The 53,109-nt window shown below is 41.8% G+C and overlaps 2 protein-coding genes across 9 annotated transcripts; one reads left to right on the plus strand and one right to left on the minus strand.

Moving 5' to 3' along the window:
• Positions 1-3,845: 3,845 nt before the first annotated feature.
• On the minus strand, positions 3,846-10,887 carry LOC112608488 (putative UDP-GlcNAc:betaGal beta-1,3-N-acetylglucosaminyltransferase LOC100288842). Of its 2 annotated transcripts, none has more exons than XM_025360428.1 (2): positions 10,759-10,883; positions 3,846-5,178 (listed from the first exon to the last, which is right to left on the minus strand). In XM_025360428.1, exons 1-2 carry the CDS (start codon positions 10,798-10,800, stop codon positions 4,075-4,077), a joined length of 1,146 nt encoding a protein of 381 aa, XP_025216213.1. In that variant the 5' UTR covers positions 10,801-10,883; the 3' UTR covers positions 3,846-4,074. The 2 variants fall into 2 exon arrangements, 1 of the variants encoding a protein (XP_025216213.1); XR_003116000.1 differs by having other exon boundaries at positions 5,022-5,178; positions 10,466-10,887.
• A 37-nt stretch (positions 10,888-10,924) lies between these two features.
• On the plus strand, positions 10,925-45,208 carry FBXW2 (F-box and WD repeat domain containing 2). Of its 7 annotated transcripts, none has more exons than XM_025359624.1 (8): positions 10,925-11,053; positions 11,156-11,264; positions 16,119-16,628; positions 26,465-26,659; positions 28,780-28,913; positions 32,928-33,014; positions 34,225-34,394; positions 39,641-45,208. In XM_025359624.1, exons 3-8 carry the CDS (start codon positions 16,139-16,141, stop codon positions 39,927-39,929), a joined length of 1,365 nt encoding a protein of 454 aa, XP_025215409.1. In that variant the 5' UTR covers positions 10,925-11,053; positions 11,156-11,264; positions 16,119-16,138; the 3' UTR covers positions 39,930-45,208. The 7 variants fall into 7 exon arrangements, with proteins under 7 accessions (XP_025215409.1, XP_025215411.1, XP_025215408.1 ...); XM_025359626.1 differs by having other exon boundaries at positions 10,934-11,053; positions 16,211-16,628; XM_025359623.1 differs by having other exon boundaries at positions 10,986-11,059.
• The last annotated feature ends 7,901 nt before the right edge of the window (positions 45,209-53,109 follow it).

Raw genomic sequence — 53,109 nt, forward strand, 5'->3', positions numbered from 1 at the left:
TAAAATTATCCAAATAGGCCAGGTGTGGTAGCTCACACCTGTAATCCCAACACTTTGGGAGGCTGAGGCAGGAGGATCACTTGAGGCCAGGAGTTTGAGACCAGCCTGAGCAATGTGGCAAGATCTCATCTCTATAAAAAATACAAAAGTTGTCTGGGTGAGTTGGTGCACACCTGTATTCTCAGCTACTCGGGGGGCTGAGGCAAGAGCATCTATTGAGCTTGGGAGGTCAAGGATGCGGTGAGCTGTGTTCATGCCATTGCGCTCCAGCCTGGGCAAAGAGCGAGATCCTGTCTCAAATATATGTATATATATAAAATACAAAAATTTTTAAAATATATGTTTCCAAATAGGAAAGGAAGAAGTGAAACTGTCACTGTTTACTGACAATATGACCTTATAAGAGAAAACCCTAAAGACTCCATCAAAAACTGTTAGAACTGCACTGGGCATGGTGGCTCACGCCTGGAATCCCAGCACTTTGGGAGGCCGAGGTGGGTGGATCACCTGAGGTCAGGAGTTTGAGATCAGCCTGATCAATATGGTGAAACCCCGTCTCTACTAAAAATACAAAAATTAGCCAGGCATGGTGGCTGGTGCCTGTAGCCCCAGCTACTTGGGAGGCTGAAACAGGAGAATTGCTTGAATCTGGGAGGCGGAGGTTGCAGTGAGCCGAGATTGTGCCACTGCACTCCAGCCTGGGCAACACAGCGAGACTCCATCTCAAAAAAAACAAAACAAACAAAAAAAAAAACAAAAATTGTTAGAACTGATAACCAAATTCAGTAAAGTTGCAGGGGCCGGGCGCGGTGGCTCAAGCCTGTAATCCCAGCACTTTGGGAGGCCGAGGCGGGTGGATCACAAGGTCAGGAGATCGAGACTATCCTGGCTAACATGGTGAAACCCCGTCTCTACTAAAAATACAAAAACCTAGCCGGGCGCGGTAGCGGGCGCCTGTAGTCCCAGCTACTCGGGAGGCTGAGGCGGGAGAATGGCGTGAACCCGGGGGGGCGGAGCTTGCAGTGAGCCGAGATCGCGCCACTGCACTCCAGCCTGGGAGACACAGTGAGACTCCGTCTCAAAAAAAAAAAAAAAAAGTTGCAGGGAAAAAAATCAACTTATGAAAATCAGTAGCATTTTCATATACTAACAATGTACTATCTGAAAAAGAAAAGAAGAAAACTATCCTTTTTATAATAGCATCAGAAAAAATCCCAAAATACTTAGGAGTAAATTTAAACAAGGAGGTAAAAAAATCTGTGTAATAAAAACTATTAAACATTGATGAAAGAAATTGAAGATGACACAAATTAGAGAAAAGATATGCCACGTTCATGGATTGGAAGGACTAATGTTAAAATGTCCCTGCTACCTGAAACCATATACAGATTCAGTTCAAATCCTAGTAAAACTCCAATGATACTTTCCACAGAAATAGAAAAAACAATCCTAAGATTCATATGAAAATACAAAAGACTTTGAAAAGCCAAAACACTCTTGAGCAAAAATAGCAAAGCTGAAGGCATCATACTACTGGATTTGATCATCTGTTACAAAACTACAGTAATCTAAACAGCATGTACACTATAAAAATAGACACATAGGCCAATGGAACATAACAGAGAGCCCAGAAACAAATTCATGCATTGATAGTCAATTGATTTTTGATAAAGATGCCAAGAACACTCACTGGGAAAAAGACAGTCTTTACAATGAGTGGTTCTGGGAAAACTGGATATCTACTTGCAGAATAATAAAAGTATACCCTCATCTCACACTATATACAAAAATCAACTCACAATGGATTAAAGACTTAAATATAAGACCTTAAATGTAAGACCTGTACAACTACTAGAAGAAAACATAGGTGGAGGAAGCTCCATGACATTGGTCTGAGCGAAGATTTTCTTGGCTATGACCCCTTAAGTATAGGCAACAAAAGCTAAAATAGACAAATGAGATTATATCAAACTATAAAGCTTGTGCATATCAAAAGCAGCAATCAGTGAAGAGATAACCTATGGAATGGGAGAAAATATTTGCAAGCCATATATCTGTTCTGGGGAACAAACAGATAAGGGACTCAAACAACACAATAGCATGAAAACAAATCACTTGATTTATTTATTTTATTTTATTTTATTTTTTTTGAGATGGAGTCTCAGACTGTTGCCCAGGCTGGAGTGCAGTGGCATGATCTCAGCTCACTGCAACCTCCACCTCTTGGTTTCAAGCGATTCTCCTGTGTCAACCTCCACAGTAGCTGGGATTACAGGCACGTACCACCATGTCCAGCTAATTTTTTGTATGTTTAGTAGAGACGGGGTTTCACCCTGTTGGCCAGGCTGGTCTTGAACTATCTCAGGTGATCCACCCGCCTTGGCTTCCCAAAGTGCTGGGATAACAGCCATGAGCCACCGTGCCCTGCCCAAATAACCCGATTTAGAAATGACCAAAGGCCCTAAATAGACATTTCTCAAAAGAAGAAGTACAAATGGCCAACAGGTATGTGGGGAAAAAAAAAAAAAAAAAAAGCTCAATACCACTAATCATCAGGGAAATGCAAAGTAAAACCACAATGAGCCATTATGGTAAACCAATAATACAGCCATTATGGAAGTTCCTCACAAAAATAAAAATAGAACTACCATAAAATCTAGCAATTCCGCTACTGGATGTATATCCAAAAGATATTAAATCAGTATGTCAAAGAGATATCTGCACTCCCCATATTCAATGCAGCATTATTCACAAGATTAGTGGCATCTATCTAACTGTCCACCAGTGCATGAATAAATCAAGAAAATGTGGCATATATCCACAATAAAATGCTATTCAGCCTTATAAATGAAAGAAATCCTGTCATTTCCAACAATATGGATGAACCTGGAGTACATTATGTTAAGTGAAATAAACCAGGCATTGAAGGACAAATAAGGGCATGAGCTCACTTATATGTGGGGTGTAAAAAAACTCAAATTCATAGAAACAGAGAGTAAATGGAGGTTACCAGAGGCTGGGGGTTGGGAAAACTTGGCAGATATGGCCAAGAGAGCCAATATTTTTGTTAGACATGAGGAGTAAGTTCAAGAGATCTGTCATGACATCATGGTCATGACAGTTAACAACAATATATGAATATTTGATAATTGCTAGTAGATTTTAAGTGTTCTCACTACAAAAAAAATATGTCAAGTGATGCATATGTTAAATAGCTTGATTTAGCCATTCAATAGCATATACATATATCAAAACATGTTGTACAACATAAATATACATAATTTTTGTCAGTTTATAAAAAAAACTTAGTTATAATAAATTGTATATTGGCCAGGTGTGGTTCCCCACACCTGTAATCCCAACACTTTGGGAGGCTGAAGTGGGTGGATCACTTGAGGCCAGGAGTTCGAGACCAGCCTGGCCAACATGGTGAAACCCTGTCTCTACTAAAAATACAAAAAATTAGCCAGGCGTGGTGGCGGGCACCTGTAATCCCAGCTACTTGGGAGGCTGAGGCAGGAGAACTGCTTGAATCGGGAATGGGAGGTTGTAGTGAGCTAAGATGGTGCCACTGCACTTCAGCCTGGGTGACACAGTGAGACTCTTGTCTCAAAAAACAAACAAACAAAAAAAATTAGCCGGGCATGGTGGCTCACGCCTATAGTCTCAACTACTCAAAAGGCTGAGGTGGGAGGAACCCTTGAGCCCAGGCAGTGGAGGTTGCAGTAAGCCGACATTGCGCCACTGCACTCCAGCCTGGGCGACAGAGCCAGATCCTGTCTCAAAAAAACAAAACAAAAAAACCCAAAAAACAAAACAAACAATGAAACATAATGTTTTCTCTTCTGAAAGAAATATTTTATTTTGAAAAGAATCATGCTACACCAACTTAAATTTCTTAAAATGAGATCTCAGTAATTAAGTACACCAGAGCACAGAAAACATTTTGTACCTTTGCAAGTAAAATTAAAGATTCAGAGAACCTATATAAAACACAGAAAGAAGGGATGCTTTCCATAACAGGGTAGACGGTAACTTTAAAATAATCGACTCGTAAGGAAAATTAAAGAAATCCTAATCACCAAAATACGTGGGATTGTTTTTTATGGTCTCCATGTGAAAATGTTTAAAGCTGTCAAGGTACGTCAGAAGTTTGCAGGAAACGAGCCCATAGTATGTCTCAAACAGTGTACATTCTTTTCCATCATTAATTTCCTTCCATGCCAGGGGCGTTCCAGGATCCGCAATTTCTGAGGATGTAAAAATGAACTTATAGCAACATCTGTTGTATCTAATGTGCCTTTTCCCAGAAAACCTTGAGCTGTGGATGGGTATAAGGCCAACGGACTTAGCACAAATTCCTACAAACACATCAGCTGGCACCATCATGGGTACTTCTTTGAAAACCACATACATCATTCGAGCCACATCTTGGGACATTATAAAGGCCTCGCCACTGCAGTAATCTGGGTAGTATTTTTCTGGGTACTCACTAAGAGGGACAAAGTCTCTGTTCTGAGGATCTCTATTGGGTGTAACCTGATGAATAACTCTTCCTATATAGATATCTTCTATTGGTTCTTTCAGATTGAGAAGATAGTCTACCAAGCTTGGTAGATTGACAAACATCTCCTCATCTACCTTGAGAATGAACAGGGCATTAGGGCAGAAAGCCAGAGCCCACTGTATCATTGCAATGATCTTCAGGGTTTGGTTCTCAGAACTGTCCAAGAAGATTCCTTCAATTATATCATTATTCTTATGGGACTCTTTGTTGATCTCTTTCTGGGTAGTCACTGAAACAGGCATTCCCAAAGCAAACAGTGTGAGAATGGGATGCCCTTGGACACTGGTCACATTGCCCCAAGTTTTCCTAATGAGGTCCCGTCTTGTTCCATTTCCTGGGCTACTGAAGACAAGAGACAGCAGAAAAATGTTCTTCCCTTTACATACTTCTGACTGGCTCAGGACATAATATTTGGAGAGATTACTTCTTAGGGGTTCTATGTTCAATTTTCTTGCCTTATTCTTAATTTCAAGAACTTTCATATCTATATAAGGCAAAGAATGCAGAAAGTATTCCTCCACAAAGTCAGCCCCAAAAAGCAAGGCATGAAATAGGATGACATTAAAAAGAATGAAACACCACTGGTGAGTCCGAAGTCTGCAGAAAGTCACCTAAAAAAGAAAAGGACAAGTGTTCATTCAGGCTTCATCTCTATTCCTGTTTTTGTCCTCACTGAGCCCTATACGGACCTCTCACAGCATTTAGCAGTACACTCTACTTTAGGTGTTTATTGTGATATATTGTTATTATCTATTTCTTCCACTACATCATGGTCTCCTGGACAGCAGGCATCGTGTCTCTGTCTTCTCCAGTGCTGCTGATTCCAGCATTTGGCACAAAGTGAACACTGAGTAAAGTGTTAGTTGGTTGTTTTCTTGCTTGTTTGGATAAAAGCTTGCTTACTTACTATATACAAGGCACTGTCTTGGACATTGTGATTACCAAGAATTGGACACAGACACATGGATATAACTTAACAAGTGGTATCATTGTGATAAAAACCTGTAGGAAAATACATGATGTTCTTTCTTGAATGGGAGCACCTGGATCCATTTCTTCTCTAATTACAAAAGTCAGGGGCTATTTTTCCATGAAGTGGCTGCTTTTGTTAGCCATGGCATCCTGGCTACTATCAAATATTTACATTCTTCTAGTATGACTTTCCAATTCAATCTAATACTGAATCAGAGTTTGTTTTGACAATGTCTCCTGGCCGGGCGCGGTGGCTCAAGCCTGTAATCCCAGCACTTTGGGAGGCCAAGACAGGCGGATCACGAGGTCAGGAGATCAAGACCATCCTGGCTAACATGGTGAAACCCCGTCTCTACTGAAAAAAAAAAAAAACAAAACAAAAAACTAGTCAGGCAAGGTGGCGGGTGCCTGTAGTCCCAGCTACTCGGGAGGCTGAGGCAGGAGAATGGCGTAAACCTGGGAGGCGGAGCTTGCAGTGAGCTGAGATCGGGCCACTGCACTCCAGCCCGGGCGACAGAGCGAGACTCCATCTCAAAAAAAATATAAATAAATAAAGACAACGTCTCCTAATCTATCTCACATTTCCATCGATATGGACAGATTACTGCTATCTGCATAGCACCTCTTCAGAGATGTAAGATAGATCTAGGCCAAGCTTACTCTACCTCATCAATGCAGACGAAAACTTTCTGTCTGAAAGGACATGTGCAGAATTGTAATATAACAGAGCCAGGGAATATTAAATGAATTAAATCCCTTTTCATTGGATCTTCAATCAATAAAGCCTCCCATAATAATTGTTACCTCCTATTATGCACTTGCTTTTGTGCCAGGCATTGTGATAAGCATTTTATGTGTCTTAACTCATTTAGCCCTGGTAATATCCCTTTCAGATAGGTTATTTTCATAATTAAGCTGAGCATCTGAGTAGCTTAGTCATTTGCCCAAGATCACACAGTGGGTAAGAGGTTAGGATAGGGCATGATTTGAACTCAAATCGGTCAGATTCCAAAGCTCACTCTTTTTTTTTTGAGACGGAGTCTTGCTCTTTCTCCCAGGCTGCAGATCTTGGCTCACTGCAACCTCCGCCTTCTGGGTTCAAGCGATTCTCATGCCTCAGCCTCCTGAGTAGCTGGGATTTCAGGCGTCTGCCACCACACCCAGCTAATTTTGGTATTTTTAGTAGAGATGGGGTTTTGCAATGTTGGCCAGGCTGGTTTCAAACTCCTGATCTCAGGTGATTCGCCCACCTCGGCCTTCCAAAGTGCTGGGATTACAGGTGAGAGCCACTGTGCCCAGCTCCAAAGCTCACTTTTAACCATTGGAGAATCACAACTCCTATCTTTTCTTTTCTCTCTCCTTCCTTCCTTCCTTCCTCCCTCCCTCCCTCCCTCCCCTTTCCTTCTTTCTCTCCCTCCCACCCTCCCTCCCTCCCTTCTTCCCTTGCTCGCTCTTTCTTTGTTTCTCTTTATTTTTGACACAGAGTCTTACTCTGTGGCCCAGGCTAGAGTGTAGTGGCATAATCTTGGCTCACTGCAACCTCCACCTCCCAGGTTCAAGAGATTCTCCTGCCTCAGCCTCCCAAGTAGCTGGGATTACAGGCATGCACGACCACTCCCAGGTAATGTTTGTACTTTTAGTAAAGACGGGGTTTCACCACATTGGCTAGGGTGGTCTTGAACTCCTGACCTCAGGCGATCCACCTGCCTCGGCCTCCCAAAGAGCTGAGATGACAGGCGTGAGCCACCGTGCCCGGCCCCTATGTTCTTCAAATAGTCAAAAAACACAACACAACAAAAAAACCAGCAATGATAACCTGAACTCCTTTCCATTTTCTCATTTACACATAGAAAAAGTTTCAGCTTCCTCAAAGCCTATTTTACTAGATATCAAATGCTTTAAAGATTATAAGAAACTTACTTGCATGTTGCCTGTGAGCAATTTCAGGGTCTTAGAAATTATTGAGTTCAGATGCCAAGTTATGCCCAAACGCATCTCAGGATCACTCCAGTCCAACAGCAATTGCAGTAAAGTACTTTGTGCCTCAACCTTTGAGGATAAGGTTTCTTGCCAATCAACCTGAGCTTTGATCCTAGAATACCTGCTGACTGCACAGAAGAGTGGGTGCTGATCATGTTACAGCTATAGAGTGAATCCAGAACAAAGAACAGAAAAAGCAAACCTCTTCAAATGCTTTCAACCCTGTGTACTTCATGAAACTGACCCCATGTCTTTATACTGAGTTCCTGGTAAAGTATGTGTGGAAGTTCAAAGAACAGTTACCCAGGTCACTTCTCCACAGCATTGCTGCGCAAGTAGATATAACCTATATTTTTGGAGTGCATCTCAAGAAACTAAACAGCTGGAGTAATGCCTGCTCCCTGGTACATACACATGCAAAAACTGTGCTAGACATAGAGGAATATTTTTCATCCGTAGTGGGTGCGTTATTTTCTCCCAAAGAAACATCATATGCTGAGGTCTGGTGTATGGCTCATTGGGAAAGATTCAGAATCCCTAGTATGGGCTATGCAAGCACTTTACTAAATCAATTTTAAGTCATCTGAACTACCTCCCCCAGGCAAGTTTAGCTCAAAATGGAAAACAACATATAGTCCATTTTAGCCGGAATTGAAGAAACTAAACATTTGATGTTTTCTCCTTTCCTGGAGCATGCATGTGTAGGAATTATCCCAAACATCATTTTTACCAGCAAGTTTATTTCAAGAAAATAAACAACATTCAGCATATTTTCATGTTCCTGTCACACAAGCAATTATACTGAGCATTCTGTTCTCATATCAGACTATATTTCATCCTTTCCTTCAACATCCAATAGCCATTTACAACAGCTTTTGTAATTCTTTGGCTAGGAATAACTTCTTATATTTAAAGCTATGTTTTCTCAGCAATCATTACACAATCTTGAAAATATTTACAAGGTGGGAAAAAAATCTAACCTAAAATTTCAAATGAAAGGGAATTTTAGGCCGGGTGCGGTGGCTCAAGCCTGTAATCCCAGCACTTTGGGAGGCCGAGGCGGGCGGATCACGAGGTCAGGAGATCAAGACCATCCTGGCTAACACGGTGAAACCCCGTCTCTACTAAAAAATACAAAAAAAAACTAGCCGAGCGAGGTGGCGGGCGCCTGTAGTCCCAGCTACTCAGGAGGCTGAGGCAGGAGAATGGCGTAAACCTGGGAGGCGGAGCTTGCAGTGAGCTGAGATCCGGCCACTGCACTCCAGCATGGGCGACAGAGCAAGACTCCGTCTCAAAAAAAAAAAAAAAGAAAGGGAATTTTACATACATTGAATTTAACAATTTTACATATACTGAAATTAACAATTGAATAGGTCTTGTATTTAATTAAATATTACTTCCATTTTGCAATTTAAAACATGTTTTATAGTCATGAATTTTGCTCCTGGATCCCCCCTGGGCTTAAATTTGCACAATTTGGTTTCTTTGTTATGAGAGGTCCAAACAATATTATCTCTGGGGCAGCTCCATCTGCACTTTTCAATTTGATTCATCAAACTGTACTGGGGTTGAGAATGTTTGCTCCAGAGATACGGGTGCTTGATTTTCTTGATTACCCTGCTACTGCCTTCCCTTTCATAGAAAGTATCCAATCTGTATTATCCATGTCTTCCTAAATGTCTTATAATGCTGTCATCAGTCATGTTCTGACTTAGAAGTCTAGAGTGACATCCTGTTGCTTAGCAAATCAAATTTGCTCTCTTGAGACCTTACTTTTAGGACACCGTAGTTGACTTCCACCCCACATAATCAATTTTTATTTCCCTTGTTTCAAGTAGCCTAGATGAAGTCAGGATGCTTGGAACCTTGGCCATGCTCTACTGTCTACTGGATATGTGTCTCTGTCATTGTTTATATTAATGGACTGTGCTATCAAGCATGGTAGCCATTAGCCACATGTGGCTATTAAAATTAAATAAAATTAAGAATTTAGTTAATTTACATCAGGTGCTTTTCAAGTGTTCAGTAGCCACAAGAGGCTAGTGACTGCCTTATTGGACAGCACCAAGAGAACAACTCCATCATAGGCAAAAGGCCTATTGGACAGTGTTGGTATAAGATGCATGTGAATGTGCGTGTATGCACATATGGTTTAGGAACCCTTACAGAGAAACGAGGATAACTTGTGTGCTGGGCATCATGGTTCACCCCTGTAATCCGAGCACTTTTTGGGAGGCCCAGGCAGGTGGATCACTTGAGCCTAGAAGTACAAGACCAGCCCGGGCAACATAGCAAAACCCTGCCTCTACAAAAATACACACACACACACACACACACACACACAAATTAACTGGGCATGGTGACATGCATCTGTGGTCCCATCCACTCAGGAGGCTGAGGTGGGAGGATCGCTTGAGCCTGGAGAAGTTGAGGCTGCAGTGAGCCAAGATCGTTGTCACTGTACTCCAGCCTGAGCGACAGAGTGATACGTTGCCTCAAAAAAAAAAAAAAAAAAAAAAAAAAAAAGGGGTAACTTGTGCTCTGAAGTCAGTTTGGGTTGAAATCCAACGACAGCCATTTACTATGACCTTAGGCAAGATGCCTAAACCTCTTTTGATTTCAGTTTCCCGATCTCTAAAAATGGGCCTAATAATAGTTACCAGCTTGTGCGGTTGTTGTGGGAGCTGAGTGAGATGGTACACAACAAGTGTTGAGAAAGAGTGCGTGGAATTTTTTAGCTCAGTTTTAGTTCTTGAAGCAAAAAGGTTTGCATGCTTAATTTCCTTCAATCCTCAGAGCCTACCGATGGGGAGTTCACTATAACTCCATGCAGATGAAGCAAAGTCTGAGAGGTGAAGTAACCAGGCCATAGCTAGAGTGTAAATGTTGTGATTCATTCAAATCTACATCACTTGACTGTCTTTTTTCATTCAACAATCTCCTTACCTTGCTTTATTTCTCTCCTTTTCACATGCCCTACTTAGTCTATCTGTCTTCCTCCTTCTAATAGATGTAAGCCTCCGGCGGTCAGGGATTTTTGCGTTTTTTGTTCACGAACCCTATCCCCTATAACAGTGTTCGGGATAAAGAGGGGCCCAACAGGTCGTATGAATTTGGACACGTCTCAACTTCCCTGAGCCACAGCTCCCTCTCCTCCGAAAATGAGGATAATAAGAAAGCCTACTGCAGAGCTGGTGCAAGATCGGATTGGAGGAGCGACACAAAAGCGCTGTGCAAACCTGGATGTACGGTACGAAAAGAAGCTCTGTTCTAGGTTGCATCCGGCCTAAGCACCTTCAGGGCCGCGCGGCGAGCGTTCAACTTCCAGGGACGCTCTCCTCCCAATCCCTATTCCTGGCCTCCAGCCTCCTACCACCCACCACCCACCTCGGGGCGGCGACCGGAAGTGCAGCCGCTTCCGCCGGGCGCCGCGGGGCAGAGGGAAGCGCGGAGATGAGGGACGCGCGGAGATGACGCAGACAGCACCGGAAGCCGCTCCCCAGTGAGGCTGTGGACCGGGAGCGGCGGCCGCAGGTCCAGGTCTGTATGCTAGGCGGGGCCGGTCGGGGAGGGGACTTTCAGGCGCCCGCGCCTCTGCTGACCTGCCGCGCCTTGGCTGTTTTTCTCTCCCTGCAGGCGCCATGGCTGCGGAGCGGACCCGGCCGCTGCGAGGCTCTGGCGGCCCGAGCGTGCCTAGTAGCTGTGAACCCGGCTCGAGGTCCCGGGCCCCGGGGCGCTCGCTCAGGTCAGTGCCGCGCGGAACACGGTTCCGAGGCAAGGGACCTGGGAGCGACGAATGGGTTGATGGGATCTGGATTTTAGAAATGGGAAAACAGGGTTTCGGAGTTACTGCCTCCTACTGCCTCCATTTCCTTAGCTGCAAAATGAGTTAACAGTGATGTCCCAGGGCTACCAAATGTTTGAAAGATGATGAAGTGTGATGAGGTGGTTTATGAAGTACAAAGAGCTGTGCTGCGCCATAATTGTGGGTATGCCGTGGAAACAGGTGTGTGTGGGGGGTGCTGCTTGAAGTAAAGCAAAGATAACAATATTAATGCTGAGTAAAAATGGTAACCGACATTTACTGTAGGCTTACAGCGTGCCGGGTACTGTGCTAAACGCTTTACGTGCACTATCTTGTTTAACCCTCATAAAAGCCCTTGTAGGTAATGCTCTTCGTGGCTGTATTTTACAAGTGAGGAAACAGGGCGTGAGACAGGTGAAGTGTTTTGCCCAAGGTCACCCAGCAACAAGTGGAGTTGCAGAACGCATTTTTATAAACATTTGTATTCTTTCAAAACTTTAAAAAATTCACCTTAAAACTAAAGGCTGTCTTTTGATAGTATATCATACTTACATGGTTTTCAGTTTTAAAAGGTATACGATAAAAAGGGACCTCTCATTCCTTTTCTCCAGTTCTGTCTGGAGGCAACCAGGGTTGTCAGCTTCTTGAATATTCAGAATACATTTTATGCATATGTAAGTTTATAGGTGTGTATACATTTTCAACGCCTCTGTACTCCTTGATAAGAAAAGAGGGGGAAATGAAGCCTCCTTCCCTCTAACACTAACAATTATGTTGCTTTCACTCTTGACTAGGCCAGGTTCTGATGGAGGAGGAGGTGGGGAAAACACATTTACACTGTTTTACAGAAGGTCTTGTCTCTAACACCTCAGAGTATAGGTTTGGGGAGAGTGAGTACTGGGCAAAATATTGAGCCTGCTACTTCCTATGCCGTTCTGGGAAAGCCACTCCACTTCTTGAGCCATACATTTCCTTATCATGTTAGTTAAGGGCGGCATTACTGATACCTTCCATGAGGTTATGAAGATCAAATGAGATGTTTACCAGTGGTACTTTTTCTTTAAAACCAATATAAATATGTGAGTTGCCTAAGGTAACATAGGGAGTTAATGGCAGAACCTGAGACCAAACCCGGGCTCTCTTTTTCCAATTTAGGAGTCTTTTTGTTACATGACCCACTTTGTGATTATTGATACTGAATGCAAGAGGGCAAGTTGAATGTTAACTCTGAGGTAGAGGCGTGGGATAAGGGGGCCAAACAGCAGGGAATGTGGATAGAATAAGGCACCTGCTGGGAAACGAGAGCCTGCAATAAACAGGTGCTCTTTTCTTTTCTTTTTTTTTTTTTTGAGACGGAGTCTCGCTTTGTTGCCCAGGCTGGAGTGCAGTGGCGCGATCTCGGCTCACTGCAAGCTCCGCCTCCCGGGTTCACGCCATTCTCCTACCTCAGCCTCCCAAGTAGCTGGGACTACAGGCGCCCGCTACCACACCCGGCTAATTTTTTTGTATTTTTAGTAGAGACGGGGTTTCACTGTGTTAGTCAGGATGGTCTCGATCTCCTGACCTCGTGATCTGCCCGCCTTGGCCTCCCAAAGTGCTGGGATTACAGGCGTGAGCCACCCTGCCCGACCAACAGGTGCTCTTAATTATCAAGTTAAACCCCTAGTAAGTTTGAGCCCTTGAGTTTTTCTTCCGGGTATTTTGAAGAGAAACTTTGTGGTAAGATGATGGGGTCGAAAGAGATGTTAGTGTTCATGTCCATTCCAGCCTCAGTGTCACAGAAATCTTTCCTGCCAGATATTCATAGTAATAAAACTAACAAAAAGTACCATTTGAGTTTTTACCCCCTAGACTGTACACTGTGCTAAGCTTGTCCTTGCTATATTTCTGAGTTTCACCCTTCAAGTTGGATGATAGCTTCCATTTTACAGATGATAAAACTGAAGCTTAAAAGTTAGTTGGACATGCCCGTAATCACATAGGAAGTGGTTGAATCAGTAAAACATTTGACCTCCAAAGCATTTTCATGTATCACGTTCTGCCTCTGTGTGCAACTGTCCTTGACTGTTCGTGGTAATGGGAAACTAACTACTCTGGAAGGAGCTATTCCATTGTTGGAAAGCGCTGAGATTTAAAAGCTTCTCATGTTGAATTGAAATCCCATTTCCTGAGGTTTGTGCAACCAGTATATGATATTTCTAGAGGCTGCCTAAAAGAGTCCAGTTTAGACCTGTTACCTTAGAAAGCCCCCTCCAAAGTTAGTTGATCCTTTTGGAAAAGTAAAAAATTGGTGTTTTTTAATAATGCATTCTGCGGTTAGTGAGACTTGCTTTTTTAGGGGGAAAAAAATGCCTTTTTCAGAATAATCAGAGGTGAACTGCTCAATCCTACAAGGGATTGAGTGGTTTAAAAGGCAATCTAAAAGTTGGGAAAATTTTTTTATTAAGAGTTAGGAGAATATTTAAATCTCAGATATGGCTGAGCTTTTTAGAGGTGCTCTCTGAAAAAGCTTCTTCCATAATCTTTAGCGGTGTCATCGGCACATTAATTTGACTTTTTAAAAAAATTATACTTTAAGTTCTAGGATACTTGTGCACAACGTGTAGGTTTGTTACATAGATATACATGTGAATTTGGCATGTTATAGTATGTCTCTTAGATATTTGTGAATGATGGGAACCTGATAAGATTTTAATGAGTATTCTAAATTTGCCTTGTAGCCATTTGAGTAACAATTCAGCTCACTTAAATACAAGTATTTCTACAATAGATGTGTGTCAGCATGTGTATGTATGTGTGTATATGTAGATGTGATGGAGGAAGCTTCCCACACCACACTTTTCACTGTTAAAAATGTTTCCGGAGCAGGTGTTTTGGTGTGTGTTTTTAATTGACCAATATTAATTAACTAGCTATTGTGACAGTATGCAGATGCCCACAGAAGATAATTGCTTTGTCTTGTTGCAAATTATTTTTTAAAAGAGATTTTGAAGAAATGTTATATAGATAAGAGGATTGTTAGGATTTAGAGGAAGGAGGGGGCTTGTTATTGCGTGATAAGTCGATAAAACTTTTAGCTGTCTGATAATTTTTTGTCAGCTAAGTACATTTTTAATACAAATTAATAAATCCTCTCTAGCCCAAACTTTGGCTTCAGAAGTATTAGCTTGAAGTCTAGTCACAGTTCCAGAAATCAAAACTATTCGCAGATATGTCATTGCAAGGTTTGGTTGCTTCTACTAATAAATCAGACTGCTTATTTGTCTAAGAATGTTATTGCCAATTTTGATATTGGACACTCACGATTTTACTCACCTTACGTTAACAAAGTTGGAAGATGAGATCTTGCTTTTTGTGTAGACCTGATCTAGGTGATATGTCTGGAAAGAAATTAACTTTCCTTTTTCACATTAATTTGGACATATGTTTTTAAAATTAATATGACAGTCTCGTGAGAAACTGAGTATTCAGAAGGAAAGTTTTTATTAAATCGTGAAAATATTTGAATATATGGAAATAAAGAGAATAATAAATCCCTATGTACCCATCACCCAGCATTAACATCTATCAACACATAGTCTTGAGAAAGATAGTTTTTACTGGTTATTTTTTTGTTATCTTTCATTAGTTTAATCCTCATTAAGAGTGAATTAATACTAGTTGACACTAATACAGGATACTGTAAAAAAATTGTTTGTTACAGTTAGCTCAGGAGCAATTTGTCGTTCTCCTAAAGGAGAAAATGGTCTAATGGGTAGACACACTACCCCCAGATCTTACCACTAGGTCGTGGTTCTCCTGGTTGTCACTTATTTCAGAGAGAGAGCTTGGTACCCTGATCTTGAGAATACTGGCATCCAGTCTGTTCTGCGGCTATTTAAGAGCCCTGTGAACATAGGCAAATCACATACCTTCTCTAACCTGTGGTTTCCTCATTTGCAAAGTGAAGATTATAATGTCTGTTTTTTGGTATTTTATAAACACAAGGATTATTAATTTGCTTTATTTGTGCAGGCCTCCAGGACCCTCATGGCTCCCTGGGGCACATGGTTAAGAGTTGTCACTAGCTCATACGAGGCTTATAAAAACAGACTAAAGCCAAATAAGATCTTTGGTAATTCATGTTAGAAACAGGCAGTGCCATAAAGAAGTTGGAAGAACCAGAATTTCTGAGGCAGATAACTTACTACACCTGCTTACTTTTCTTCCCTAAACCTTTTCATCTGAACATCTGTTGCAAAACCAAGTAGTCAGTTCTATGATTTTGGTGACAGGTTGTGCCTGCCATGATAATCAGTGTCTCAGGTTACTGCTCAGGAAACTTGTTTCTGATTGTCACATCCTGGTGCTTACTTTTGTGATTTTAGTACTCAAATAGAATGTATTAAGGAATTCATTAAGGAAATTGTTTTATAATGGTTTTGATGGGGGAGGGGTGTATTATAAAATATACTGTTTTATAATGAATTGTTGGTAAATCTGTTACTATGAAGATGCATGTAGCATGTGCAAAAGGACTTCAAAAGGAATAAGTCACACACACCAATCTGTTTCACTGACTTATGTTTTGGAGATCATGATTTGTTAAAGTATGTTTTCTCAAATGTGTTTTCTTTTGTGTGCATGAAAAGTATTCAGATAAATATAGTGTATTAACTGTAAAGTTGTAATGTAACTATGCATAAAGTTGTAATGGCAGATTTTTTACACTAATTTTTAATACTTCATTTGTTAGCAGTCTTGCTTGAACAGTCTTTTTGAGCAGAACTAATACAATATTTTGATGTGCCACAGGTAAAATTTTCCATAACCTTATGGAGAGAAAGGACTTTGAGACATGGCTTGATAACATTTCTGTTACATTTCTTTCTCTGACGGACTTGCAGAAAAATGAAACTCTGGATCACCTGATTAGTCTGAGTGGGGCAGTCCAGCTCAGGCATCTCTCCAATAACCTAGAGACTCTCCTCAAGCGGGACTTCCTCAAACTCCTTCCCCTGGAGCTCAGTTTTTATTTGTTAAAATGGCTCGATCCTCAGACTTTACTCACATGCTGCCTCGTCTCTAAACAGTGGAATAAGGTGATAAGTGCCTGTACAGAGGTGTGGCAGACTGCATGTAAAAATTTGGGCTGGCAGATAGATGATTCTGTTCAGGACGCTTTGCACTGGAAGAAGGTTTATTTGAAGGCTATTTTGAGAATGAAGCAACTGGAGGACCATGAAGCCTTTGAGACCTCATCATTAATTGGACACAGTGCCAGAGTGTATGCACTTTACTACAAAGATGGACTTCTCTGTACAGGTAAGAGATGTTGAAACTGTTTTTTGGGTTTTGTTTTGAATTTCATAGGGTGTAATCTTGAACCGGTCTTCAGCTTTGAGAATGACAAGTGTTGATTATATGAGATATGTACAGTGACTTTTTTTTCCTCTATCCCTGAGTGGATTCCCCCCCTTATCCTCTTCCTTCTTTGTAGAGAACACAATCATTTTTATAAAATTTTATGAGAAAAACGCTTCAGACTGTCTTTTAAACATTATGCGAAATTACAAAGCTGTAGATTACATTTTCTCTGTGTTTCCTCCATGTATAGTCCTCCAGGTTGTTAAATTCTGTTTCTTTTTCTGTTGGCACTGTATTTGAGGAAAAACAGTGGAAAAATTGGTATCTACTCCTCGCAAGTAGTTAGATCATTTTGGCTGAGTTACTTAACCTCTCTGTATCTTTAACATACGGGAAAGGAGGCCGGGCGCCGTTGTTCACGCCTGTAATTCTAACACTTTGGGAAGCTACGGCGGGTGGATTGTCTGAGCTCAGGAGTTCGAGACCAGACTGGGCAATGTGGTGAAATCCCGTCTCTACTAAAATACGAAAAAGTAGCCAGGCATGGCGGCTTGCACCTATAATCCCAGCTACTCAGGAGGCTGAAACAGGAGAATCGCTTGAACACGGGAGGCGGAGGTTGCAGTGAGCTGAGATCGTGCCACTGCACTCTGGCCTGGGTGACAGAGTGAGGCTCCCATCTCCAAAAAAAAAAAAAAAAGACTAGGCGCGGTGGCTCACGCCTGTAATCCCAGCACTTTGGGAGGCCGAGGCGGGCGGATCATGAGGTCAGGAGATTGAGACCATCCTGGCTAACACGGTGAAACCCCGTCTCTACTAAAATTACCAAAAAATTAGCTGGGCGTGGTGGAGGGCACCTGTAGTCCCAGCTACTTGGGAGGCTGAGGCAGGAGAATGGTGTGAACCCGGGAGGCGGAGCTTGCAGTGAGCCGAGATTGCGCCACTGCACTCCAGCCTGGGCGACAGAGTGAGACTGTCTCAAAAAAAAAAAAATATATATATATATATATATATTTATATTATACTACTATTATACTACTAGTATATTATATTATACTATTTATATTATTCTACTACTTCTAAGTAGAAGTAGTAGAAGTTGGAGTTTGGGCCTGGAAACAGAGAGAGTTGGATAGTTTTAAACTAGGCAATTAAGTAATTTTATGAAACAATATAGTTATTAAAAATCTAAAATTATATGTTATTTTCCATTTATAATGGGCATGTGTTTCTGTATATGATTATAACTAATGCCCATGTGTTAGATAATACATTTTGACAGGCATGTAAATAATTATTAGGCAGCATTTAAAATAGCTCCAAGCAGTTCTTACTAATAATTCAATGCCTGTTTCCTTACATTGTATATAATATATAGAAATACTTGGTGTTCTTTTTCATCCAAGATAACTTCTAATAAACATTTGTGTGTTACAATATAAACTCTTCATTTGTGTAAATATATCAATAGTCATTATTTAGCCATTTCCATATTAGTGCATGTATTAGTCCATTCTCAGACTGCTAAAAAAAAACCGCTTAAGACTGGGTGATTTATGAAGAAAAGAGGTTTAATTGACTCATAGTTCCACATGGCTGGGAAGGCCTCAGGAAACTTACAGTCATGGCAGAAGGCAATATGATCGTGGCAGAAGGTGAAGGGGAAGCAAGCACCTTATTCACAAGGCAGCAGGAGAGAGTGTGCGAGTGAAGCGGGAAGAGGCCCTTATAAAACCATCAGATTTTGAGAGAACGAACTCACTATCATGAGAACGGCATGGGGGACCACACCCATGATCCAGTCATCTCTCACCAGGTCTCTCCTTCAATACCTGGGGATTGCAATTCAAGATGAGGTTTGGGTGAGGACACAAAACTTAACCATATCAATGCATATTCAGATTGTTTCTGTTTTTATTAGTATCTTTGTATTACCTCTTTTTCCCTTGAGCTCATTTGGGACAGAAGCCTAAAAGTAGAATCACCAGATACAGAAGATTGAATGATTTTATAGATGTTTTTTTGTTTGTTTGAGATGGAGTCTCACTCTCTCATCCAGGTTGGAGTGCAGTGGCACGATCTCAGCTCACTGCAGCCTTCGTCTCCAGGGTTCAAGTGATTCTCCTGCCTCAGCCTCCCGAGTAGCTGGAATTTTGGCACATGCCACCACGCCTGGCTAATTTTTTTTGTATTTGTATCAGAGGTGGGGTTTCACCTTGTTGCCCAGGCTGGTCTCAAACTCCTGCCCTCAGGTGATCCGCTGTCCAAAGTGCTGTGATTACAGGTGCGAGCCACCGTGCCTGGCCTGATTTTATAGCTCTTCTTAGTGCCCTTTCCAGATAGATTGAATTGATACAATGACAATACAGTCTTAAGTAACTTGCTTCTCCCTCAAGAGTCTCACCAGACTCAATTTAAATATTAATATTTAATATCGAGATGTATCATTTCTCAAGACCATTTTACAATTGCATTTCTTTATTCATTAAGGGTATATAATATGTGGTGATTTTTCTCTGAAATGCTAGACACTCTGCTAATTTTAGAAAATAAACATTTGATTTAAAGCATTTTTCATGGTTTGGTTTGTCATCCTGATGTTATTTCACACTTTATTTTCCTTGTGTTACAAGCTTGATTACTAGAACAGCATCACCAGTTCTTCTAGGCTTTGATGTACTTTCTCTGTTGCGGTAATGGCTTTTCCATGTCTCTTTTCCCTCATGATTTAAAAAGATTTTAAAAGATTTTGCCTCATGATTTTAAAAGATTAAGATTAAGTTGAGGGGGCTCATGCCTATAGTACCAACACTTTGGGAGGCCAAGGCAGGCAGATTATGTGAGCCCAGGAGTTTGAGACCAGCCTGGGCAACATAGCAAAACCTCATCTCTACAAAAAAATACAAAAATTAGCTGGGTGTGCTGGCTCACACCTGTAGTCCCAACTACTTGGGAGACTGAGGTGAGATGATCGCTTGAGCCCAGGAAGTGGAGGTTGCAGTGAGCTAAGATTATGCCACTGCACTCCAGCCTGGGCAACACAGCAAGACCCTGTCTCAAAAAATAAATAAAGAAAGAAAGAAGATTAAGATGCAGTATCACCTTGGAGCTTGGAGCTCCTACTGGCAGTTGACCATTGTTTTCATACCACCTCTAGCATTTTTTTTTTTGGAAACAGGATCTCCTCTGTCACCTGGGCTAGAGTACAGTGGTGCAGTCTCGACTCACTGCAACCTCCTCCTCCTCCTGGGTTCAAGCGATTCTCTCGCCTCAGCCTCCTGAGTAGCTGGCATTACAGGCACATACCACCATATAGCCCTGCTAATTTTTGTATTTTGGTAGAGACGGGTTTCACCATGTTGGTCAGGCTGGTCTTAAACTGCCGATCTCAGATGATCTGCCTGCCTCAGCCTCCCAAAGTGCTGGGATTACAGGTGTGAACCACTGCACCCAGCTGCCTTTTTTTTTTTTTTTTGGAGACAACCTCTCACAGGGTAGTTCATGCTGGAGTGCAATGGTGCGATCTTGGCTTACTGCAAACTCCACCTCCTGGGCTCAGGTGATCCTCCCACGTCAGCCTCCCGAGTTTAACTGGGACTACAAGTGAGCAACACTATGCCTGGCTCCTTTTTGTACTTTTTGTAGAGACAGGATTTCACCATGTTGCCCAGTCTGGTCTTGAACTCCTGGGCTCAAGCACTCCGCCAGCCTCGGCCTCCCAAAATGCTAGGATTACTGGTGTGAGCCACCATGCCTAGCTCCCCTTGCTTTAAAAAGTTTTTTTCTTCTCTTATCAAACCTCATTTTTGAAATGTAGTAAAAACTGCAGTTACTTGGAGTGGAAGTAAATGGGAAATATTCACTGAATTCTCTAACTACCTGGAAAGTTAATACCTGCAATTCTGCATTTTAAGATTATTCTCTAGGTGGGTCTATATGTTAATGGGATTTTTATTCTGATTCAATTCATCAGGTTTGCATATTTAAAATTATGTTGTACAGTGGTTGAAAATAATCCAAAGCATTAGTTTAATTTTTCTAACAGCAGCATCCCTGGAACTGTGAGAGAAGTATTTGTTACAGAATTATACATGTGTTCGTGTCATCTTGTTACTTAAGAGATTGAATTTTCACTGTGGTGGAATTGGGAAACCCTGAATTTGGCAATAAACTTACAGTGACTCTCACATTAGTGCCTTGAGTATGCAATAGACAGTTTTATTAAAGAGATGGATGGCTAATGACATTGAGATAGTTATCCTTCTCTTTCACAATTTATTTCTGAAATGGTAAGAAAGGAACCTATTATGCTTTGTGCTGTTAAGTAGATATTTACTTATGGGATGCCTACTGTTTGAAAAACAAAGTGAGGGCATACATGGATGAATTAGAGCAGTTCTTTTCTTGTGGAACATACACACTGGGACCAGGAAGATGACCTGACTGAGGTAAAAGTCTCTGTGTGGACTATAGCAAATCAAGAACACTTGCCTTTCTGAAGAGTGCAGCTGCTGCTCCATTGTAATAAATTTTTGCCATGTGGGTGGGATTCAGGGTAAGAGTTGTTAGATCTCACTTTTCAAGAGAAGCCTGAAATCTAGAGTTTTGTGAAATAGTCTGATTTTTTTTTTTTTAAGTATTATTCAGATTTTTAAGATATTGAATGGGGTGGGATTTTTTTTCTTTCATGCAGTGTAAGAGTCTACATTTCTTTAGTCCTCTTTCACCTCTATGCTGCATCACTGGTGACCTCTTTGAAAACATGTTGGGTTAGCCAGTGCAGCAAATGGGAGTCCAGAGGGGAGGCTGACATAAAGCCAGAAAGGAGCAGAGAACAGTGGCTCCTAAAGGATTCTCAGGAGTAGACTTGCATCACTGTAAAATGGAACTTGACTCAACCTGATTATTTTTTGATTTTTTTTTAGGGGGTAAAACTGAATGGCACAATGTTTTCCTATAACAACTAGTTTAATTAGTTTGGATAATCTTTTTTTTTTTTTTTGCAAATTGTGCTAAAACATACGTAACATAAAATTTACCATTTTAACCATTTTAAAGCATACAGTTGAGTGCCATTAAGTACGTTACATTGTTGTGCAATCATCACCACTGTCCATTTCCAGAACTTTACATCTTCCCAAACTAAAACAGTATCAGTTAAACACTATACAGTGTTAACTATATAAACAGTATATAATACACTATATAGTTAAACTGTATCCAATTTTTTTGTTTTTGGGGAGGTTTCTTTTGAGACGAGATCTCACTCTGTACCCCAGATTGGAGTGGTTGGAGTACAGTGACACGATCTTGGCTCACTGCAACTTCTACCTCCTGGGCTCAAGCGATTCTCCCACTTTGGCCTCCCAGGTAGCTGGGACTACATGTGTATGCCACCACGCCCAGCTAATTTTTGTATTTTTGTAGAGATGGGGCCTCACCATGTTTCCCAGGATGGTCTTGAACTCCTGGGCTCAAGTGATCTTCCTACCTCAGCCTCCCGAAGTGTTGGGATTACAGGCATGAGCCACCATGCCCAGCCTAAACTCTATTAGCTAAACATTGCCCATGCCCCTTCCCCTACAACCTGTGGCAAAACCACCTTTCTTTTCTTTTTCTTTTTTTTTTTTTGACAGTCTCCATCTGTCACCCAGGCTGGAGTGCAATGGCTCAATCTTGGCTCACTGCAACCTCACCTCCCAGGTTCAAGTGATTCTCCTGCCTCAGCCTCCCGAGTAGCTGGGATTACAGGCGTGCACCACCGTGTCCGGCTGATTTTTGTATGGGATTAGTACAGACGAGGTTTCACCATATTGGCCAGGCTGGTCTTGAACTCCTGACCTCAGGTGATCCACCAGCCTTGGCCTCCCAAAGTTCTGGGATTACAGGCGTGAGCCACCATGCCCAGCCCACCATTCTACTTTCTATGAATTTGACTATTCTAGGAACGTAATATTAGTGGAATCATACAGTATTTGTTCTTTTGTGGCTAGCTTAGTTCACTTAGCATGATGTCTTCAAGGTTCCCTCATATCATAATGTGTCAGAATTTTATTCCTTTTTTTTTTTTTTTTGAGATGAAGTTTTGCACTTTTTGCCTAGGCTGGAGTGCAGTGGCGCCATCTTGGCTCACCGCAATCTCCGCCTCCCGGGTTCAAGTGATCCTTCTGCCTCAGCCTCCCAAATAGCTGGGATTATAGGCATGCGCCACCACGCCCAGCTAATTTTTGTATTTCTAGTAGAGACGGGGTTTCTCCATGTTGGTCAGGCTGGTCTCAAACTCCCGACCTCAGGTGATCCTTCCACCTCAGCCTCCCACGGTGTTGGGATTACAGGCATGAGCCACCACACCCGGCCAATTTTATTCCTTTTTTAAGGCCGAATAATATTCCATTGTGTGTGTGTGTGTGTGTGTGTGTGTGTATTCCCTGTATGTGTCACATTTTGTTTGTCCTCTCTCCTGGTTTTTAACTGCCGCCTTGCCTCTAGTTTTCCCCCCTTTAAACCTTTTTCCATGATATAGCTATAGTGATCTTTCTGAAATCCAAGTAAGGTCATAGTTAAACATCTTCCTAACCAGTTCTGCAGCCAAACCTTGCCACTGTTTGCAGTCAGACTGAACTATTTTCATAATCAGTGTTCATGTTTTAGGCTGTGCTTTTTGACAAGCATTGTACATACCTCCTAGATGGTTTTTGAATGATTCCAAATAGTTCTTTATGAATTGATCCCAGTTCCTTTTCAATAATTTTTGTGTTGTATACAGAGATATTTAATAGTTGATTTAATAGGTATATACCAGGGATTGGCAAACTGTGGACTGTGGGCCAAATCCAGCAGAAGAGAGTAATTACAACTCAATAGGTCAAAGTCTGAAATACTTATTATCAGGCCTTTTACAGAATAAGTTTTGGTATATACTATTCCTTTTGTTTTGTCCTGGCTAACTTATTCATCCTTTAGATTTAAATTAGTTAAAACTTTAAGGTTTTTTTTTTTTTTTTTTTAAAGCCATGAAATTCTTTCTTCAAATAGTCTTATACCAAAGCGCAGCTTAGAAACAGAAGAGGAGTGTAGTTGAAGAGCCAATCATGCCAGCTCCTAAGGCATGTCCACTTACATGTTAGAGCATGGTCATAAACTCAATGGAGGCTCCGTTCCTTATATTTGCTATGGGCTTTTGTAGTGCCTACCACCTACTATGCTGAATTATTATTGCTTGTTTAGCCTTTTTGTCTTCCCAAGTACACTGAGTGCCATGAGAACAAGAGTCCGGCCTGACACAGAAGTTCTATAAATATATGTTGAATGAATGAATGAGACCCCAGTTGAATACTGGTAACCAAAACCAAGCTCATAAAGAACCTAAAATGATTTCCTTTCCTACTCTAGCTCCTTAGGAATACAGTCACAACATGCCTAAGCTGAAGGCCTTAAAGACTATCCAGGCTTATGCTCTCTGGTACAGTAGCTACTAGTGCCATGTAGTTTTTCAGTACTTGAGCTGTGGCTAGTCCAGATGGAGGTGTGAAATACTGGGTTTCAAAGACTTACAATGTAAAAGAATATAAAAATCTCAATATAGCCGGGCGCGGTGGCTCAAGCCTGTAATCCCAGCACTTTGGGAGGCTGAGACGGGCGGATCACGAGGTCAGGAGATCGAGACCATCCTGGCTAACACGGTGAAACCCCGTCTCTACTTAAAATACAAAAAAATTGGCCGGGCGAGGTGGCGGCGCCTGTAGTCCCAGCTACTCGGGAGGCTGAGGCAGGAGAATGGAGTGAACCCGGGAGGCGGAGCTTGCAGTGAGCGGAGATCGCGCCACTGTACTCCAGCCTGGGTGACAGAGCGAGACTCCGTCTCAAAAAAAAAAAAAAAAAAAAAAAAAAATCTCAATATTTGTATTGATTACATATTCAAATGACATTTTTTGACATACTGAGTTAAATAAAACACATTCAATTATTTTAATACATTTCTTTTTTTTTTTTTTTGAGACAGTCTCGCTCTGTGGCCCAGGCTGGAGTGCAGTGGTGTGATCTTGGCTCACTACAACCTCCTCCCGGGTTCAAGTGATTCTCCTGCCTCAGCCTCCTGAGTAGCAGGGACCACACGCGTACGCCGTCATGCCTGGCTAATATTTGTATTTTTTTTAGTGGAGACGGGGTTTTGCCAGGTTGGCCAACATTCTTTTTTTTTTTTTTGAGATGGAGTCACTCTGTAGCCCAAGCTGGAGTGCAGTGGCGTGATCTCAGCTCATTGCAACCTCTGCCTCCCGAGCTCAAGCGATTCTCATGCCTCAGCCTCCTGAGTAGCTGGGACTACAGGCGCATGCCATCATGCCCAGCTGATTTTTTGTGTTTTAGTAGAGACAGGGTTTCACAATGGTCTTGAACTCCTGAGCTCAGGCAGTACGCCTGCCTTGGCCTCCCAAAGTGCTGGGATTACAGGCGTGAACCACTGCACCTGGCCCAACATTATTTTTTTAATGTAACTATTAGGACATTTTAAATTATATATGCAATTTGCATTATATTTTCTGTTGGATAGCACCGTTCTAGACCATTGGCTCTCAAAATATTGCTGATGAGTTAGAATCACCTGGCAAACGTTTTAAGATTGTTGGACCCTGCCTCAGATGTTCCCAAGTTAGACTAGCTGAAAATAGGGACCTGCCTGTGCGTTTTGATGAAGCTTCCCAGATGATTCAGCTGTCTCACATGGCCATTGAGAACCAAGTCCTATCCCTTTTTATACAGAAGGAAATAGTCTAAATAGCAAAGTGACAATAAATACAGTCTTTATTTCAGTATGCTGTCATAGTTTTCCGAGGTTAAAATTCATACTCTAGCTTTTTCGTAAGTGATGGCTATTTTTCCGTTGTCTCAAACAGTGGCTCTTGACTAAAGGTAGAATTGTGGCTGGCTTTATTTAGTCATTTCAGCTTTTTAAAAGTTGGTCATTTGGTGCTTTCCTAGGATACTGTGCCATTATCATAGTGACTATACTGGTGGATTCTCAAAAATGTCTTTATTTGTTGAGCCTTATTAAAGGGTCATTGTGAGAATGAATTAATCATTAAGATTTTAAACTTAAAGTCCTGAATTGTCACCATGATTAGTATAGAATTTTCATCAGGCAGAAACAAGGCCAACTTTTCCCTACAGGATTTTGAGGCTTTACAAACTGTTCGTTGAGTTGTGAATGTCCAGGGATAATTTATCCCAGGTTTTCCTTGAGGTTTCTTCCTTCACATATTTCGAGATGGCTGGAGCAATTCGCAGTTAGCTTTTGCAGAAGTTAGCCCATGCTCTGAGGTTTGTCTTTGACTTGCCTGAGAATGGAATGTGTTTCACCAGACACCTTTACTATTTAACAATCCTTATTTGTTCAGAACTGTTGGGTAATGGACAAGCATGCAAATGTAAACATGCAGTCATGTGTAATACCCATCTATCTGAAGTCAAATCAGAGAGCTCATGATAGCCAAGGATTTATGACATTTTTCAAGTGGAAGCACCAAGGGATGCTTTAGTCTAATGCCCTTCTGTAGCCTGGAGGGTTAAGGGATAGTGTCTCACCTAAAAAGCTTGGATTCTGTCCTAGTGCTTTTGACTCCTTTGTGGTGACTCTGAGCAAGTTGTGTTACTCTCTCCATGCTTTGGTTTCCTCAGCAGTAGAGTGCCAGAGGAGGGGACCATTAACGTTCTTGAAGAACACCATGATTTTGGGATTGATTTTCCTTCTTTAGTGTGTCTGTTTTCTTATTAACCTCCCTGTTTTTCTCTTGAAGGGTCAGATGACTTGTCTGCAAAGCTGTGGGATGTGAGCACAGGGCAGTGCGTTTATGGCATCCAGACCCACACTTGTGCAGCGGTGAAGTTTGATGAACAGAAGCTTGTGACAGGCTCCTTTGACAACACTGTGGCTTGCTGGGAATGGAGTTCCGGAGCCAGGACCCAGCACTTTCGGGGGCACACGGGGGCGGGTGGGTTGCCCTTTTTCAAGGGTTTTTACAACTTAGCCTCATCCTTTTAAGCCAGGAGCTAAGAATGTGAAATGCTTTTTTATTATTATTATTTTTTTTTTAATTTAACCTGCTTTTTTCAACCCTCTTTCTTAGTCACTGCAGTTATTTCCCTTTATTCTAGTTACTCTTATTTGGAATGTTTTACCCAGTTTTGCTTTTTCTTGCTTTCTTCTGTGAATGTACCCTTCTGGTGGGAAGGGTAGTTTTCATTCTGTCTCGCTCTCTCTCATTCTCTCTCTCCCCACTCCTGTTTCATTTATATCCTGTTGAACAGTCTGTCCCTTTGCTTTTATCAGATTCCATACCTCTAAATTGAGTAAATCCTACTCGTGTAAATTCCACTTTATTTGTAGCATTAGCGCTGAAAATTCTTTGGTGTGATGGTGGTTCCTAGATTGTGTGGTCTACGCAGATTACATCCAGTTGGAACTTGGTTGACAGTTGATTAAAGCAAGCTGCCACCTAGAGATAAGGTGAAAGAAACATACCTGAATGTTTCCTAATGTACAGCAGCCTTATTTTGCAAAAACTGGTCATTTGAATATAGCCTTGAGATTTGAGCTTCTCTCTCTGTTGCTGTTCTTTTTTTGGTCGGGTAGGCTTTGTGTAGAAATTGAGCTATTTCCCAGCCTCTTGTGTAGCAGCTGCCTTCTTCCTTTCCCCCATTTACCCACTGCTTTAGCCTCTGAGAGTCATAGTCTGTAATGTCAAGCATTACGTTTATGAGCAGCCTTCCAAAACTCCCTTAACAGGTTGGGTCCCTCTGTTTCCCAGTAACTTGTACTACTGTAGACCACTTATACAAATATGATCTTGCTTCCCCACCAGACTAAACTCCATAAGGACAGTGATCTTATCTGTCTTGTTCACCCATGTGACTGGAATTACTTGCACTGTACCTGGTGCTTAGTGATTCTTTGAAGTAGAAGTAGCCATTGTGCTAATAAAAACACATATTTTTTTGCTTCGTTTTATTTGTCCTCCTATATACTCTTCTTCAGTCTTTGCTGTCTGTTACAACTTGTTTAGAAATTAATATTCGAAGGTGCATGTATGTATGGAAGTATATGTTAAATGGAGTGTTATGTTCCACAATGTTAAGATGTACCATGACTTCCAGGTGATTTTATTCCCGATCAACTTTGAGAACCCTGCTCTAAAAATTTTTATTACTGTTGCCTAGACATTGCCGAGGTTTTTCTTAACTTCATACCTTTACTATTCCCTCTGCCTGCAGTATTCTTTTTTCTTTCCTTGATAAACTCTACTCATCCTTCAGGGCCCATCTCCAATATCGCCTCTTCCCTGAAGTCCTCCCTGATACCCCTGGGCAGAGTTAGTCTTTCTCCTTGATGTTTCCCTAGCAAGAGGTAAACATTTATATTTTCTGGGCTTCCTCCTCTACTCCCTACTTAGACTGAGTTCCTTAAAGGAAGAATCAGTGTCTTCCATCTCTGGGTCCCTAATGTTCCTTTAGAACTTGGTATACATTTGAAAACAAATATTTGAGTACTCACGATACTGCAAATACTATTTTTGGTGCTGGAGATACAGCTGTGAAGAAATTCAGACACTTTTGAGTTAATGGCTTAATCTGACCTTTGAGATCCTTGTTTTTGTTTTGTTTTTTCTCTCTTTACATTGGGTTTTATTGAGTGTGGGTGCTGTTTTGCAGCTTCCATTCTTTATAGTTTGTCTTACTGTTAGTGTGTATTAGAGTAGGACCATGTCCTTTTTGTTTTCCTGCATAAATTAAATAAAGTATGATGTAGTATCAGGCAGGCAGTCCTAAGAAGGAATGCCATTATCTCTAACACTTGTTTTGCCTCTCACTGTAGCTACCACAAATAAAAGAGATTGTATTATTCCTAGGACTTTCCACCTTAGAATAATAGCTATAATAGTAAGAATTTTGAAATATTTTTATCATAAAATTGCTAGTTGAATAGCACCATTCTTACAGTGTCTCTGGTTGGGAAATTAATTGGGCAGTTAGGGAAAATAAACATTATTGAACTCTCTTATAAAAGACCCACTGACAGAGACATGTTTTAACTTTGTGTAATTATATGCACTAGTATTTAGCGTGGACTACAATGATGAGCTGGATGTCTTGGTGAGCGGCTCTGCAGACTTCACTGTGAAAGTATGGGCTTTATCTGCTGGGACATGCCTGAACACACTCACCGGGCACACGGAATGGGTCACCAAGGTAGGAAGACTTAGAAGAAATCTCCTTCTTGTCAGGCTTTTTGAGGGAGGGAGTGGAGGATGGTAGATACTGCCTTGTAAGTGTTAGGTGAGTCATAGGATGGAATTGCTGTAGCTACAAAGCATGATGGTATACAACAGTGACCAGCAAGTAGGAAGGTACTTAATAGTTAACAAATAAATGACTTACGGACATGGAAAGATGCCCACAATATATTAGGTGGATAGAGTGGGCAAATAAAACAGGTTACATACAAAAAAGTATGTGGAGTGTGATACTGGTTTCTTAATGTGTTCATGCATCAAAATGTTGAAGGTTGGTATTTCTGGTGGGGTTGTGGGTGCATTTTTCCCTTTAGAATAAACATGTTTCTTTTTTAATCAGGCAAGCAATTTTCATTTTGAAAAAATAATGCTTACAAGAAGTAGGACAAAGAAAACTGTACGGGATCTTTAGTAAAATATTGTAATGTTTTCTTTTTTCTTTAAAACAAGGTTGTTGTGAGGATCAAATGCAGTATTAATAATGGATATACCATGCAGAAGCACTTTTCTTGAGCTTACTATGCCATTCTATGAGGGGGCTGAGGAAACAGTAAGCAAAATAGATCCAGGCCTTACCCTGTGGATGATAGTCTAATAGGAGAAATAGTTTTTTTAAACAATTTCATGGGTAAATATATCATTTCAAATTGTGGTGTTTTGTGAAGGATCAGTACAGTGTTCTGTAAGACAGTCTGGGGCTGGGCACGGTGGCTGACTCCTGTAACCCTAGCACTTTGGGAGGCCAAGGTGGGTGGATCTCCTGAGCCCAAGAGTTCGAGGCCAGCCTGGCCAACATGGTGAAACCCCGTCACTACTAAAAGTACAAAAATTAGCCTGGTGTAGTGGTAAGTGCCTGTAATCCCAGCTACTCAGGAGGCTGAGACATGAGAATTAACTTGAAGCTTGGGAGGCAGAGGTTGCAGTGAGCCAAGATCGTGCCACTGCACTCCAGCTTAGGCGACAAAGTGAGACTCTTTAAAAAAAAAAACGGTCTAGGAAAGTAATTAGTTCAGAGAAAGCTTTTTGAGAAGGGGGTTAGACATGAAGAATAAATAGGAGATAGCTGTGGAAAGAGTAGCTGAAAGATTGTTTCAGAAGGTGCAGTATATGCACAGGCCCAGGGAGTGGAAAGAACTTGGAACATTTGATGACCTGGACATAAGCCAGTGGAGCCATGCTGTAGTTGGGGAGATGGGCAGATAGGTGGTCATCCTGTATGATTTATGAGGCCACAGTAAGTATGGTGGATATCATCAGAAGTGTACTAGGAAGCAATCTACAAGTTCTGAGCAAGTGTCTGATGCGATCTATGTTTTAAGAAAATTAACTGCTGAATGAAGAATGAACTAGAGTTGGGCACAAGTGGATACAGGGTGACCATTTAGGCTTTGGCAGTAGTCTAAGCAAAAGATGCCCATAACTTAGATTTGGCTGGCAGTAATGAAAAGGACACCCATAAAGGATATGTCTTTAAGGGAAAGCCACCTGGACTTGCAGATTCACTGTGGGAAATGAAGAAGAATCAGAGGTGATTGGTGGGTTTTAGATGGGGTGGATGATTATATCTTTGTTTTGAAATACATGGGGCTAAATGGAGAGTAGTTTGTAAGACCATTATTATGTATTGGGCACATTTAGTTTTTTCTTTTTTTCTTCATTTGTTGTTGTAATACAGACAGGGTCTCACTCTGTTGCCCAGGCTGGAGTACAGTGGTATGATCATAGCTCTCTGCAACTTCAAATCCCCAGGCTTAAGTGATCCTCCCACGTCAGCCTCCTGAGTAGCTAGCACTACAGCCATGTGCCACCACACCGAGCTAATTTTTTTTTTTTTTTTTTTGGAGATGGAGTTTTGCTCTTGTTATACAGGCTGAGTGCAATGGCACGATCTCAGCTCACTGCAACATCCACCTCCTGGGTTCAAGTGATTCTCCTGCTTCAGCCTCCCGAGTAGCTGGGATTACAGGTGCCCACCACCATGCCTGGCTAATTTTTTGTTTTTAGTAGGGACGGGGTTTCACTGTGTTGGCCAGGCTGGTCTTAAACTTCTGACCTCAGGTGATTCACCCACCTCGGCCTCCCAGAATGCTGAGATTACAGGCGTGAGACACCGTGCCTGGCAGCTAATTAAAAATTTTTTTTTTTTTTTTTTTTTTGAGACGGAGTCTCGCTGTGCTCCCAGGCTGGAGTGCAGTGGCGTGATCTCGGCTCACTGCAAGCTCCGCCTCCCGGGTTCACGCCATTCTCCTGCCTCAGCCTCCCAAGTAGCTGAGACTACAGGCGCCCGCCACCACGCCCGGCTAGTTTTTTGTATTTTTAGTAGAGACGGGGTTTCACTATGTTAGCCAGGATAGTCTCGATCTCCTGACCTCGTGATCCACCCGCCTCGGCCTCCCAAAGTGCTGGGATTACAGGCTTGAGCCACCGTGCCCGGCCTAAAAATTTTTTTTGTAGAGATGGGTTCTTGCTGTGTTGCCCAGGCTGGTCTTGAACTCCTGGCCTCAAGCAGTCCTCCCTCCTCAGCCTCCCAAAGTGCTGGGATTATAGGCATGAGACACTGTGCCTAGCCCACATTAACTTTTTACATAGAAAAGCTATATAGTGTAAGACAGTTTGGTGTTGTGGAAAACACAGTTGATTGGGGCTAGGATACTGATGGTGATGTCTTGGACAAGTTACTCCTCCTTCAGGACCTGAGTTGTATCATCTGCTAAATGTTCCTGTGAACATGAAATGAAATGTTGGGACAGCACCCAGCAAGGTGCCTGATACTTAGTAATTGGTCTGTTTCAGTTGAGTCTGCAATCCAGACTTCTGAATGAATGAACCCTGCTTCCCCTCTCACCTTAGGCTGATTGATTACAAAATTAGCTAGAACCTGATGTTTATAAACTATCTCAAGTGCTAACGGAATGTTAGCTTTTATTATGTTACTACTATAATTTACATTGTTATTTTATCTTTACTGTAATTAAATGAGGTAGGATAATAGGTGCTTGTCTCCTATTTTAAAGATCAGGAAACTGGCCGAGTTTAGATGGTCTTGCCCAGGGTTATAAAGTCAGCATGTAGCAGGCGCGGTGGCTCAAGCCTGTAATCCCAGCACTTTGGGAGGCCGAGACGGGCGGATCACGAGGTCAGGAGATCGAGACCATCCTGGCTAACACGGTGAACCCCCGTCTCTACTAAAAAAAAAAAATACAAAAAAGTAGCCGGGTGAGGTGGTGGGCGCCTGGAGTCCCAGCTACTCGGGAGGCTGAGGCAGGAGAATGGCATGAACCCGGGAGGCGGAGCTTGCAGTGAGCTGAGATCCGGCCACTGCACTCCAACCTGGGTGACAGAGTGAGACTCCGTCTCAAAATAAATAAATAAATAAATAAATAAATAAAGTCAGTGTGTGACAGATTCTGGTGCCAAGTCCAGTGCTTTTTCATTTATGATTCACATGGTTGTGAAAGCAGATCATTTGCATCTACTTCAGTGTCTATGGGCTTTTTTCTTTTCTGTTCCTTTTCTTAAGTAACATATTATAATTTTTAAAAATCAGTCCTAATGTTTGCTTCTAGATGAATGCTAAGATTAAATGCTGCCAATGTTTAGACAGTTTTTTTGTTTTTTGTTTTTTTTAAAGCGTTGTGGTCTTGCTCTGTTGCCCAGGCTGGAGTGCAGTGGTGCAATCATAGCTCACTGCATCCTTCGACTCCTGAGCTCAAGCAATCCTCCCACCTCAGCCTTCCGACTCACTGGGATTATAGGCGTGAGCCACCTCATCTGGCTAACATTAGACACTTTTAGATACTGCTAATAACAGAGAATAGTAAAATGTTTAGCAGAGGTTAATTTGGTAATGAGCTATGGCTTAGCTATTCTAGCATATTTTAAGCTCATTTTCATATTTTAATTTAAAGAATAAAATTGTTGTAGGAGAATCATTAAAAGGATCTTTCCGTAACATGGTTTACATTTGCAGGTAGTTTTGCAGAAGTGCAAAGTCAAGTCTCTCTTGCACAGTCCTGGAGACTACATCCTCTTAAGTGCAGACAAATATGAGATTAAGGTGAGTTTTTTCCTCCATTAATTTGCTTCGTTAAAGAAAAACTGGAAAACATAAGAAAGTTAAAGTGGTATGGCAAAGGGTAAACATTCTGGGAAGAGGAGGGGGAATGTCTTAGTCCAAGCCATTTTAAACCCACTGGAAGAAGAGATGATTTGCTAGCTCTATGTCCTATGTAGTTTCTTAACTTGGATTTGTAGATGAAAAAGAAATTCACATAAATTTATGTTCAGCTTATTCTTAATTCTTTTTTTCTTTCGAGACAGAGTCTGGCTCTATTGCCCAGGCTGGAGTGCAGTGGCATAATCTTGGCTCTGTGCAACCTCTGCCTCCTGGGTTCAAGCGATTCTCCCGCCTCAGCCTCCCGAGTAGCTGGGTATTTTTGTATTTTTAGTAGAGATGGGATTTTACCATATTGGCCAGGCTGGTCTCAAACTCCTGGACCTTGTGATCCACCTGCCTCGGCCTCCCAAAGTGCTGGGATTACAGGCATGAGCCACCAAGCCCAGCCCATTCTTAATACTTTCTTACATGTCTCCTACCGTCCTTAATTCTTAGATCTGAACTATGAAAACATAAATACTCATTTATTGTAATGAATTGCAAAGAGTTCACAAAGCACTCTCACATTCTTATTGCATCTCTCTCTCTTTTTTTTTTTTTTCTTTTTCTGAGATAGGGTCTTGCTCTGTCACCCAGGCTGGAGTGCAGTGGTGGAATCTTTGCTCACTGCAACCTCTGCCTCCCAGGTTGAAGTGATTCTCGTGCCTCAGCCTCCCAAGTAGCTGGGATTACAGGCACCCACCACCACGCCTGGCATTTTTGTATTTTTAGTAGAGACACGGTTTCACCATATTGGCCAGGCTGATCTTGAACTCCTGACCTCAAGTGATCCACCTGCCTTGGCCTCCCAAAGTGCTGGGATTACAGGCATGAGCCACCGTGCCTGGCCCATTATTGGATCTTTTAAACTGTCCCATGTGATAGGCATTATCTTCATTGCAGGAGCTGGAGTTAAGAGAGATTAAATAATTTTACCCAAGATTGCACAGGATAATTAAGACTTGAACCTGTGATTCTTGGCTATAAAGACTGTGGTCTTTCCAGTATACTTCACTTTCTATCTGACTTCAGCAAACACAGACCATTTTAAGGACAAGCTTTTCTGTAGTGATGTGATCTCTCATCTTTCCTCATTTTCTTTTTTCTGTAGATTTGGCCAATTGGGAGAGAAATCAACTGCAAGTGCTTAAAGACATTGTCTGTCTCTGAGGATAGAAGCATCTGCCTGCAGCCAAGACTGCATTTTGATGGGAAATACATTGTCTGCAGTTCAGCACTTGGTCTCTACCAGTGGGACTTTGCTAGTTATGATATTCTCAGGTAATGTTTACTTTGACCTCACGCTTTACCTTTGAAAGCCTGCTGTAGTTCGGTAGGAAAGACAAGAATAAATGTTTGGATCTACCAGTCAGTAGCTGGCTTTTATGAAATGTTTACTGTATCACTTGTAAACAAGGTTATATATACTGAACATCTCAGGAAAAATATTTTAGAGGAAGTAAGCACATGAAAAAGAGTTACATACTGGAACGCCCCCTGCCTGACTGTGTGAGTCATGAGCCACTTCTTTCATATTTAACATGCTTTTCTGGAAAATGAGGGGTGTGGATGAAAAGACCTTTCAGATCTCCATAAGTTCTAATATTTTAAGTTCTACTTCATATTCAGTTGAAATTCTGCATTGTTTTACAAACTTGGTTAAACTTTAGTGGCATCTAGGCATCAAGTGACCTTCTGTTGACTAGTAGAAAGACAGAGATACTTAGAGAAAAATAAAATGTGCAGGGTTTCCCTCCAAAGAAATAAATAAGCAGCAGTCCATAGACAAATAATTTTGTGATTCACTGCATACAATAGGCTCCTCTTGGAAATTGACAATATCTGTTAGCATGTTTGGGGCTGATGGAAGCCAGTGCCATGTGGTCATTAAGAGAACTTTGCTGATAGACAAACCTTCGTTTAAGACATGGTGCCATCTCTGATGGGCTGTGTGATTTTGTGTAACTTTCTTAACTCCTCTGTAGCTCAATTTCGTCATCTGTAAAGTGACTATTAAATGAAATGCTTATGATGAGGACCTAGTACACCACCTGGCAGATCTTTATTAATAATTTAAGTCTGAGAGGCCCCATATAAAGAAACCTGTTTGAATTTGTTTAACCTACTGTACTTCACACCTATTGTGCACACACTTACTAATAACAACTCACAAAGTTAGCATCCCATAGCATGGTTCAGGACTTGGAGGAGTACAGAAAATTGAACATTCTCTTAATTGTTTTTATGCATGACTATTTGAGGTCAGCTTGTGTGGATCTGATCACAGTAACCACAAAACTTTGGTGGGCCGCATCTCTCTGATCACAAAGTTACAACCCCATTTATGCCTTCCTGGAGTCAGACCAACATTTCTAACCAGTTAGGTTTCAGAGGTGTCAGAATCAGTTATAGAAATGATTGATATTTATGCTTTGAGAAAAAAGACTGAAACCTTTCCTAGAAAACATCTGTTTAAGCTTTTCCTCTTGTAGATGGGGACACTGAAGCTGAGACAGGGTAGGGGCCTTGCCCAGCATTCCACTTCTCACTTTATTCCAACATGCGTCCATTCATGCATAGCTGGATTATCCAATAGGCATATACTTATGGTACCAGAAAGCCAGGGACATCAGAAACAGGGGAAAATAAAGTTTTGAAAGAATTTGATATTTTGCAAAGCAAAATATTCAAGTAATCACCATGGGAAAATCACATCTTTGGTAGTTTAATATTGTTTTTATTTTTAATGAAAATTTTAGGAGGGAAGGTGCAAAGGCAAGGTGGGCTAGAGATGTCATAGTTGTTTTAATGCTTAGCATCTCTAAAGGGTTTAATTTGGTCCCACATCTGCTTTCTCATGTATGCTTCTGACTCGGAGTGGCATATAGAGACTATCTAGAGTCCTAGATGAAAGTTCTGTTAGTTTTTAGTGTTTGAATAATAGTTTTAAATAATAAACCTGCAGGATTGTTTGCTGGTAGGAATTGCCAGGTTCATATTTTTTCTCCGAAAAGAATCTGTCTTGTGTCTTTTTTTTTCCTCCCAAACACAAATAAACCAACCTCTATTGAAACCTACTACAAATCCTCTGACCTCTATTGCTAGGACCAGGTAGGGCTACTTAGCTTTGAAGCTAATTGAAAAGAAGCAAAGCACAAATAACAGCATGTTACTCAGTAAGTCTGAGATATGTGATTGTCTGAGTTAGGTTATCTCTACAGCATGTAAGGTTACTTAGGTTCAAGGACCCAGACTGTGCACAGCAGGGATGTCCGGTTCCATTTCTAAAGTGATCAAAGTGAAAGCCACAAACCTGTCAAGACCTGTGCTCTATTCTGCAACGTATTTGTGGTTCAGTCTTTGGAATCGGCTCATCTTCACAGATCTTAAGCCCTAACTCGGTAGCCACCTATTTTTTGTGTTTCTGTTATGATGTGGGACCTACCAGACTTCCTATTTGTTTTTCCTAGCCTCCTTTATTTTTATTTTTATTTTTATTTTTTTGAGACAGAGTCTCACTCTGTCACCCAGGCTCTAGTGCAGTGGTGTGATCTCGGCTCACTGCAACCTCCGCCTCCCAGGTTCAAGCGATTCTCCTGCCTCAGCCTCCTGAGTAGCTGGAATTACAGGCACTTGCCACGACGCCCAGCTAATTTTGTGTATTTTTTTAGTAGAGGTGGGGTTTCATCCTGTTGGCCAGGCTGGTCTCAAACTCCTGACCTCAAGTGATCCACCCACCTCGGCCTCCCAAAGTACTGGGATTACAGGCATGAGCCACGATGCCTGGCTTCCTAGCCTCCTTTAGATCTCTTTTGTAGGAATTTGCATTTGCCTCTGTTTATTTCACCACTACTTTATTCTTTAGATATTTATTGAGCACCCACCTTTGTGTCAGGCATTGTGGTATGCATTGGGAAGCATAAGGAGTACTTACCAAACTCAGGGAGATTAATGATCAGCAGGAGGGAAAGACTGATGTTAAATAGCTAATTGCAAACAGTTTGTTTAATGGTTGGGTTAAGAGGAGCCTAGTATGGAGTACTTTGAGGCCCTGCCTAGTTTGTGGAGTAAGGGAAGGCTTCTAAGAGGAAGAGACATTTGGGCTGAGCTCTAAAGGATGAGTATAAATGCCTTAACTAAGTACCAGGAGTGGATGTACAGTGAGGAATTTTAGACTGAGACACTAGTCCGTTCAAAGGCCCTGAGGTTAAAGGAGCCTCAGGTACATTTGAGAAATTGAAGGAAATTCCTTAAATGCCTCAGTGTGACTAAAGATGGGGGCACAGTAAGGAACCATCAAAGAGTTTAGAAGTTGAAACAAGGTGGTAACAGATCAGGTTGTATGTGAGGTTAACTGATTCAAAGGGAGTGAGTAGATGTGGGGAGATCAGTAGAAAGCTGTTGGCAACAGTGCAGGCAAAAGATGGTGTCTTGGACTAGAGGTGTGGTAGTGCAGATAGTAGTGAATAAATTAGAAAAATTTAGGGCATATAATCAATAGAGCTTGGTGACTGAATTTGTGATTTGAGGAGGAGGAGAATTGGATGGTTGCCACATTTCCTAGCTTGAGCACCTGGGTGAATGAGCAAGTAAAGAAATAGAAAAAACAGGTTTGACTAGAAAATTCAGTTTTGGATAGTTTGAGTGTGAGGAACTTTGTCTTACTCGCTACCGAAATCCTGGTACCAGCATTGACTAGCTCACTTTAGGCTCTTAGTAAATATTTGTTGAGTGAATGAACATGAGTCATCTAAGTAGAAAATGATGGATGAGTTATCAGTTGTAACTCATTGGAGCACACATATTGGGACCTTTGTTTCCCCTTTACTTCAAGGTCATCTGAACTTACTGCTTTCCCTGGGATCAGACTCCCATCTTGTAAACCTGTTTACAAAGGCTCACGCCGTAGGGAGTGTTCAGTGATTGATTTTGGATGTTCTCAAACATGTCATCTAAATGGCTACCTCTTTTAGCAGAAGTTTCTTCCTTTTTCAATCTAGGAGGGTGAACTCATTCTCTGACTGCTTTTCAAGCAGGGGCCAGCACCTGTTAACTATTTTCTTAGTTTCATAGAAGTGATGTATGTTGATATTCTTAGTATCTTAGTATCACAGACTTTTTTTTTTCAGATATTAACTATAAGAGAACCACATGCCCATGAGAGAGAATTTGTAAAATTTAGACAGGCTTTCAGTATTCTCTCAATCCATATTGCCCAGTTGCATTTCTTCTTCAAGAAAGAGAAAAAATAAAAAGGCAGAAAGGTTTGCTCATTCCTTGATACTCCCGTTATATCCGTTGGAGTGTTTGTGCTCAGCATGTTCTCACATACTCTGGTGGTTATATGCTATGCCCTCCCCTTCTAAGGGGCAAAGACTATCTTGCTTATCTCTTTCCAGGGCCCAGCCAGCACTCAGCACCTATGATACTCAGAAAACATTTGCTAGGCCTGCATCGTGTTAGCTGTATGACTCATAGCAAGATGTTTTAGTCTTATTTACTAATATAGTGGAGAGAATACCTCTACCTAACTGCATTATGAGGATTGAGATAACATGCCAGGCCTGGTAGCTCACGCCTGTAATCCCAGCACTTTGGGAGGCCAAGGTGGGCGGATCAGGAGGTCAAGAGATCGAGACCATTTTACTAATATGGTGAAACCCCGTCTCTACTAAAAATACAAAAATTGCCGGTTGCGGTGGCTCACGCCTGTAATCCCAGCACTTTGGGAGGCCAAGGTGGGCGGATCACGAGGTCAAGAGATCGAGACCATCTTACCAATATGGTGAAACCCCGTCTCTACTAAAAATACAAAAAATGCCGGGCGCGGTGGCTCACGCCTGTAATCCCAGCACTTTGGGAGGCTGAGGTGGGTGGATCATGAAGTCAGGAGATCGAGACCATCCTGGCTAACACGGTGAAACCCCGTGTCTACTAAAAATACAAAAAATTAGCTGGGCATGGTGGCGGGCGTCTGTAGTCCCAGCTACTCGGGAGGCTGAGGCAGGAGAATGGCATGAACCCGGGAGGCGGAGCTTGCAGTGAGCCAAGATTGCGCACTGCACTCCAGCTTGGGCGACAGAGCAAGACTCCGTCTCAAAAAAAAAAAAAAAAATACAAAAATTAGCTGGGTGTGGTGGCGGGTACCTGTAATCTCAGCTACTCGGGAGGCTGAGGCAGGAGATTCACTTGAACCTGGGAAGTGCAGTGAGCCAAGATCACGCCACTATACTCCAGTGTGGGCAACAGAGTGAGACCCTATCTCAAAAAAAAAAAAACTTTCATCAGACACCACCTTTCCCTTTTATGCCAATATTATATAATGACTGAACCCCCCCCCCCCGCCCCCAGCTTTTTTATAAGTGGGCTGAGCTTTTTCTCCTTATATTTTACTTTTTATCAAAAACATTTAACTCTAAATTTGCTTGAATTTAATACTGGTTTTAAATATCTCCAGAAAAGATTACAGTAGCATAAACAGAAGCAAAGTTGCCTTCTTTCACAGTACCTAACTCTCATCCTTGTAGGGTCATCAAGACACCTGAGATAGCAAACTTGGCCTTGCTTGGCTTTGGAGATATCTTTGCCCTGCTGTTTGACAACCGCTACCTGTACATCATGGACTTGCGGACAGAGAGCCTGATTAGTCGCTGGCCTCTGCCAGAGTACAGGAAGTCAAAGAGAGGCTCAAGCTTCCTGGCAGGCGAAGCATCCTGGCTGAATGGATTGGATGGGCACAATGACACGGGCTTGGTCTTTGCCACCAGCATGCCTGACCACAGTATTCACCTGGTGTTGTGGAAGGAGCACGGCTGACACCATGAGCCACCACCGCTGACTGACTTTGGGTGCCGGGGCTGCGGGTTTTGGGTGCAACCTCTGTGGCAGCCGACTGCATGAACCAAAGTTCTCACCTAATGGTATCATCACGCAGTGCACAATCATTTATCTATGTTTGCCAGGGGCCAGGGCTCGGGGTGGGGGAGGGCTTGTTTTATTGACATACAACGCAGCATGCTAATGGGGTACACCATTGACTTCATTTGTACTTAGTTGGTCAGTGTAAGAGGATGCATTTTGGGTTCATCTTTCTTGAGTGGAGTATTGGTTTTAAGTAAAGAAAGTTAAATGATCCATTAATCTGCTAATTGGTTGCCTATGAAATCACATTGTGTGTTATTAAAGCTTTTTACCATAGCCTTTTTTTCTTTTGAAGTTGAAGCAAAGGTGCTATGATGTTGTTACAGCAACTTTTCTTACACAGGGTTTAGCTTTTATAAGAGCCACTGTTAAAACTTCCACCAAATACCAGTTCTAAAGAAAGTCTGTCTTCCAGTGCAAATCTGATTCTGTAAATTGATTGTTAGCAACTCATTCTAAACCTTATGTCTTGGCAGAGTCAAGGTTGGCCATGTTTAAGATGTGAGCAAGTTCTGTAGTTTTTGTTTCCATGTTGGGGAAGCTAGTCCCCGACAGCCTGGATGACTGCACAGCCGTGCCCTGGTATAGCAGAAAAGAGCAGTGAGCTGGAAGGTTAGAGACTGGGCCTGTTACCCAGGAACTCTGCAGCCTCTCTGGGTCCCAGCTTCCTTGTCTGCACAGCCAAGTATTAAGCTCAGTGATTTCTAAGATTCTTTCTGGTCCTTTACCTACTGAAATGTGTAAAAATTGGTAATGCATTTTTGTCTGATCCCTGATTCATGGTTTCTTTCTGGCAGGATAATATTTAAATGAAATGACTGATAAAAAGTTTTCTGTAAGAACATCAATTATATGAAAAGGATGAATAAAAGGAAAATGTAGAAAATATAACTGATTTCACTTAGACAGTTTAAGTAATTGGTTGAAGAAATGCTGATAGAAGCCATGGTTTAAATAGGGACACAGTATGCTATATTAGAAGGATACCTGAACCCAGTTTAACTTCCTTCTTTGTCTCTAACTTAATCCGCAGCTTCAGGCAGATTAACTTTCTCTTCTAATACCATGATTTTCTTCATTTTTTAAATGAGGGAATTGTCCTAGATTAGGGCTCACACACCCAATGCCTAAGGGAGCCATGCCGGTAATATAAATGAGTAAAATGTTCTGGGGAGGATTGTGCCGTCCCCTGGAAAGTTGATATAACAGGGCAGTTATTCAGCTCTGTTTTATCATTAGGAGAAAGAAGCCCAGTGTTGGCAGGTCTTTAGATTGTTTCAGGAGGAGCTAGAAATCCAGATTTTTATTTGAAATCCTGGATTTTTAAAACGTTACAACTGATAAAATTTAATATAAGGTGAGCCAAACAAAACATGTCCCTGGGCTGCCAGTTTGTGTTGTCCTCCCTCTCTAAAGGTAGGTAATTTTGTGGTTCAGCAGTAGTAATGTTTGTTAGTGGCCACAATCAGGGAGAGAGTAGAGGGAGCAAGCAGTAGAAAAATCTCAGCCACTCTTCAGCTGTCTTCCCTTGTATTACAAGGGTGATGGGGAGGGACGTATTTCATTCACAGACCAACAGGAAGGTAGTTTGAAGATGAACATAAGAATTGGAACCTCAGTGACAGCTTATGTCTGGGAACATGAGCTTCTTGCTGACTCCAGTATAAAGCATATCCATCTGACAGGTGAGAAAAAGTGTTGCTAGCAGAGCTGAGAATGATGTAAACTCTAGGGTGGGGACTTGTCTCTTCCAGAGTCTGCATTAGCATAGAGCCAGACTGTGGACCTCTGAGTGCTGTGAAGTTGATAGAAATTAATGGTGGATTTCAAGGACAGGTATCATTAATATCCATGTTGAAACTCTGTGGGGTTTAAGCAAAGGGACAATATCTTCCCCCCATCCCACATAATCTGGGTTTAATCCGTCTCACATTGAGTTCTGTGCATGAGCTCTGCTTAGTACTCCTAGAAATAGAACCAGAATTGCAACTGAATCTGTTTTGCAGAAGCCCCAGGAGACTTTGGGCAATGATGAGGGTAAATTACTTTTTACTTTATTATTACTTTTTTTGAAATGGAGTTTCGCTCTTATTGCCCAGGCTGGAGTGCAATGGCACGATCTTAGCTCACTGCAACCTCCGCCTCCCGGTTCAAGTGATTCTCTTGCCTCAGCCTCCCAAGTAGCTGGGATTACAAGCGTCCACCACCACACCCAGCTAATTTTTATATTTTTATTAGAGACAAGGTTTTACCATGTTGGCCAGACTGGCCTCGAACTCCTGACAGGTCATCCACCCGCCTTGGCCTCCCAAAGTGCTGTGATTACAGGCGTGAGCCACCGCGCCTGGCTGAGTTTTTACTTTTTATCGAGCCTGAACAGGTAACTATTACTGATCTAATGCCCATCCCCACCCCACCTCACTTTCAGATCTATCCAATAGCTTCAAAGAGCAAGTAATTATAATTATTTGTGGGAAAAGTTTTATTAAAGTGACAAACTTGAAGCTGTATATAGTGTGTTCTATTTCAGTTTTTAGTGATGAATATAGAAGTCATCAAGGTGGTACTTGGTGCCGCTGGAATTTTTTTTTTCCTAGGCAGTGTTGCTCTGTTATACAGTAGGGTGGAGTGCAGTGGCATCATCATGCAGCTGGAGTTTGACAGCAGAACTTTGGGCAGTAATTGGAGTCCTAATGTCTATTCTTCCTTATGGAGGCCTTTATTTGGCCTGAGATTTTATTTAACTGCTTTGTAGATGCTGGATATATTCGTACTGTCGCCAGTTATAATAATAGAAAACTAGCTCATCCTTTTTGCAAAAGAAAGCAAAGTGGGGAGTCAGAGTGAGAAGTGGGTAGGGGATAACTAAAACTATTATTTACTCTCCTTTTATTGCCTTTGAGAACTAGCTCATGCACACACTGACTTTGGCTTCCTTAGTGCATAGGGAAGGGAATTGCCTTTCCCTCTTTTGTGAATATTCTCATTTCTGAAAAATTCTAAGTCATGAGAAGATAAGCCCCATCCTTTCTTACAAGGATTGGATTTCTTGGGTGGCACTGTGGTGTGGTGGAAGCAAGGGGCTTCTCTCAGGTTCATAAAGGCCATCATAACAACTTCGGGCTTCATGGTGTGGACAGGGATCCAGGAGAGCTGAGTGGATATGTGACGTTTCTAGTAGATTCTGTCATCATTCCAGCTCCATTATTTGAAGTAAAACACATTGCCAAATCTGACTCTAACCTGACATTTTAGACCTATTAGAGAAATAGGAAGAAAGCCCCTCCAGTGGAAGGACTGGACTTGGAAGAAGTTCTGCAGGAAGGTGCATGCAATTGGATAGTGAAACGTGGGCAACATTGCTATTGAATTGTAAGCTTTGCACTTCATTTTTCATAGTTTAAAAATTGCTGTGTTCTGGCTGTTGAAAACACTTGGTGAGGTTTGGATGAGGATTATATAATCATTCTCGTATTCATAGGAAAATAATTACGGCTCTCCATTTGTAAAACAAAAGAAATACTTTCAGAAACAGTATTTTAGACCTGAAGAAATTGTTTGTATTAGGTTAGGCATTTTGATCTAACAGAATCAGCTAAGGATAGTGGATCCTGGCTTTACACATTTCTTTGACCAAACCCAGCTGGCAACTTGAAGTTGTTATGGTGTGGCTTCCAGGTTGCCTAGAGGTGAATCCTACCGACATCACTTTTTTTGTTTGTTTGTTTTTTGAGACAGAGTCTTGCTCTGTCCACAGGCTGGAGTTCAGTGGCACGATCTCAGCTCACTGCAACCTTCACCTCCTGGGTTCAAGCGATTCTCCTGCCTCAGCCTCCCGAGTAGCTGAGACTACAAGCACGTGCCACCACACCCAGCTAATTTTTGTATTTTTAGTAGAGACGAGGTTTCACTGCATTGGCCAGGATGGTCTCAATCTCTTGACCTCGTGATCCGCCCGCCTCGGCCTCCCAAAGTGCTGGGATTACAGGCATGAGCCACTGCGCCCAGCCCCAACATCACTTTTATAGCTTTCTGTGCCTCCTTCTGTGGGCCTTGGTGTATGAAGCCACTTGCCTTTCTCTGTAGGGAAGTGAGCAGAATCAGATTACTACTCATGATGCAGTCTGGGCAGGGCATACTGTCACCTTTGCCTGTGGACACAGTTGTCAGGATAGGGGAGAAGCCCTTTAGGTCTGTCTTCTTGACACAGCCCTCCTACCAGGTTATGCTGGTGCTTTCGCTTGGTTTAAGACAACCAAGACCCTTGAGAATTACCCTGTCCTCAGATGGAGTGTCTGATGAAAAGAACAGATTCACTTTTTTGACAAAATGCGCATTAGCCATCTTTGGCAGTGTCTCTAATCGAAGGTTCCCCATGCCTGCTCTAGGAAAGTAAACTTTTTTCAGAATAAATCCTCAGATGGATTACTGAGTAGTCTTTGCACCATTCCCATCAGCCTCATCCAACTGAACGGTCACGCTCAGTGCAAAAAGCTGTTTTGCTGTCAAGATGTTTCAGTGTTTCTGGTCTTCCCTGGAACAGTTCAGTTGTTTAAATTTAGTAATTCAATCCTGACCAGTGTAAACCCACTTAATTACTGCAGCCTAAAGAATTCAGCTACTTCTACTCTTCATAAATGCGCCCAACCAAGTAAAGATGTGTTTTTAATATTCAACCCTGGAAAATTACTAATTCAGATGATAAAAGCTCATCATGTTTTGGCGTCTTTGTACTCAGATGGTGAACAGGCATATTTCACTGATTTGGACTTAGTGTACTTGATGAGAATGCTCAGGTTGAAGAGAGAGTTCTGTCACCAATCCAACATCTATAGCAATGCGGAAAAAGTCATCAACTCATATTTCACTAATTTGATGTATGTTGTGATTTAGAGGGCGTGAGATAAAGTTTATATTTGAACTGTGTGGGGTAGGCGGAAGAAGGGATTGCTTAAGCAAATGGTGGAGTGATTGTGGAACAAGATGTCTCTAAGATGAGAAGCTATTTTCTTGCATCATAGAAGCACTCTTTTTACCCATAAGTGATTGTGCTAACTATAAATCATTTATATCTATACATTAAAGCAGATTCTCTCAATTAGGCAAATTTGGTTAGCCAAGTCCAAATTGTTGTTTGTACTTGAAAGTAATAAAGCTGCATCTCCTTAAAAATATATTCTGTAGTTAAGACTTGTCTTGCTACAAGTCTTAGCAATGGCTTCAGACATTTTATCCAACCAATTGAGGGACTTTTCAAAAGTCAGTGTATTTTTGAAAACGGAACAACCCCTTGAGTGATCTGAGGTGGCTCTGTTCTTTTACTGTTTCTACATCTTCTAGAAGGTAAACTCAACAATATAACCATTTCTGAGGGTGATCCAAAAAGCCAAAAAATAGAAGTAAAACTCTAGGAAATAATTTTGGTGAATTTCATGAATAGTTGCAAGTGAAGGGATGGGGTGGGTAAACGTCCCATTTTGTAGGTTCCAGACCTTGGAATACTCTTCTCCCAAGGATGTGTCTATCCAGCACATCTTTGCATGAGTTCTTTCCTCCTCACGTAAACTTACGGGGCTTCTTGTCATTTGCATACTATGGCCCTGCACCTTTGATCCCCTGACAGCATCATTAAGGGCAGATTGTCATTCCTGTTTTACAGATGAGAAAGCTGTGGCTTGGTAAAGTGATTCATTGCCTAGAGGAGTTGTAGTAGGTAGTGAGGCCGAAGCTCTGATTTTCAGCCACCACAAACCTGGATTTTTTTCCATGTTTTCATGTTTCCTTGTCTGTTCTTTCTGTATTTCAAGTCTTTTCAAACCCCGACTGCTGCCTTCTCCCTCCACCACCTGTGTGCACGGTTCAACCTGTCTTATGCTTTGCTTCCAGGGAGTCTCCCCAGCCACATCTTTGAACATTTACTTGGCTCTTGTTCAACCTTGGTAACTTGCCATTACCAACAGGGCACATCTGGATTCCTTAACATAATGGAGCCCTAGCTAATTTCTTCAAGCAAACAGTTCTTGCTCTTCTATTTATTCCCACCCTTGCACTTTGGGTGTTGATCTCCCACTATCTTTAAAGCCTCTGCTGACCAGCATACCCCACTCCAGCCTCACTGAGCATTTTTGTGTAAGGTTAGTGGTGCAGTTCATTTAGCAATAAATACTGTTGTACCTCTTGCAGTAGACAACTATTAACTTTCATCTTGATTCTCAGTTTTTTTTTCAAAATACAGGTGAATACCTGGTTTCCCCAGCAACATTGTAAGATTGAGAGTAGGAACTCAGTGAGATTTTTTTTTTTTTTTTTTTTTTTGAGACGGAGTCTGGCTCTGTTGCCCAGGCTGGAGTGCAGTGGCCGGATCTCAGCTCACTGCAAGCCCCGCCTCCCGGGTTCACGCCATTCTCCTGCCTCAGCCTCCCGAGTAGCTGGGACTACAGGCGCCCACCACCTCGCCTGGCTAATTTTTTTTGTATTTTAGTAGAGACGGGGTTTCACCGTGTTAGCCAGGATGGTCTCGATCTCCTGAACTCGTGATCCGCCCGTTTCGGCCTCCCAAAGTGCTGGGATTACAGGCTTGAGCCACCGCGCCCGGCCCTCAGTGAGATTTTAACAAATTCCATGGATTGTCTTAAGAGCTATCTAAACTTGGAAGAAAAATAACTTCCAAAGCATCTAAAATTGAAAATAAAAGATCAGAAGCAAAATGAAAGATCAATTCCACACAACTCTTCCTCTCTCAGACTTCCCTTTTCTGCCATATCCTGTAAACATCTAAAGTGTTCTGAGTACATTTGGACAGAATATTTAATGATCACACTGTGATTAGACATGAGTAGTCCTTGCCAGTAGGATGTGCCTGTCCTTTGCATTTTAACCACATGTTCTGTGCTCTCTGTGGTAAAGATAATCTAACAGTAATAAAAACTTATGGAGAAAGTTACCCAGAGTTCCTTTATCATTATGATTTTTAATACTCTCTTCTAATCCTTATGCACATGTGTATGGATTTATGTACTGCAAATCATTGTTTTGTAATACGTTCTCAAAAATGCGTGTTAGGTTTTTACAACTACCATAATATTTTGTAATTTTCCTTCATTACTGTAATTTGCTAAACCTTTTATGTTTTGGTAGATAATTAGGTAGTTTCCAGTTCTGCTTTTTAGAAAATACTACAGAGAACTTCTTTGTGCATATTTCCTTAAAACCAGCTCCAGTAGAAGACTTACTGACAAAAACAATGGAAATTTTTCTTAATATTTTCTGTTACAGGTACAGAAGAGTGCTTACAACACACAGTTTTGTTGAGTAGTTATGAAGTGAACACTTGTCTAACCACTGCCCAAGTCAAGAAAGAACATTTCTAAACATGTTTGCCAATTTAATAGATAGAAAGGAAGTATCTCAAGGTTGCTTTAACTGACATTTCTTTAACACATGACAACATATTTTTATGGGGGGGGGGAGACTAGAGAGAAAATGACATATTTTTATGTGTGCTTATTTGTATCTCTTGAATTCTGTCTGCATCTTTTACCCATTTATTTTATTACACTTTCAAATACTTGTGAAAACATTGGTCGAGATGAATTATGGCTATAAATAAAATTTCACTAATCTAGTTATCACTGATTTAGAAATAATAGTTCAACCCAAGACATGCGTTGAAGTGTTCTTTGATTACATAGAAAGGATTTGTGTCAAGTGAACTTATACACAATCTGTTTACATACTATTGGTTTATATGGTACATCACAAATTATGCAAAAAGTAGATCTAGTAAGACCCAGTACCAAAGATTAGAGCTAGTCAACAATACTATTTAAAGGAAAATATGGACAATCATGAGTCAAAAGATTTTTTCCCCAAATTAACCATAATATGTATTGAAGTTTAAAATGAGGAATTCATTTTGGAAAGCAACCAAGCACAGATTCGAAGAACGTAGTAATCCTGTGTTTTATTTTTACTCAGTGCAGACTCAGGGGTGTCAGGTGTGCTTTTATATCTCAGCCTCTGTAAGTTCAGAGATTTTCCGTCGGAAACTTGTCATAGGACAGCACACGTTCCTGAGACTGTCGTTCGGCAGGCAGGTCTAGCCATGTAGGGCAGCTCTTGCACTGGTTCATCATGCAGACTCTAAGGGCATAAGGCTTAAACTGTATTTGACAGACGAACAGCAAAACAACACTTAGGAAGTCTGTGTGTTGGAAGAAATGGAGAGGTGGAAGTAATTAAGAGTTGCTTTTTTAGTTTTCCTCTTCTCCCTCACCCGACTATGTCTTGAGAACAAGAACCATGTCTCATCCTTTGTGCTTACATCACCTAGAACTACAAAGTAAACTGGAGGAAGGGATGAATGGCTTGATGGGTGAACGGGCCTTGGGTTGGTCTACATTTCTGTAATCCAGTGTTCACAAAATGTACTTTCCTTCTAGCATTACCTGGAAACTTTCCACCAGTATCACCTGGAAACATCAGTATCACCTGGAAGCTTGTTAGGAATGCTAATTATCAGGCCGCACCCAGACCTAATGAATCAAACTTTGGGGCTGGAGACCCACAGCTGTTGGCCATGCTCCCTAAGGGTGAGAACCCCAGCTATTATCTAGCCTGTTCTGCCACCTAGTGGAAAGTTTGGGAGTTGCATCTGGTAATGAGAGCCAGATTCTGTTGCTGTTGAAGACATTTCATTATACCAAGGACTTTCTTGCACTTAAGGTTACTGCACATTCTGAGACTGAGTTTTGTTCTTGTTGCCCAGGCTGGAGTGCAGTGGCATGACCTCTGCCTCCCAGGTTCAAGCAGTTCTCCTGCCTCAGCCTCCCAGGTAGCTGGGATTACAGGCACACACCACCATGCCCAGCTAATTTTTATTTTTAGTAGAGATGGGGTTTCACCATGTTGGCCAGGGTGGTCTCAAACTCCTGACCTCAGGTGATCCGCTCACCTCGGCCTCCCAAAGTGCTGACATTACAGGAGTGAGCCACCGCACCCGGCCTGAATGTGTTCTAATACTGTACTTGCCTTCTACTTTATTTCCAGTTATCACAGGGCGTGTCATGTCAAGACATCAGTAGGCGCAGAAGGAACTGTCAACAGAGTAAATAGACAATCTACAGAATGGGAGAAAATATTTGCATACTATGTATCTGACAAAGGTCTAATATTCAGCATCTATAAGGATCCTAAGCAAATCTACAGAAAAAAAAAAAAAAAAAACATTAAAAAGTGGGCAAAGGACATGAACACTTTTCAAAAGAAGACATACCTGTGTCCAAAAAAAGCATATTAAAGCTCAATATCACTGATCATTAGAGAAATGCAAATCAAAACCACACCAGTCAGAATAGCTATTATTAAAAAGTCAAAAAACAACATGGCCAGGTGTGGTGACTCACACCTGTAATCTCAGGACTTTGGGAGTCTGAGGCTGGTGGATTGCTTGAGCCCAGGAGTTGGAGACCAGCCTGGGTAACATGGTGAAACTGCATCTCTACAGAAAATACAAAAATTAGCCGGACGTGGCGACATGCGCACATAGTCCCAGCCATTCGGGAGGCTAAGATGGGGAAATTGCTTGAGCCGGGAAGGCATAGGTTGCAGTGAGCCATGGTTATGCTACTGCACTGCAGCCTGGGTGACAAAGCAGGACTCCGTTTCAAAAAAAAAAAAAAGTGGCCGGGCGCGGTGGCTCAAGCCTGTAATCCCAGCACTTTGGGAGGCCGAGACGGGNCATTAGAGAAATGCAAATCAAAACCACACCAGTCAGAATAGCTATTATTAAAAAGTCAAAAAACAACATGGCCAGGTGTGGTGACTCACACCTGTAATCTCAGGACTTTGGGAGTCTGAGGCTGGTGGATTGCTTGAGCCCAGGAGTTGGAGACCAGCCTGGGTAACATGGTGAAACTGCATCTCTACAGAAAATACAAAAATTAGCCGGACGTGGCGACATGCGCACATAGTCCCAGCCATTCGGGAGGCTAAGATGGGGAAATTGCTTGAGCCGGGAAGGCATAGGTTGCAGTGAGCCATGGTTATGCTACTGCACTGCAGCCTGGGTGACAAAGCAGGACTCCGTTTCAAAAAAAAAAAAAAGTTGGCCAGGCCAGGTGGCTCATGCTTTAATCCCAACACTTTGAGAGGCAGAGGCGGGTGGATCACCTGAGGATAGGAGTTTGACACCAGCCTGGCCAACATGGTGAAACCCCATCTCTATTAAAAATACGAAAAAGCCGGACGTGGTGGTGGGCGCCTGTAATCCTCGTTACTCAGGAGGCTGAGTTAGAAGAATAGCTTGAACCCGAGAGGCGGAGGTTACAGTGAGCCGAGATCATGCCACTGCACTCTTGCCTGGGCAACACAGTGACAGTTTGTCGTCTTAAAAAAAAAAAAAAAAAAAAATTTGGAGAGGTGGAGAAAAGGGATACATATACACTGTTGGTGGGAGTGTAAAGGGAGTGTAAATTAGTTCAACCATTGTGGAAAGCAGTGTGGTGATTCCTCAAAGAGCTTAAAAACCAGAACTGCCATTCAACCCAGCAATCCCACTACTGGGTATATGCCCAAAGGAATATAAATCGTTCTGCCATAAAGATACATGCACGTCTGCTGGGTGTAGTGGCTCATGCCTGTAATCCCAGCACTTTGGGAGGCTGAGGCAGGTGGATCACCTGAGGTCAGGAGTTTAAGACCAGCCTGGCCAACATGGTGAAACCCCATCTCTACTAAAAATACAAAAATTAGCCGGGCGTGGTGGCGTGCACCTGTAGTCCCAGCTACTTGGGAGGCTGAGGCAGGAGAATCGCTTTAACCCAGGAGGCGGAGGTTGCAGTGAGCTGAGATTAGGCCACTGCACTCCATCCTGGGCAACTTCGTCTCAAAAAACAAACAAAAAACCAGCAACTGAATAGCAAAACCAAGGACCCAAACAGTACTTTCAACAAAGCTAGGTACAAGGTAACCTCATGAGCCCCTGAATACAAGTGGTTGAGGCAAAATGCCTATTACCACAAGAACATTTTTGTAAGAGGAAAATGAAAGAAGGAAAAGAGATAGTATATGAGAGGCCTGAGAACAGGAGAATCCAAAATAGGTAACAGGTGATCAATGGAAAGTTGGGCTGCCAATCTGAAAACATCAGCTGAAGCTGGGAGAGGCGCTGTCCTCTCCAACAGTGGATGAGAACAAGGACCTAAGGCAAGAACGCCTGAAAGGGCTGGAGCACTGTAGCCCTTATAAACAGTTGAGGCTGATCGGCTCTCTTTTAAGACAAGGCCCCACACCAGGGAAAACTGGGGCTAAAACTCCTGGGAGCAGGACAGCGACAAGAGAGGAAAGTAGAAGATGGCCGAGACTCAAGAAAGGATAAAAACAGAGGCAGGAAAATCCAGAAAGCAGGTTGCAATATGTTTGAACCCCACACATAAACAAGAGAAGAGGGGCTGCTCTAAGAAGGTTGAAAAGCTTGCCTGAACACTCATTCCAAAAAGTCAGGAAAACAAATTTTACATAAAAATAATACAAAAGTATCAAGATTAAATTCTGTACACAGTTGTTAAGAAAAAAAATGCAAAGAGGGAGCAGATTAACATCCTTACAGACAATGAAAAGACATCAGGGAGACACCATAAAACAGACCAAGATTAACTTACTTAAAAACAAATACATCAGCCTGGGCATGGTGGCTCACACCTGTAATCCCAGTACTTTGGGAGGCCGAGGCAGGCTGATCACTGGAGCCCAAGAGTTTAAGACCAGCCTGAGCAACATGGTGAAACCCCATCTCTACAAAAAAAAAAAAAAAAAAATTAGCTGGGGATGGTGGCATGTGCCTATAACCCCAGCTACTCAGGAAGCTGAGGGGGAAAGATCACTTGAGCCTGGGAGGTCCAGGCTGCAGTGAGCCATGGTTGAGCCAGTGACTCCAGGCTGGACAACAGAGTGAGACCTCATCTCAAGAAAAAAAAATAATAATAACAGATAAACAGATAATGACTTAAGAGATAAAAGACAGTGAAAAAGAAAAATATGTTTAAATGAAAAGGAAATGAAGAGATAAACAAGATTTGAGGGAAACTGACAAATATTGAAAGCAGCAAAGATGAAACATACAGGTAATAGGAGTTCCAAAAGAAGAAAACCAAGCAAGGGAGGAACAGAACAAATGCCAAAAGATATAATTCAAGAAAACATTTCAGAAATTAAAAAAAGGTTGAAACTAAAATTGAAAGTATACCAACAGAATATACACCCTGAGGGACCAACATTAAAACCTTCCATTAAACTTGTTAAACTTTAAATAAAAAGCAAATATTATTTGGGTATCCAAATAGTTGATGAGGAAAAATTCCTCTTAATAAAAGTATTCCAACTCTAAATGGGAAAAAGATAGAATATAACTAGTTTGCAACTCCTCTGAATAAATAGATAGGCATTGAGCATCAGCCACTCCTAAGATCTCAAAGAAACAACGAATCATAATGTGTCTCCTATAGTCATGCCAAATACCCTTGGTAGTCTTGCCAAAGGGACCAAACGTGGTTTTGAACCATTCTCTGAACCTAGGTACCAACTTGCAGGAAATGCCAAGGATAGCGAGAGATGTTGAACTGCAACAGGAGTATAAAATCAGCAAAATCCAGACTGCAAGAAACTGCAGTAAATGGCCTGGGTTTTTCAACAGATACATTGTAAGGAAATGAAAGGGGTGGAGGAAGAATCCATAAATTGAAAGAGGCAGGGCCACGCGTGATGGCTCATGCCTGTAATTCCAGCACTTTGGGAGGCTGAGGCAGGTGGATTACCTGAGGTCAGAAGTTTGAGACCAGCCTGGTCAAAATGATGAAACTCATCTCTACTAAAAATACAAAAAAATTAGCCGGGCGTAGTGGCACATGCCTGTAGTCCCAGCTACTCGGGAGACTGAGGCAGGAGAATCGCTTGAACCTGGGAGATGGAGGTTGCGGTGAGCTGAGATCACACCATTGCACGCCAGCCCAGGCAACAAGAGCAAAACTCCGTCTCAAAAAAAAAAAAAAAAAAAAAAAAAAAAAAAAAAAAAAAAAAA

This window comes from Theropithecus gelada, chromosome 15 (assembly GCF_003255815.1).
Source record: "Theropithecus gelada isolate Dixy chromosome 15, Tgel_1.0, whole genome shotgun sequence".
Lineage (NCBI taxonomy): Eukaryota > Metazoa > Chordata > Mammalia > Primates > Cercopithecidae > Theropithecus > Theropithecus gelada.

What these genes read in the sequence shown, in the direction of transcription:
- FBXW2 (XM_025359621.1), top strand. Translation starts at nt 11,066, where the DNA reads ATGCTAGGCGGGGCCGGTCGGGGAGGGGACTTTCAGGCGCCCGCGCCT. An exon ending in AGATGGACTTCTCTGTACAG is followed by an intron (nt 16,629 to 26,464) that starts GTAAGAGATGTT and finishes TTTCTCTTGAAG; the next exon opens with GGTCAGATGACTTGTCTGCA. An exon ending in GCTAGTTATGATATTCTCAG is followed by an intron (nt 34,395 to 39,640) that starts GTAATGTTTACT and finishes TCATCCTTGTAG; the next exon opens with GGTCATCAAGACACCTGAGA.
- LOC112608488 (XM_025360428.1), bottom strand. Translation starts at nt 10,800, where the DNA reads ATGCAACCTAGAACAGAGCTTCTTTTCGTACCGTACATCCAG. An exon ending in TTTTCGTACCGTACATCCAG is followed by an intron (nt 5,179 to 10,758) that starts GTTTGCACAGCG and finishes TTTCTTTTTTAG; the next exon opens with GTGACTTTCTGCAGACTTCG.